The sequence below is a fragment of the Ascaphus truei genome, chromosome 6 (assembly GCF_040206685.1).
Source record: "Ascaphus truei isolate aAscTru1 chromosome 6, aAscTru1.hap1, whole genome shotgun sequence".
In the NCBI taxonomy this organism is placed as follows: Eukaryota; Metazoa; Chordata; class Amphibia; order Anura; family Ascaphidae; genus Ascaphus; species Ascaphus truei.
The window spans coordinates 16877250-16949338 of NC_134488.1; the positions used below are offsets into that span (position 1 = coordinate 16877250).

General features: G+C 46.3%; 2 protein-coding genes across 12 annotated transcripts in view; both read right to left on the minus strand.

Annotated features, from left to right (window-relative positions):
• Positions 1-9234: 9234 nt before the first annotated feature.
• Positions 9235-42031, minus strand: MIIP (migration and invasion inhibitory protein). 9 transcript variants are annotated; one of them, XM_075603439.1, is made up of 11 exons: positions 41636-42031; positions 36479-36575; positions 29058-29169; positions 25908-25972; positions 25266-25392; positions 24208-24304; positions 22769-22891; positions 22125-22151; positions 11806-11907; positions 10150-10187; positions 9235-9590 (listed from the first exon to the last, which is right to left on the minus strand). In XM_075603439.1, exons 1-9 carry the CDS (start codon positions 42005-42007, stop codon positions 11863-11865), a joined length of 1065 nt encoding a protein of 354 aa, XP_075459554.1. In that variant the 5' UTR covers positions 42008-42031; the 3' UTR covers positions 9235-9590; positions 10150-10187; positions 11806-11862. The 9 variants fall into 9 exon arrangements, with proteins under 9 accessions (XP_075459554.1, XP_075459551.1, XP_075459556.1 ...); XM_075603436.1 differs by lacking the exon at positions 10150-10187 and adding an exon at positions 11120-11207; XM_075603441.1 differs by lacking the exons at positions 10150-10187; positions 22125-22151 and adding an exon at positions 11120-11207.
• An 11145-nt stretch (positions 42032-53176) lies between these two features.
• The window catches only part of MFN2 (mitofusin 2), a 27963-nt gene continuing 9050 nt past the window's right edge, over positions 53177-72089 (minus strand). For 2 of the 3 annotated variants that reach the window (XM_075603443.1, XM_075603444.1), the window contains 14 exons: positions 69108-69232; positions 68371-68479; positions 68176-68283; positions 65540-65693; positions 64179-64246; positions 63961-64082; positions 63070-63196; positions 61998-62102; positions 61802-61904; positions 61056-61276; positions 59254-59409; positions 58941-59137; positions 57532-57666; positions 53177-55653 (listed from right to left, as the gene is read on the minus strand). In XM_075603443.1, coding sequence (XP_075459558.1) covers positions 55587-55653; positions 57532-57666; positions 58941-59137; positions 59254-59409; positions 61056-61276; positions 61802-61904; positions 61998-62102; positions 63070-63196; positions 63961-64082; positions 64179-64246; positions 65540-65693; positions 68176-68283; positions 68371-68479; positions 69108-69232 — 1797 coding nt within the window. In that variant the 3' untranslated portion in view covers positions 53177-55586. The remainder of the gene's footprint in view (positions 55654-57531; positions 57667-58940; positions 59138-59253; positions 59410-61055; positions 61277-61801; positions 61905-61997; positions 62103-63069; positions 63197-63960; positions 64083-64178; positions 64247-65539; positions 65694-68175; positions 68284-68370; positions 68480-69107; positions 69233-72089) is intronic. The other variant, XM_075603445.1, reaches the window with a different exon arrangement.

The window sequence follows — 72089 nt, forward strand, 5'->3', positions numbered from 1 at the left end:
ACCAGCAGTTAAATATACTTATATTGCCGTTGCAAGTGCGGTAGCGCAGTCTCCACCAACTCAAATGTACACCCTCACTCTCCCCGTCTCCCCGTTACTGGAGCAATCTCACACGTGACCTCCGACGTCAACGCGATGACGTCATCCCAACGTACGTTTCACGCTCGGGGGCTGGCGCTTTCTCAAGGTAGGAGAAAGCGCCAGCCCCGAGCGCGAAACGTATGTCGTGATGACGTCATCGCGTTGACATCGGAGGCAATATAAGTATATTTAACTGCTGGTACTACACTGTACACTTTTAGCATTTGGTGCACTGTGCATATTGCGGTTTTAACGTAAGATATACGGTTACACCCTCTGACCCATCTAGGGAGGAGGCTACCATATAGGTTAGAGATTGGTACAATATTGAATATTAGCATTCGCCCTATATCTGTGTATACATATACCTACTCCTACTCTATTCCCCTCTCCGATTCTGAGCTTTATCAGGAGGGTTCACTTTATGAACTACATATTGTTCTATATAGTACTTAGTCTCCTGTTATCACCCACACCTTGTGTTTTAATGTTTTTATGCTTATTGATGATGCGTCGTTACCTTACACTAATTAAATTAAGCCATTTTTTTGTTTTGCCTAACCAGGCTTTTATTGGTAATTGTTCATACATAGAACTTGGTGCGATTACATTTGGTACCCCCCTCAGCTTTTTTGTAAATATATAAGGGAGCATTATACCCCTATAAATACTTTATTAGCCTGTCTGTGCAGTGATGAGAGGGATCTGTGGGAGACTTTCTCTGTCTTCTTATATACTTGCCATACAAAAACCTGCCAAGTCTGACTTAATCTGATGAACAAATGCCTTACTTTTGGTAAATCCCGGGAAGAAAGAAGACGGCACTCCAGTGGTGTTGGCCTTAGCTAAGACCACTGGCATGCCATCTCTTCTTCCCAAGTGTTGTTACACCCCGACATGCTATGGGGGTGTACTATGTAACTATGCTGGGGCTTTCTGCACCCATGAAAGCTCTTAGCCATAATGGTGAGTGTGCCTACCTTCTCCTTTACTTTTGGTAAAGACAAAAAAAAACAAAAAATACCTACACTCACGTTAATTGATATTTATATCTCTATAGTAAGGGCAATGTCCACCACATGGAGGATTTCATGTTGATCTCACTACGTTGAGTTCATTTTCATATTATCAAACCTACAAAGTCTTCTGGCTCCTTGTCTCTCTCATTGTCTTCTTTTGATGTTTATCTTATACAATATATTGCATATTAAAGGGACAGGATAGTTGGATCAAGTGTTCCTTATCTACTGTGATTTGTGAATACCACGCACAGTACAGTATTAGGCTATTGGACATGTATTGTACAAATCAACTCGTAACATATTACAGCAGGATAATCATTGATTGGCTGCATGATACATGCATTTATAATATATGAATATCACATAACATTTCACACAAGAGGTTGGTGTACAAAATAAAGAAAATTGGACTCAGTAATAATATATGCACATGGATTGAAAACTGGTTAAAGGACAGACAACAGAGGGTTGTCATAAATGGAACTTTTTCAGGTTGGGCTAAAGTCGTGAGTGGAGTACCTCAGGGATCGGTACTGGGACCCCTGCTTTTTAACGTGTTTATTAATGACCTTGAGGTTGGCATCGAGAGAAAAGTCTCCATCTTTGCTGATGATACTAAATTGTGTAAGGTAATAGAATCAGAGCAGAATGTTATTTCTCTTCAGAAGGACTTGGAGAGACTGGAAACGTGGGCAGGTAAATGGCAGATGAGGATTAATACAGATAAATGTAAGGTTATGCATTTGGGATGCAAGAATAAAAAGGCGACTTACAACTTAAATGGAGATATATTGGGGGAATCCTTGATGGAGAAGGATTTAGGAGTGCTTGTAGACAGCATGCTTAGCAATAGTGCCCAATCTCATGCAGTAGCTGCAAAGGCAAACAAGATCTTATCTTGCATCAAACGGGCAATGGATGGAAGGGAAGTAAACATAATTATGCCTCTTTACAAAGCATTAGTAAGACCACACCTTGAATATGGAGTACAATTTTGGGCACCAATCCTAAGAAAAGGCATTATGGAACTAGAGAGAGTGCAGAGAAGAGCCACCAAATTAATAAAGGGGGAGGACAATCTAACTTATGAGGAGAGGCTAGCTAAATTAGATTTATTTACATTAGAAAAGAGGCGTCTAAGAGGGGATATGATAACTATATACAAATATATTCGGGGACAATACAAGGAGCTTTCAAAATAACTATTCATCCCACGGGCAGTACAAAGGACTCGGGGCCATCCCTTAGGTTTGGAGGAAAGGAAATTTCACCAGCAACAAAGGAAAGGGTTCTTTACAGTAAGGGCAGTTAAAATGTGGAATTCATTACCCATTGAGACTGTGATGGCAGATACAATAGATTTGTTCAAAAAAAGTTTGGACATCTTTTTAGATGGGAAAGGTATACAGGGATATCCAAATAAGTATACATGGGAAGGATGTTGATCCAGGGATTAATCCGATTGCCAATTCTGGGAATCAGGAAGGAATTTATTTTTCCCCTTAATGGGGTTTTTTTTTTGCCTTCCTCTGGATCAATAAGTAAGTATAGGTATAGGATAAATTATCTGTTGTCTAAATGTAACATGGGTTGAAGTTGACGGACCTACGTCTTTTTTCAACCTCATCTACTATGTAACTATGTAACTGTAACATACAAGTTTAAATCAAATGTAAATAATGACTGTGGAAAATTGCAGAAAGTGAAAATGTAATTTCATAGGCAAGCGAAAATCTGATGATACTTCCAGACTGTATTGTATTGCATTTTTTATATAGCGCCAAAGATGTATTCAGTGCTTTACAAAGGTAATATTCAAGATGGAATACAGACAAAAAAATAATTATTATTATTATTATACTATTAATTAAGAGCATAGTACACAAAATCAACTCGGATAAGGGAATGGAAGTTAGTTGTTTAATCATATATATATATATATATATATATATATATATATATATATATATATATATATATATATATATATATATATATATATATATATATATATAATTTTATTAAAATTATTTTGATTGATATGTACAAATAACTAAAGGTTTCAAAATGACAAAATAGGTATGCAGACTTTCAGAAGCCAGGATAAACCCACGCTAACTGTGTGATGGATGGAAATTCTCAAGCGGCACCTGGTGTCTGCTTGAGTAATAATACAAAGCCCCCGTAAGTGATGGTTGAAAGAAAAAACCCTTTATACACCAACGAAGTCATGGAGGCAATTTCAAACCTAGTATAATCATGCAAAGATAATTATATATAATGTTATTTGTATATTTGGAATTTAACTGACTTACCTGTAAATTCTCTGATACAATGGACAAGAGCAACAGAGACAGGAATGTCTTCATTTTGTCCACCCGTGGAATATATGCAGTTTCAGGGCGAGAGAAGGTCATTACTATCACAAGCACAGTTGGTTAGAGGGTGCCAGAAAAACCCGTGAACTCAATGAAGGTTTCTAGCTGGTAAAAGGCACTAGAACTCCTGTGTTATGTGATGTGGGAAGTTCAAGAAATTCCTAATAGCTGGCAGAACAGTCCAGCTTCTCCACAGAACAGTCCAGCTTCTCCACAGAACAGTCCAGCTTCTCCACAGAACAGTCCAGCTTCTCCACAGAACAGTCCAGCTTCTCCACAGAACAGTCCAGCTTCTCCACAGAACAGTCCAGCTTCTCCACGTCTAGTCTTCAGAGAGCCAAATGTTTCTGCACTGTACTGTGTGATTAGACACTACTGTATCCCACTATTTCCAGATCTTTTCATCGAGAGTCTCCTGTTCTTAAATTATCGCCCACGTTGGTGACACCGGCTCATCCTTCAGATGTTGTTTGTAGATTAGTGTACATCTGCTCTGTGATCTCCTGAGATCTCCAACATGACATCAGTTTAGATCCTGTATGGGCAGCATTAAAGTTCTGCCAGCCGTACCCTATGTCAGTAGTTCCCACCTCCAGTCCTATAGGAGGATCACTACTAGCTGTGTGATACTTCTCCACTCCACCAGATCTTGTGAGTCCTGAACTATCCCCCCTGCAATCTTCTCTTCAGAGCTGGTCTTTGAAGCTTCAACTGTCACTTCCAGGGAGCTGGTGTACTCTCTTCAAGCTCTCTGGAAAGCCCTGAGCTCCCACTCTGTAACCTTTGGTGTCAGGCACTTGTTCACCCTTCAAAGCCTTGCCCGAGACATGGTGCTGTGCATCCCCCAGTGAGCTGTGACACCGCTTCGCTCTTTAATGTCAGTTTTATATGCCAGACGCTGGAAGCGCTTGAGTCATTCAGAAACTCAGAAAGGACCAAGCGAGCTCCTTCCTAGCAGCGTGTGGCTACAGCTGCTGCTTTTCATTTCACTGATTGGTGGTTAAGAAGAGTTTTGTCTTCTACTAACTAAAATAAGACATTCTCAGCGTTAGACTCAGAACATGACACTTAACTCAAGAGGCTGTAGGTAATTTTTTGCGGACCAGCATGATGTACTAGGTCACTTCACTCTGACTAGTAAGAATCCAGTTAGCTGAGAAGATCATGGGACTAAAGTTACAGTCCCACTTAGCCGACTAAAATTATTTTAAAATCAACTTACCAGCATATTCTTATAAAGGTTGAAATCACCCTTACACTGAAGTATTCATAATAATAAGTTTCCTGGAAATGGTAAACAGGTTGTTTTTCTTTTCAACAGAAATGTTGCCATTCTCTGAGTAATCTGTGTGTTTTGTACCCTGGGCTTGGCTATATTAATGACGTTATCACAAATTCTTCAGGGCTAAGTGAAGAATAGGGAGTGAACCCAATGAAATCCAGTTGCAGAACTGCTCCCCCCCCCCCCCCCGCCCCCCCCCCCCCCCCCCCCCAAAATAAAATAAAGATTGTCTAACATTCCAACAACATGTAAAGCATTAAAGGATTGATACATATATTATACAATTAATACACCTCTACGATTTATTATTTATAAGGAAAACATACAGTACATAAAGATTTAACATACACATTCAAATAGTTCACCATAGTTCCATATTGACATGACCTTTACATAGTTCTGATTGTTGATGATAGGGGATGGTAATGTTTGCATGTCCTGAATCTGACCATACAGCACTGCATAATAATAATAATATGAGTATTTATCAGCACATTCAACTTCATATTCCGAATATTTAATTACATAACCCACTGGGGTAAAGTAGCTACAATAAGCAGACCGTTACCAAGTCTGTCATGTCTTGCCTGATTCTCTATGACAAATGTTCTTACTTGCCCCAGTGCAGGAGTGCACCTCCAGTCCTCAGTATCCCGCTCCCCCCAACGTGTCAGTGTTTCAGGATTAGGGCTGTGACAGGAGGGGGTGGCCAAGCTGCATAATAAAGTCAAGCCCACCTGGTTACTCCTGGCCCGTGTTTAAGGGTCCCAGAGAGTTAGCTCTTGGGCCCAGTAACATTGTATTAATGCATTGTCCTTTGGGTAATAAAAAACCTTTCTTGTGTGTTTCCCCTTTCCGGGCGTGCAATCATGCAGGGATTGCTAGTGTATGAGTTTCAAGGGGGGGTTTGCGGAGGAACCGCTGTCCAGAGTTACCTGTTCCCCAATAAATGTGTCCAGGAATCATGCTTGATTCTCGGATACATGTAGGCACATTGTCCCGCCAATATGTCCACTTGAAAACGCAAGCGTGACTCACCACTAGGGCACCCTGCTTCAGCACAACTCGGAAAGGAGAATGAGGCACAGGGATCACTGTGTTCCTGTCACTGAGGGAATCTCTGGGTTACGGGGGGTACCCCAGCTAGTTCCAAGGTTACCCACAAACAGTAGCAGGTGCGCAAATCTCATCAGGACATAGAGGGGATAAATAAAGACACCAAAATAGTGCAATATTGTCAAACACAGCAATGCAGTCAATGTTGAAGTTTCTTTAAATTTTGCACTCACGTGTTAAACGTGATATTCAGGCGTTGTGGTTGTTAGAAGTAACCAACTTTTGTAATAACCGGACAGATGCTCCGGATCAACACCGATATTACTCCAAGGAAGGGAAATCCACATACAAAAGGAAAAATAGTATAATATTGCTTTTTAATATCAAAAACACAAAGTATTACACTTACATAAGTGCCTTTGTGGTAGGCATTCAGACCACCCTGGGTCAAATGGACAGGTAGCACTTCATACAGCAACGGCTTGCTCCACGGCCGATTTAGCATATGCTTAGCTGAACGATGCAGTCCTCTACTCTGAATGTCACCAGCAAGGTCTCACTCAGTAATCCACGACTCCACCCTACGCGCGTTTCTACTTAATAGTCTTCCTCAGGGGCTAAATGTAGATTATCCCCTCTATGTCCTGATGAGATTTGCGCACCTGCTATTCTTCGTCGATTGCTGGTTGGATTTGGTCTGAATCCTGTTCCGGGAGCTGCACTTTCTAAGGACAGTATATATATATATATGTGTTGTTTCCTTTTGTTAAAGTGGTGTTATTTGCGCTTGTTTTACCTTATATCACTTATTACCCACAAACAGTATATGGTTTGTGGGTGCCCAACCATACGTAAGGTTGGGGGGACTCTGAGAGTCCACACTGAGTAACAGGGAAAGTGTGTGGGGAAATAAGGCAGCCGGAAATAGAGACAACATTGTTACCTTTTCTGTTCCCTGTACCCTAGAGACTCCAAACTTTGAGTGTCTAAGTCTAAGGTGCGGTTTTGGGGTGAAAAGCAAGTCATTGTGATTGCAGGAGTCTGGGGACAAAGTTACGGTGGCTCTATAATTCTCCCCAGCTTACTAGCACTATTTTCGGGTATCCGGGGTGAGTTGCACTGGGGCCATACAGTGTCTCCCAGACTCCTAGTTTTCAACCCCAAGATCCTCACCTAAAGTCCCACATAGCTGGAGGGGTTCCCTGAGATTCCGAATTTATTAAAATGTATTTTTAATATGGTTAAACATTCGTAACCCATGTCCAAACAGACAGCCCGTGAAAACCCATAGGCGCCGGTATGTCTGCTGGACATCGGAGTTCAAAGCAGCCAGAGGATGCCCAGAGGTGTGGGGAAAGGCGGAGTACTAGGTCCGGCGATCAATGGCAGTCCTCCGGGATACCACTTGTTCTGCCAGACCCAGAGGGGCCTGCCCAGCGGGTGGCATTGGGATAGCTGGGTGGAGATGTGGCAGGTTTGCGCATGTCCCTTGGCTATTTCAGATTTCCCGCTAACCTGGCTTTTCTAACCGGCTTGGCTCTAATTGGCTGCTTGAGAATATTCCCACGCGCCAATTGGTTGGTTGGCTTGCCCCTATGTTTCAGATAGAGCAGAGAAAGCTATAAGAAGCTGTGAGATCAGATGGTGTGCTCCCCTCGAGTCAGAGCCAAAAGAGCGCAGACAGGCTTTTCAAAGTTGCTTTGTTCGAAATAGCAAAGCAACCTGCTTTGTTTTGAAGCCTGAAAAGTCTGCCCGCCGGAGACTATAGCCCGACTTTTGTGCCCAAGTTCTGAGAAACAAACGTAGCGGTCGCGGCTGGGACTTCATGTCGATTTGCGTTCCAGGATATTCAGGCTGACTCGCGGTCAGGAGGGACCAAGTTCTGTGGAGAAGAACGTAGCGGTGGTCCCTGGAATTTCCTGCCGATTTGAGTTTCAGGAGATTCCGGGCTAAGTCCCGGTCAGGGTAAAACTCTGCCAATAGAGTGCCCTGCAAATAGGAAAGTCTAGTTTTCGACCCCAGACCCCCAGTAAGTGTGTCTTTTTGTCTGTATTTTGTGTTCCACTGTGTGTGTATGCGTATTTAAGCCGAATAAACTACAATTTATTTTTCTACCTTTGTTTTGCTCAATGAATGATCCTGGTAAAAAGGTGTAAATAACCTGGTCTCAAGTGACAAGGGCCGCAGACAGATTTCCTGGGGCCCAGGACTAGAGATTAGTCCAGAGCTTCCCCCTATCCAAGTGCTCATTGTGATGACGCACCCCCCTGGGTAGAGGGAGTCGCAGGAACGTAAGTATCCCTTTCAATTGGCTGAGAGCGCCAGCCTATGGTAGGCTTGGAGGCTTGTGACGCTACCTCTGAGGAGGAATTGGGAGCGGAGGATATCCAAACAAGAGATAAATAAATAAAGTAAATAAAGTGAGAGCGTCTTTACTGTGTCATTTTAAATGATGCACTAGGATTTGCTGACAGCTACAACCAATCAGAGGAGAGCTACAACTCGTTGCCACGGCAACATTAACCTATAAAAACGCACCAAAATCACACAGAACCCGCCCCCGATGAAGCCAGTTACGGTGAAACGTACGTAGGCTACGTCTGACGTCACCATCACGTGACATCGGCTCATCGGTGAGGTGTGGGCTACAAGTTGTCTGAGACTGCGTTCGTGGGCAGCAACAGCACTCAGACCCTAGGGTTAGTCTCCTATATCTCTATATCTATTATAGATAGATTAGATGCAGCTTTGTGATGCCTAGGACGTTTATAGCTGTTTCATTTCAGCCATCACTAAGCACAAGTCTGCATCTGATTGCCTATACCCCATTGCTACAAGGGGTCTCTCTACATTTGCTATATGCTATGGACTAATTATATGCAGCTCTATAAATGTTTAAGGTGCCTATGGCTTCTTCATTTCAGCCACCATTATGTGCAGCCCTGCTCTACATTTAACAGTCTGCATCTAGTTACCTATACCTCATTGCCACAATGGGTTTGGAGATATATTGTCATTACATTCTTTGACATAGAGACCACCCAGATTATAGGGTTTATTAAGGTTTAAGAGGAACATATATATAAAATACCCTCATTAAACACCCTACCACACCTCTCCGTCTTTTAATTAGTTTTTGTTTGTTCTACATATGTGGTTTTCCCCAAACAGTTTATTTTAATCAGTTCACAATAAAAGTATAAGTTTTAATTAGGGTGTACTCTCTTTAGAGCCACACAATAGGGATTCTTTCTCTCCACTTATCAACAGAAAAACAATAAGAGTTTTGTCACAGATTGTGGTACAATTTCATGAACCAACAAGGGAGTTCTTCGTAGATGGGATTATAGTGCACAGAGCTTTTGAAGGATGACCGGTCTATTCTTTATAGGTTTAAAAATACATTGACACAGTATGTATTATATAGATTTATTTAGTCTTTATCATCTATCAAAGGAAGACTGTCATAGGAATCATACTCTGTTACTGTACTTCTAGGGGTAGTCATGGAAGTAGTTCTTCTCTGAGAAAGAGTACGATGGCCATGCTTTAGCTTGACAGCAGATACTTTATATTTGCTGGAACACTCCTCTGATGTGCACATGGTACAGCCAGTCACAGAGCACAGCTTTTCTTCCCAGAAGCCCTTAGTGTTCAGGTTCACTGTAATGTTCTCTCCTGAAACTACAAAGTGCCGGATACGAGCTTGCTTATGGAGATCACACATACAGATCCAGGGCTGCCACTCAGTCCAGCGGAAAGTTGGGTTCTCTGTGGATGGACAACCCGTAATCTTTGTTAAGAGAACTTTGAGAAGGAAAAAGGCGCGCCATTGACAGTGCTGGCTTGGTTGACCTAGCGTACATACTTGTACCTATTTTCATAAGTATAAAATGCCCAGCTTTTAAATGGAACATTGTACTGTAATAACGTTACGCCTGGGAATACACTACCAGTGAAAAGGTCTTTTAATCCTTACCCTAAGTGAAAACAAGTTTTCAAACCATATGGACATGAACTTAAATGATTTAAGAACGTTTAAATTGTTATTGCTTAGAAGTCCATCAATAAAAGTCTGACTCTCTTATCAATGTTACTAATAGGAAAAGTCTTCTATGTACAGTATTCTCAATGTATCCACAACATTATTAAATGTGTAACTGGGTTTAAAAAAAAATATATATATATATATATATATATATATATATATATTTAATTTTTATTTTTTTGTAAACAAAAACCCAGATCATTTGCATGGCCCCTCACAGTCTTCAAAAGTAAGAATGCTAAGTTCTGTCATGGTGGAAAAATCTGATCAGAAGATATTTACCATTGCTTATAACTGTATCTTTTTTCAAACTATAACTTCTGTAGAAAAAGAAGAAGATTTCAACAACTAGGAATAGCAGAACCATCCCCTGGACCTCTCTCCATCAAGGCTGTGATAAATGTATGTAGAGCTCTAAATTGTGTCTATGGTCTGAGCAATGGAATTCCTACTTACGGTTGCCATGGTGAAAGAACACAAATGTAACAGAATGCAAGTCCATTGCTCAATCTTTTTTCACTTTATTCTGAGCAGCAGATGTGCTACAGGTTTCTTACCCTGACTAAAACTATTCACGGTACATAACGTGCCTACCCTTCGATATTACCCCAACAGAAAATTGGAGCCAACAGCGTTTCAGAGGAAGTAAAAATACGTCACAGCAGTATTGTTATTTAATAACATAATAAAACAGTGGTCAGCCAGCCGCTAGTCCACGTGTGCAGACGAACCCATGCGTCCTGATGGTAGTATGTGGGGAGACCCTTAACAGCCTTACTCTGGCGGGAATGCTCTGTTCGCAGTCCTTCCTTGTGGTTGCCTAGGCCCAACCGCACAGTTGACGCCCAGTTTTTTCCACCTTACTTGGGTAGGGGCCCAGCCCAAACTAAGAGTCGGTGCCTCCAGCCCACACAATCTCATCTGGGGACTTAACCACAGGCTGGTGTGGCCTCTGTAAGTGCAAACATCTCCTCCAGATACCATGTGACGACGCGCCACCATGACAACGTGATGTCACGAGCCGTGTTGTTATGACGTGACTTGACAAGACGCAAGAGTTGGCAAGAGATCTTGCACATCATGTGACATCATCATTGTCACGGATGCTCACTACAACCTGGACTGGACCGCGGGGCTGAGGTGGGGAATTATATGACCACCAGCCCTAAGCCACGGGGATAGGTCCGGATTGCAGAGTCGGGACGTGTAGTCGGGTCAGGGTAGGAGAGTGGAGAGGGTAGAGGGTACTTGCCGTGGTCCGGGGTTGGAGAGTGTAGAATAGTCGTAGTCCGTATGCCGAGGTCGTGGAGTGGGTAGAAGTCCATTAAACAAGCCGCGGTCTAGGGGGTTAAAAAAAGAGACAGGTCAGGCACAAGCAGGGTCACAACAGAGATACTGATAGGAACAGAGACAGGTACTCAGGCTACAAATGAGCATGGTGCATAGAAGGGTCTATGCTCAGCAACAAACATAGGGCTGAATGAGTATAAATACAGGAGGGAACCAATGAGGGAGAAGGAGGAGTGGTTAAATGTAGGTAGAGCGGTGATAGACAGAGGCTGGATGTGTACAGGTGTAACCCAGCTGAGGCCAGTGTAGGCATTAACTTGTTTGTGATGTGCACGCGCGTGCTGCGGGTGCATCTGGATGTGCCGAGATGCGCGCGCAGGTGGGACTCCCCGCGCGCTCCCGGAAGGCAGAGGTAATGTGTCAAGGGGGTGTGAGGTAGGAGTGGGCCTGGCAGTACGGCCATGTCGGCCGCTGCGGCGGGATGCAACCGCAGGTAAGCGGTGTGACGCACCAAAGGGGCGTGCCCCTGGTGCGACCCTGACAATCACGTGGAGTGACGCATTTCAGCAGGAGGAGATGCCGGCTCCGAGCAAGTAAGACGCCCCGCCAAACTCCCTCGGCACCGAGACCGCCAAATTTCCAGCCTACCTTGCTGCTTGGGTTTTCGCCGGGGTTGGTAACAAGTCTACCCAACGCATTCCTCTCTTACCAATCTATTGAATATTCATGCTCTCGCTCCCGGTTTTTCCACTGAGGAGACAGAAAAACATGGTAGAATTGTATACAAGTCATTAACATTCCTGCCTTAATGTAATACATGTTCTGTATGTGAGATTTTCATCTCCTCCATTACTTGATCTGCTCCACCGGCACACCTTGCTCTGCTGCTGCTCTTGCAGCACCTATCCTAAAAGAGTGTGTCACAAAAGGTTGGACATTTATGATTCCTGCTTTGAAGCAGCGCTTAAGGATACAGGGAAATTGGAACTTTGTAAATGGGGTTACATTACAAAACCAGAAAACCTTGCTGCCTTGCGGTCGCTGCTCTGCGTACCTCTTTGCTAGCCTAGCCAGCGGTCATAGTAAAAGCGACGGCGGAAGCGAAAATAAAATGCAGAAAGGCAATGCGCATGGCCATAGAGCGCGCGTGCACAAGATCAATGGGGCGAAAGATACTTCGTGCGACAAAATCTTTTGATTTTGCCAAGTGGCGGCCGGGTCACGTGTGCGGTTCAGCCAATGAAGGTGAACCGATCACGTGACGTCACACACCTCCGGCACCCCCTCCCCACAATCCTACAGGCCACGGTTCGCTTCTAGTAGAGGCGCGAGTGACATCATGCGTTCCGTCACGCACGCGCACCTGTACTATATCCCAGGCCTTACTGGGCACACCCTCTTACTCTTGTGCTTCTTTACATGCACCCAGGCCCCTTCGCTCGCCTGATCAGTTTTTGATCTGTGTATTCGGCGTGCTGCTTCTGATTATCACGTTTCTAAACAGCAAGCCAGATTCCCTGATTGACTTTGATACTGCAACTAATTGCCCTATTCTGAACACCCCGAAAAAGGCAAAAGCAAAGGCTGTTTTGAATAGCATGATTCCGTAGGGCTCCCTTCTGTCTCCTTGTTTGCACTCCCCTCTGCCTCACCCTAGCACGATGCGCCTGATGACAACATCCTTAATGATGTATTTTCGTCTCTGAAGTATCAGAAAACAGCTATGCCCGCTAGCATGCATCCTGCTTTTGTACGGGACATCACTGTGTGTTTTTGGGTCTGTAGGAAGTTGATGAGTTGTTGAAGGCCATCTGTCTTACCCCTTATTGTTGCGGCTCGCTCATTGCTGCCAGGTATTTTTATACGCTAACGATTTCCGGACCATATCGAATAATCCCTCTGCCAAAGCTGAATTGGGCAGGTTAGACCTTTTGCCTGCGTGTCAGGTACGGCCTGCCTGAAAGCTATCCAATTAAAGAGGGACAATGAGTATGCTATTTTGTTCAGCTTCCCTGGGACATGCTTTGCCTTAAACTTTCTGTTGCTTTCCATGCAAAGGAGAACCAGCCTGCAAAATAATCTTATCACTGGTGGTGATGTTGCCGATGGGCCATTTACTGCATTGACTACTCCCAGGTAATCTGACCAGCATATGATGTGCTTGTTGCAAAGCTTGCTGGCCCACAACTCTACTACAACAATAATGGACAATAGCTCAAGGACAGCCATGTTTTTGGTCAGACCTGCCTCTACCCAGTCCAGTGGTCATGGCTCAGTGCACCACTCCCTTCTGAAGTATGTTCCAAAGTCGTGCGCCCCCGCTGCGTCAGTAAACAATTGCAAATCCTGATTTGTTTTGCTTTCCTCTACCGGCTGAGGAACACTTCCCATAGTTTTAGGTCTGCCCTCAGCTATTTTGTAATTTGGATGCGGTATTGGGGCTTTTTTTCATCCCTCTCGAACTAATGGTTAAACATTCTGCCCATGGGAATGACTCTACAGGTGAAATTCAGAAAATCTAACAGCGACTGCATCTATTTTAGGGTCATTTTTTTAGGCTCCTTGAACTGACCTTGGTTAGCTTTCAATACTTAGTCTCAATACTCTGAAAGGACAATATTTCTGCCGAGCCTTCCATGTTATTCTTTACTATTGAGACCCTTGCATGATACCCTCTGTACTTTCAAGCAGTCCCTTGCTCAACAGAGAATTGGGGAGACCACACTAGTAGTAAATCGTGTAAATAGTGCGGCTTTGTGCTAGTTCCTGTTTAGGGGACTATGTACCAATGCAAAAAGGTGCTGAATGCAACAAAAGTATGTGCATGATATTGCGTATCCAATAAGGAGACATGTCAGGTTAGTATGCCTCTTCAAATTTGCGACCCGTGAATGTGAAACTGCTTGTGGCCAGGGGCAACAGCCAAAAAAGCTGATTCTATGTAAATGGCCGTCTTTGACGCAGCATTAGGCCGAGTCCATAGAAGGACAGGCCGCGCTGAGCCGTGCGGATGCTCAGCGCTGAGCCCCTGCATCCTCAATGAGAATGCCTTGAGAGGGGGCTCACGCGAGCGTCCACAGGCGTGCTGAGGCTTTGGAGTTTTCAGCCGAGCGCCAAGCTGTTTTTCAGCGCGCTGTCGGCTGAAAACATCCAATCAGCTTGAAGCAGCGTCAACGTCACGGCGCCGTGACATCGCGGGCGATTGGCCCAGCGACGTCACTGCCCCACCTCCAACCACCTCCCCCCCGGCTCCCTTCGTGCACGCTGGCTCGCCTGCAAGTCCGTGGAATCGCGCTGACTTAAGCAGGCGAGCCTCAGCGTTAGAGCGCCTCCGCTCTCCTGAAGCCTCTATGGCCCCGGCCTTAGTCCTGGTCTATGACATCGTTTACGGGGATACCTTTTGGATAGGAGAGGTGCTGAATGAGCCTGAATTTGCCCAGTTCTTTAAGGACACCACCTCATGGTGAAATGCTCAGCTCAGGCAGCAGGGGGACGTGAAGGGGTCCGCCACACACTCCAATCGTAACTCCATCTTCAGCATTTCCCTTACTATGTGCGCATACGTTGCAGATGATTTGAAGTTATGATGAACTTGTCTGGCCTGTATCTCGCATTGTATTGGGATGGTAATACGCTTCCTAAAACCCTCTTAAAGAAATGTTGCTTTTTTGGGGATCGGGGTAAGCTTGCAACCATAGGCTCAGGCTGACCGGTGTTGTGGCCTTTGTAAGGGCCGTTGCTACCCACCTGATTGTAGGTATTTGATCACTTAAGACAATTTTTTTTGCAGGATGGCTTAAAAAAATAAAATAAAAGAAGATTTACACAATGTATCCATTTTTGTCTTCCCGAGAGGTGGCTTTACATTGTGAGGAGGAAAGATTGGTAAGTCGAGTCTATATTTACCGGTTCCAGACTACCCCTTGCCCTCCCGCTGGCGGCTCTGTCACAGTGTGTGACACACACACGCCTCCAATACCATGCGTGCCTCTGCCAATGACCCACTCGCTAATCGGCATTGATGACCTGTTAATCCCCGGTCCCAGATCCAGCTGTGATGTTGCTGGAAGCACTGTTGCCCATCACAGCGGTGATTGACAGGTCAGTCACAGAGCACAGGTGCCAAGAGGGAAATGTGTCGATCCCTGGCAATGAGCGTGCAGTCACAATTTATAATCCATGTTTTGCTTTTATAATCCCCACTGTTTTTTGGTGTGTTATTTAGGAGTTGTGTTATGATGGTTAAGACTTCCTTATATTATGATTCTTTGTTAAATTTGATTTAAAAAAAAAATATATATCTTTGTTTTTCAACAACGGAGAGTAACGTAATAGTTTTTTGTTTTTAAACGGCAATGAGGCTTTAGGTAGGGGGAGCAATGGGAGGGTTAAAGGTAATATTTCCTTATTATTGAGTTTAGGAATAATTTATTTTTATTTTATTTATAAAATGTTTTACCAGGAAGTAACACATTGAGAGTTACCGCTCGTTTTCACGTATATGTCCTGGGCACAGACTTAAGATGACAACTAGTACATGGTTACAAATACAATTACATAAGGGAACAGGGTTATACATTATATACAAGACATTGCATGCACAGTAAGAGATAATATATGTTATAGGCATATGTAACAGTTACAGACCAGAGTAAAATGTGAGACAACTTTAGTTTTGAAAGAACTTAGACAGGTGGTGGATGTGAGAGTCTCCGGTCGGTTGTTCCAGTTTTGGGGTGCACGGTAAGAGGAGCGGCCGGATACTTTGCTGAACCATGAACAGTCTTTTGGAGTCAGATCTCAGATGATAAGAGCTGCATGTGGTAGGGGTGAGGAGCTTGTTCAGATAGGTGGGTAGCTTGCCCAGAAAGTATTTGAAGGCAAGACAGGAAAGGTGAACTTTGCGCTTAGACTCAAGTGATGACCAATTTAGTTATTTGAATATTTCGCAGTGATGTGTGTTGTAGTTGCATTGGAGAACAAAATGGCATATTGAATTGTAGAGTGTGTCAAGTTGGCTTAGGTGGGTTTTGGGTGCCGAGCCGTGTACTATGTCCCATAGTTGATATTTGGCATTAGCATCTGCTGTGAAACACTTTCTGACCAGCAGATTTAGGGAGGATTTGTTCCTGTAAAGTACACCTAGTTTGGCATAGGTTTTGTATGTCAGGGAATCAATGTGCATCATGAATGTTAAATGGGAGTCAAACCCTATGCCCAAGTATTTAAAACTAGTAACAGGAGTTAGGGAGGTTTTAGTGTTGGTTTTGATCTGGAGCTCAGTCATTGGAAGCTTTAGGAATTTAGCATTGGTCCCAAATACCATTGTTACAGTCTTGTCAGTGTTTAAAAACAGTTTGTTTTGGGAAATCCAATTTTCAAGTCTCGAGTCAGATTGAAGTATGTGTTCACGGTCGGAGAAGCTATAGCTGTGTGCATATAAGATTGTCATCTGCATACGTGTATCGAGGCTTCCTTACAAGCTGTAGGAAGATCAGTGATGAACACTGAAGAGTAGGGACCACAGAACAGAGATTTGTGCAGCTCTTTTGAGGGTTCAAGGGCTGCACTTGCAGCATGTTTGGTTCGGATGCACTAGGGCCCACCACCTTTAGGGGCCCATCTCCACGAGCCGGAATGCTGTTCCAGCACTTACTTTAGCAGTTGGAAGTGCTCCGGCTTTTCTGAAGACCCTCCTCTTCACATTTCCTGCCTGGGCTCTACATGCGTCAGGGCCTTACCCGGCGGCAGCCCACACAGGTGGTCCTAACGTAGAAGTTAGGCCCAACTTCTGCAAGCACCATCTGCATGGTATCTCCATCGCCACAGCGTGAGGACCAGCTCTACATGTAGGGCCCCAGAAGGGAGGTGAAGAGGGTCCTTTTATTTATTTTATTAACCTGCACTAGGGCCCATCGGTGACTAGTTCCAGCCCTGATCAGAGATTTTCTATGTAAGCAGAAGATTAGAACATGCTCTGTTCCCAGCATGATGGGGTTAACTTCCACTTACCGCGGCTTCCCAGTGCAACCAATTCACCTGAGCTGCAAGCTTTAAAAAGGCAGCCTAAGAATACAGCCAGTCTCTCACACAGAGAGCTGAGAGAAGGCTGTCAGCCCAGAGTCCTGAGATACTGGAAGTCTACCTTGGAAAATGACGTTGTTGATTGGGTTACTATACCTGAAGAGAGTAAGGACTACCCAACGAGCCACTGCTACACATTCTGATGTTTAAGGCTTTGGTCCCGCTGCGCACGCGCGAGTTACTCACCATCACCTGGTATCCTCCCGAGCCGGTCCCAGTCCCCCCTCGCTGCGACGCGTCAGCCGCCAGGGGATGCAAGAGAATTGAGATCCCTAGCGTTGACGCGTCACGTGGTGCGCCTATCAGCGGCTGGGCGGGTGCTTTAGCTGTCAGAGCTTCCCCCACCTCCAAAAGGTAGGGGAAGTGTGTGTGTATGTATCTATCTATATATATATATCTTTTGGTTTTTCCAAGCACTGTTCCCTGGAGGGACCCTTCTCGTTGAACACTGTATGCGAGGAGTTCCGCTTCAGGTTTCTGCTACACGAGGGAGGGTCACGTGACGACGCCACTAACCTGAGCCGGACACTGATGATCGAGCTGTTGGCACATGAGAGCCTATCTCATACACGCTATTGATTGCTGTACCTTTGTGAGTGGGCATTTTACAGATTTTATGTTCCTTTAATACAATTTTATTATGGTAATGCACTAGGTGTGCACCTGTTTCTTTTTCTTTCCTTTTTTCTAGATATGATTAGGGACTGGTGATCCCTTGAAGCGGGCTGCAGGAACCTGGTGTCATTGCCATTGGAACAGGACTGTGTTTATTAAAGGTTTTTTATTTTTTGATTTTTACTTTTCAATTGTTGGTACTATTTTTACATTTTTTATTAAAATTCAGATTTTTATATTGTTTAGGGATCGATTGTTGAGTAATGCATTCATGTTTTATTTAATCATTGTCTTATCATAGCGTATTAGCCCATATCTAGCCGCCCCACTAAACCTTTCCATGATTAGCTATTGGTTCTTTTAGTATTTACTTTAGTCAGGGTATATTAGAGGCACTACTTCAATTCTTTGTTGTTCTGTTATATATATATATATATATATATATATTAGATATAGATATAGGTGTGTGTGTGTGTTGGGGGAGGGACGGACCGACAGGGAGGGAGCAGCACGGAGAGGAGGGCATGTGTGTGTGGGGGGGGGGGAGCTGCTTACCTTCCAGCATACAGCCGCAGCAGCACCCTCCTGCAGCCCGGGAGACCCCCGCTGCAGCCATCCGCTCCAACCACACCGCTCCCTACAGACCGCAGATAGCGGTCAAGTGCCTCTCCATGCGCCGCATGTCTGCAGTGCAGGCGCCCGGTCTGAGGCAGGGGGGCCTTAGCCTAAAGCTGCAGACTGTAACGATGCGCTCACCACAAACAAGACGTGACCGAGAGGCCCGAGGTGCGGATTTGATAAACGCCAACGCGAGGGCGCGTCTGGAGTGTAGATACTGTAGGTCGAGGTAGCCGGGTTGGGTTAGGAGGGGTCAGAATTGTCAGTGATACTTGCCGAGGTCTGGATTGGAGAGGTACGGATCGTTGCAGGTACTTTTGCCAAGGTCGGGATTGGAGAGGTGGGATCGTCTTAGGTAAGCCGAGGTCAGGAGCGGAGAGGTATGGATCGTCGTTGGTAAGCCAGGTCAGGAGCAGAGAAGTGCGGAATCCAAAAAACAAGCAAGGCAACACATGACAAGACAGGCAAGGCTCAGACAGGAGGCAGGACTGCAGTGAACACAGCGCACATAAACAAGTTTATGCTAAGCCAATGTGCCATAGGGCAGGCTGAGCATATATAGGAAGAACAGACCAATGAGGAGGAAGCATACTCCCTAGTATGCATGGCTGTGGTTGGCTGATGGAAACAAAGCAGGTGAATCCTATGACACAGCAGAATGGAGAACTCTACATACATATGCGCTGTGCGACGGTGACGTCACTGCGCAAGCGAAGCCTGGAGACGGGACCATCGTGGACGGCATTTAGTGCCGAGTGAGATCCCCGCACGGCCCTTCAAAGGAACGCTGGTAAAGAGTGGTCCGCGAGATGCGCTGCAGGAGGCAGGACACCTTTCCTGGAACCAGGGTCACGAATGATGTATGAATGATTCCAGTAAGCTCAACTCATGTCCTCCCTCTTCCAAAGCATGACAAGTCCTTAATGTCTTTCTTAATTTTATTGCTGGATTAGAAAACACAGGAACTTGTAGGTGTAGTGTAGGCAGAGAGTGCTTCTCTATGTGGGATGCTTCTATGGGGTTAGACTATGGTAAGAGAGAAAGGCCTTACCAGGGGTGGATGCAAACAGGTCTGTACTCACTGTAATCTAGGGTGGAAAAGGAAGTGAGGGGCAGGGGTCACACTAAAGGTTGAGTGGGACTGCACTAACTGTCAGCAAAGGACAGGGGAGAACATGGGAAAGTCCATTAATTGGGAGGACAGGAGAAGCTGCAGTAGCAGTTCACTGATTACGTGCTCAGGGGCAAGAAATGCAACATTGTTGCATGTTACACAGGCACGGTGTGTGTATGTGGAACCAATGCCTGCAGCTGAACTTAAGGAGCTGACAAGCAGAAGGGGGGTCGGGCAGGAATGTGATTCTTGTTCCATGACAACACCCGATCGCGGGTGAACCCCGAAACCAAATCTTCACCGATCGATCACAGGAGAACGGATGGACTGGCAACTGTGCTAATTCCTTATCATTGTATTGATGCACATATTAAAAGGGAGAAAAATAATTAAAAAAAATAAATAACTCGGCAGTTTGGACTGCTGCTTTTAACCGTCAACCAGCAAAGCCAGCCAATGATGGTTAGAGAAGTGATGATTTTTTTTAAGTTAGCCTCCTGGTGGAGATTTTATTTTGTTACTTTGCTTTAAAAAGACAGTGTGCACATAAAATGTTTTGTTTCAAGTCTGCAAACAAACTGAAGCACACTTTGATCACCAGTCATCCTGCCACACGATAAATACACATAAAAACATAATTATGAGTCATATTGATCTACATCTCAGGGGTAGCCATAAAGTGGTGAAAAAGGACATTAGGAATGAGGGCAAAAAAAAAAAAAAAAAAAAAAGGACAACCCCCAAAAATCAGTTAAGGACAGGAACAAATACAACATCTTTAAAATTAGAAGGGGGGGGGGGGGGAAAAACCCCCATCATGACCTGGGAAACTTATGATTAACATACATTTTGAAAACACACACAATTTTAATAACATCTGTACAGACAATCGCTAACGTGGGCACCGTCTGCTCCGTTTATCCACCTCGGAAATCAATCCGAATATTGAGAAAAGTGCAAGTTCAGAGATTGCACTTTAAATTTCAGAGATAGATATATATTTTTTTTTTAATTAGGATTTCACATTTATTTTTAATAATATTTCAATGTTTTTATTATCCTCGTTAACTTTTGGCGTTTAGGTTTAGCTATTAATTGAAACCGGATATAGGGGGCAGTAAGACAGCGAACTACCCCCCCCCCCCCCCCAAAAAAATGTGCGCTCATTTTTTGGCCCGCTTAAAAAAATAAATAATAAGTTGACCACCCCTGATCTACATAATATTCAATCTTCCCCCCATCACTTGTAGCATACCACTTACATATTTCTCATCATTTATTTTTATTACAGTGGCTTGTATGCACCATATTTATTCCATATAACAGCGGTGCGCAAACTGGGGGGCACAAGACTGGCTGCGGGGGCGTGGGGATTACAGAGGCCCCACACTTCTCCAAGTCCCAGGGAAGCGGCGAAGGACTCTGTAAACATCACAACTTGGCTCCGGTGGCTTCTTAGACGTGTCGCCATGGCAACGCGGTGTCCAATGAAGCCGCGAGGTCACGTGACGTCACGTTGCCATGGCAATGTGATGTCATGACGTTGAGGTAAGAGGTGGGCGCAGAGAGAGGGGAACTGCCGGCAGGGGGGCGCAGGGAAAAAAAGTTTGAGCTCCCCTGCATAGAAGACAGAATAACATCACATTTTGTAATTATTATAAAGTTACTATCTTGTATTCACTTTTTTATTAATCATCACTTTTCAGACAGTTCCTCTTATTTTGGAGGGTTTCTACTAAAATACACATTTCTGCACCTTTCTTCACTTTTACATTTGTGTTGGGTGAAAAAAAAAAAAAAAAAAAATCAATATGCACACCATACTATAAATGAGATGATTATACAGTATAAATACATTCAGGGATACAATAGGCAAAAAAAAGCCAAGAATTATTCCAGGCAGTTTCCCCTTGTTCCATTGGTAGGGAATATTCTGTCAACCATTCTTCTTACAACTTATTTTATATAGAAATGTAAAAAAAAAAAAAAAAGGTACACGCACGCCCCCGCCAAACACCGATTTTACATAAAAAGTATTCAAACAAAGTACTTTCAGATTTTCTTTTAGCAAACAAAACGTGCAGACATGTAAAACCTGGGTTGTCCATGTGTCATTCTCTCAACCTTTATAGCCCATCCACTCATTTTACAACACAGACTAACTGCAGTTGTGTGAATTTTTGTAGTCATTTGAACAAAATATTTACTGAACATGTGTCAAACTCCATGGAGGTTTCCTCCTCTCAGGGGGGGGAGGCAAGGTTGGTTTTGCCCCCACAAAAGGAAATTTACATTTCTTAAGATTACGCACAGCATTCTTGTTAGATCTCCCAGTAGATTAGCAAAAAAAAATCTGTGACCATTAATTTCTTTATCACGTTATGCACCACTGCTGTACTGGATATTGTAACACGTTTCCAGCGAACAGGAAGAAGACCAAGCAGTGAGACAGTCCTGTTGCCTTCAGTAACTATTTAGCGTTGCTGTACTGGAAATGTATGGAGCGGGACTTGTTGAGTAGACACTCTGATCTCACCTGTGAAACATCGTGGGGCACGTGATTCTGGAAATGAAAACATTTTATTACTAAAACTGTGCAAGTGCCGTGCATTTTTATATCAAAACACTCTCCCCCTACCAGGATGAAAAAACGATACTGATAATGATGAAAAGTACTTACAATCCATTTGTGCTATACAAGGCATTCATTTCCTGGACTTTTTCCATCCATATTCAAAGCGCATATGTGGAGAATAACAAGCATGGCTGAAAGGGATCATTTCCGAGCTCAGCGAGAGATTTATATCATATTTAATAGGAATGAGTGAAGGAGAAGCAATCTTACAATTACCACCTCGCATGGTATGCATAGTAAGTGTACTAGCTATTCTTTGAGAACGCCTTCTAAAGACAAAGGCTTATTATTTGACCAAATAAATCTGGAATAGTTATTTATATTGTATGGCAGGCTTAAGGCAACATGTTAAATAGAATTAGACAGGTCCTCTCTCTGAATTCTATTTGATTTTCAGGCTTTCAAATGAGCATTAAGCGTCAACGTTGAGCATCAAGACGGATGTGCGTTGGTTTCTTTTGCTTCTGCACCACATACAAAACACAGCTCCATACGCAATTTACAAACTCCAGCTCCAATACTTCAGCTACTGCAGTTTCTCTTACCGTGTTAGATTGACCTATTTCGACTGATGTGGCAGTGTTTAATTCCAGTGAAGTCTTCAAATCCAAGCTGCTGATATTAAAGTCACAGGAAGGCACAGCGTTTTCCCAACCAGCTAAACAGTGCTGTTGGATGCCAATTTAAAAATAAATGTTGAAATTTTTCAGAAAATGCAACACTTACAAAGCTGGAACAATCAGTTAAAATAGTGTGTGTGTATGTGTATATATGTATGTGTGTATGTATATGTATGTGTATGTGTATATGTATATCATATATATGTATATCATATGTATATATTTTTTTTTAATAGCATGTTCTTGTATAGCGCTGCTAGTTTTAGGCTTGGGACATAGTGTAGTGAAGAGCGCTGGGCAGCGCTAACGCTCATGCTCTCCTGCTCGAGCAGGAGATTTTTCGTGTCCCTGCATGAGTGTCAGCGAGCGCGCTTGTGTGCCGGGTGGGAGCCAGGCAGGAGGCGGGGCTAGGGCGCCACATCACCGACGTCACGGACTGCCATTGGCTTCTGGCAGTCACGTGACTGGCCCTGCGCGACAAAATTTTAACTTGCCCGTCTCCTGCATTTCCACACGCCTCCGCACGCCTGCGGAAGCGCCGTCTAAAGCCGCGCTGATAGGGATAATGTTTCCCCTCAGCGCGGCTGAGCTCACCCTTTTTGACCATGTCCGAGGCCTTACATAGCGCTTTACAGAGATACTTTGCAGACAGTCCCTGCCCCATGGAGCTTACAACCTATTTTTGGGTGCCTGAGGCACAGGGAGATAAAGTGACTTGATATCTATATAAATCTCACGTTTTAAGTTATGGTGGGTGAAAAAGGCAACAAGGAACCGTCAGTGTATTGCATATAGCAAAAAAAAGATCACTTGTGAGCACACATGTCTTAGGCAGGTCTGCAACCCTGCCTTTCACCATTATCCCCAGCATACAGTGCTCCCACTGCAGCAAGGGATTCTGGGAAATGACATGCAAATGAGCACACGTGTCACCTTTTGTCTGAAAATCCATTGTTACATGGAGCCCATATAAGCTAATGCTCGCTGTTAACACAGCTTTAAAAGCACAGCATGGGAATCAGATGCAAAACACACACACACACAATGTGATGTCTTAAAATCATTAGTCAAGATTAAGATTTTTACACACACAAAACCTTAACTAAAGATTTTAAGCGATCACAAACATGAAGTTGAGTATTCTGACAATTAAGTTCACATATTTGGGCAATTTCCTTTCAGAAAAACCCTACGCTGTGAAACAAAAACCCCACCGTTATCAGATGAAAAAGTGTAGTTCGTCAAACCTTTATCAGATTAAAAGAATACTTGGTAATGACACTCATACAGGGCCAGATTATACAGATGAGCATCACGAAACCATTCAACATATTTAAAGATCTGAAAATTAAAGCGCTACTTACAGAAGGCAATGCCAGGCTGTCTGTAGGATCAAAGCTTTTCCGTCGGTGTGCTTTGTATTTATAAGGAGGCAGGAGGGTGGATCTTGGAATACTCACCCTAAAACAAGTGCAGTTAACAACATTGTCAGTTCAACACGGACACTTAAAAAAGGTGCAGTCAGACAGCACCCGAGCCATTTTTATTTGAGCAAATTGCTGTGGTTTCCTTGTTTTTAGCCCAATATCCAGGACCCCATTTTTAAGAGATATTAAAGCAGGAGTTCAACCTGTGGTTTTTTTTTTCTTTTCATTTTTAATCTTTTCCCCCCTTTAATGTGTGACCAGGCAGTCACTAGATACAATTGGTGCCCTGCTAGAGAGGACAGGGCTCAAAAAGGGGTGTGCCCGAGCCTGTTTCAGAAGAGGAAGGGGATGTGACTTTGTAAATGGTTGCTATAGAAACAAAAATGCTTTAATATTATAATACATTAAAAATGTCAGAGTGGTTTAAAAAAAAAATATATGCTACAAGTATTTTCTCATAGTACAGAACTGATTTACTAAAAAAAACCACATATAGGATGTTGCTTGGTCTGCAGCTTTAATATGTACATTTCTTCCCAAAACAGTTGTAATGATATAAATGTTTAAATTATTTCCACAGCGCTGACCTCGCTCCGTTAGCTTTGAATCCCCATTTAGTCCCAGCAAAGGCAGTATTACTTTTCTATTCTTTAACATTTATTTTGGGGTTTGTTGCAGTTGAGCTTTCGGGACAGAGTTGGGGAGCGGTTACCAGTTAAAGTGACAGAATCCAATGCATTCCAGAGAGCTTTCTTGTTTAACATTCCAACCCATGTTGGGCAGTGGGGACTACGCCCTTTATACCCACCAGGAACATTGTTATGATCAAACCATTTCCTTCTGCTGCCTCTTAGAAACAAGGTTGCGTTGGCTGTTAAAGATTGCAACCAAGTAGCTCTTGGATGCAAAACAGATCAGGCGATGCAGCATCTCCTACAAGAACCATACCATAGCTTTCAATTAAAGCATGCAAATGTATAGTCTAGAATACAAACCGGATATATGCAGGTTCTTCTAAAGTGGAATGACGCCTGGATCTGCGTCTTTTACAGACGGGGCAGGCAGATTCTAAGCGCATGGGTGTTGTAAATAAGCGACTGTTAACTCGATAGCAGTAAACACCTGGAAGGCAAAAGCACTATTGTACATTTCACACATTTACTATACCAAGTATTGTTAAGTGTTTTCCCCCTACTTTAACCTCACTGTGTATTGTTTGCTGCCTACTCCACATTATTATATACTGTACTTACTTTTGCTCCCGTTTAATTATTTGAAGCAGCGCAATTCTGTATTTTTCTTTTTTACTTAGTGCAGAACCACTAACCATACCGTACACAAACTAATCAGTCCAAAAAGGGAGGGACACGTGATCCTGAAGGAGTTGCTTTCTCTGTACAGGCAAACCTGGGTTAAGACCGTCCAATCTGTTTCAATCTCTTAAAATGGAGGAAACTAAACAAGCACATCAACATCTCAATGCTTGCAGTGTGAATGCTGCATGGTGTTTGTGACAATGATTGAGCTGTACAGGTGTTTAAGTTACATTGCATATTCACTGAAAAACATCCCCCTGATAAAATCACAGCAGCCATGTAAACTATATGAGATCTACTTGTGTGTGAAACTAATCTTACACTGATGGCTGTCAGGAGAAAGGTCCATCTCATCTTCCGATGCGGAGAAGTCTGGGGCTTCCGACCTTTAGAGACAAACAATAAGGTTTTCATTTTGATATACTTCTGAGTTAAGTATTCTTGGTTTTTAGAATACAGCAAATAAAAATACCACATGTGAACACATTCGCGTCTCAGACAGGTCTGCAATCCTGCTATTCACCAGTAACCCTTTGAATAATATGCCTCCACTGCAGCTACGGATTCTGGGAAATGACATGCAAATGTGCATAGTGTGTCACCTCTTGCTTCTAATCCATTTTAACACGGACTCATGGTTTTTAGAACAATTGTCTAGCACGAAAAACAAATGCACACAAATTGCATCACAACTTCAAACCCATCAATTATAGAACTGAGACAATCAGTTTAAAGGATGTTAAAAAACGTTGTCCAGAAAAGCATATTGCATTAAATGTAATAAAATAAATGAAATCTGAACATATTCTTGCCAGAGATTTAAAATATTGTATCTAATCACAAACATTAAGCAGAGTATTTTGACGTTTATAATTTCTCAATTATGTTTTCACATCACTGATTAATCTCCATGCACGTCATGAAATAAAACCACCTTTATCAAATTAAATTATTTTTCTTACCAATTTTGATTAAATTTACCAGAAAAACAAACAAAAAAAAACACCTCTATGCATGGCCAGCTCCCAAGACTATAAACACCCCTCGGAGTGCTCCGTCCTCTCAGTCTCACCCGAGGAAGAGATTTTACTACCGTCATGTCCATGTGTTAGACCAGGGGCGGCCAACTCCAGTCATCAAGGCCAACCACCAGGTCAGGCTTTAAAGATCTCCCTGCTTTAGCACAAGTGGCTGTGTTGATTGAGCACCTGTGCTGAAGCAGGGATATCCGTAAAGCCCAACCTGTTGGTGGCCATTCAAGACTGGAGTTGGACACCCCTGTGTTAGAGTATCTATGTATTATTTTATGGTGGCCTCAGTATCATTACCTGAAAAGCCTTACTTTGAGAGACCAATACGGCAATTGCAACTATTCAGGAGTAAATAAATACTGTCGGCAAAATGGATAGACCAGGACGTCCTCGTCTTCCGATTTATATTTACTCTGCTATTAATTTGTATGGATGTGCAATACGGCAGGCATAAGTGTATAGGGCTCCATGATAAATTGGATAAGAAGCAAAAGGTGACACACTGTGCTCATTTTGCACGTCATTACCCAGAATCCCTAGCTGCAATGGAAGCATTGTATGCTAGGAGATAATGGTGAAAAGCCGGGTTGCCGACCTGTCTGACCCATGTGAATGTGCTCACAAGTGATGCGTTTCTTATATAGATCCATTTATAAGCGGGTTAGGTAGAACGTTACAAAATGATTTTCATGTTGGTCCAAAAGAACCATGTGTGGAGAAAAAAAAAACCTGAACATTTCCTCAGCATGTGAACCCAAGTGACTTGAAACGGCGCTGAAACACCCACAATAATATAGAAGTGGTGAAACAAAATGTTACATAACACACTGTGAGAAAATGATGTGAAACCAAAAAGATACTTCTCAACCTTCCAATGAATATGCAAAGATTCCCTACAGAAACAGTCTTGGTCCGGGGTGGGAAGGGATCGATAATTTCGGGAACACACCAAGAAATAAAAAATAAAACAATAATAGTGCAGTATATTAACACATCATGGAATGTATTGATTGTCTTGGCTCTGTAGAAATTCCTACTTACAGCAAGAAGGATATATAAAGGCAGTTTTCTGACTCAGTCAGTATAGGTGGAGATGGGTCTTCAACAGAGGGGTAGATTCGAGATCAGAGGGAACTTCGAAGAGAGATCATACGGATGGCATATGCTCAGATCCGGATGAGGTAGAATGTGCATGGAAGATAAAAACGGACCAATGGTATAGATCACAATGACAGTATTTATCACACATAAAACAAGGTTAGAAATGTACTTACAATAAGTACATAATCTATGTACACATAGAGGTATCGTGAGACAGTAGAGTGCTGGTCCCGTGTGGTAAAACTGCTGTACCGTCCTCCTGAAACTCCCGTCTCGCCGCCGATGGATGGTTTGACCGGAAGTGACGTCAGACGCCATCCATCGGCGGCGAGACGGGAGTTTCAGGAGGACGGTACAGCAGTTTTACCACACGGGACCAGCACTCTACTGTCTCACGATACCTCTATGTGTACATAGATTATGTACTTATTGAAAGTACATTTCTAACCTTGTTTTATGTGTGATAAATACTGTCATTGCGATCTATACCATTGGTCCGTTTTTATCTTCCATGCACATTCTACCTCGTCCGGATCTGAGCATATGCCATCCGTATGATCTCTCTTCGAAGTTCCCTCTGATCTCGAATCTACCCGTCTGTTGAAGACCCATCTCCACCTATACTGACTGAGTCAGAAAACTGCCTTTATATATCCTTCTTGCTGTAAGTAGGAATTTCTACAGAGCCAAGATATTCAATACATTCCATGATGTGTTAATATACTGCACTATTACTGTTTTATTTTTTATTTCTTGGTGTGTTCCCGAAATTATCGCTCCCTTCCCACCCCGGACCAAGACCATTTTCTCAGCAAGGCCAGTTTAACAAAATAATTAAAGGATTGTGATAGGCAGATTTTCCGCCTAAATACGACACGATTGCTCAGTTCCTTTGAGCTGCGGATTCCCACGACTTAGTCTTAAAGACAAATTCGGTTTTATCCTATTACTAAAAATCCGTCCAACGGATTCGGAATCCGAACCAGCAAACTGAAATCGAAAAAAAAAAAAAAAAAAAATAACAGAAGTATATAAATAGTGGTGCATTTATGCCAAATCCAACGTCATATTCGATATAAACACACTCCGTGGACCGGAGTTACATTAAATCCGAGATGCTGAGCCCCGTGGCTGGATTTAAAGAACCCGAACAGGCTGAAGCGGATTCAGACTTTGAATTTCAGTGCATGGAAACGGATTTGGCCTGAAAATTAGCGGATTGAATTCTGAAAGGTTCTCCCATGTCTACCCGTGATCTCTGATAACATAGGTTATGAAAAAATCAACATGCCTTTCATTCTTTCAAGTTAAGAGAGAGCACAGGTCATCAACAACTTACTCAGCATAATACTCATGGACACATTCCTCCTTGTTGACACGTCGAAATTCATTGATATCAGAGAAGAACTGCTCTGACTTGTCAGATATAGGCGAGGTTATTTCCAACAGCCCTGTGAAAATAAAACAGGAAAAACCATTAAACATCCAGAAATGTATCATACTACAGCACCACCATGCAAAGCAGAAATAGTGCTCATTTGTAACGGAGAACCTGCAAAAAGTATACGGGCAAACACATCTCCCATGAAATCAGTCTGCTCTGAATTACATTTATCACATACTTTACATGTATGAATAATGTGTGTAAGATGGCAGGATGTGTGTGTTAATAGGTATCTTGTGACAGACCGGAGAACAGAACCCCCTATGTAGCACTCTGTCACCTTGTGAGATGTTTTATTTCAAACATATTTTGCTTTTATTAGGAACACGTTAAAGCAATGGGGTTTAAAAGAAGAATTCAATTGATTGCGAGCGCTGTAATGACTCCTGGGGTGTAGTAGACCCTATGGAGAGTAGTTTGTTTAGCAGTGTTTGTGAATTCACTGGCCCTAGTAACACATACTGTATGAAGACATCTCCTAGGGAATGGGTGAGGGAAGTAAAGTAGTAAACCTTAGATGTACTGCCAGCAGTATTATAATGTACTTGTGGCTGCACCATAACCAGAGAACCTAGCACACGGCTGGTGTGTGTGGCAGCCATATGCCTTGGCACTGGATGTGAGTAACAATCCTGATGGGTTGTGCACCACTACAGACCACGGACTTATAGTACCAAGATTAGAATGGTATAGGTGAATGTGTCCATGAGTGTATATACCACAAGATGTTGTGTGAGCTGAAGATCTGAAGTTTGCAGATCTATGGCTGACACGAGTATTTTAATGATATGACCTGTATAACAATAAGACACTGCTGAGACTCCTAGTTTGACCAAATAGGGAAATATCAGCTAGGTAATACACTGTATAGGATAAATGACAGGTATGTTCTAAGACTAAACCTCAATCCTAATAAGTGTAATGCCTTTCCATATAAGGTGGTATACTGACACCTCAGAATCAATGAAGTACAGTATATGGATTGATTCTGACAGGGACAACTACAACCACACAGTGTACCAGAATAACCCTAAGTATTCTAATATATAGATAGGTTATAAGTATGTGGCTGAGGTATATCTGTCCCAGTTACTTATATGTTTGTTGCTAGTTAAATGAAAATTAACTCACTCTTAGAAGGCTCCCTTAGACCATCGGGTCTTATGGGATCATGTTACTGTGCAGGAGCTGAGCCACGCTGTCTTTCCCTAACGGAGTACAGATCAGCGTCTGTGAACAAGGGCTCTGCGCGTGCCTTCTGGTGCCGACGTGCGCATTTCGCTGCGATTACTTTGTCAAGGCCAGTAGGTCTTGTGACCTCAGGTAAACTGAGTGCATGCAGATCACATAGGATGTACTGAGATCACCAGGATAAGTAAATTATTTATAAAGATAAGGAGTTCCTTGTTGATCCGGATGGACGCAGAGAATAAGAAAAGCACAGCAACAAAAAGCGAGGACCAAACAATAATGTGCCGTTAAAACAAGGTTTAATCCATCGACGGGACACACATCAACAAACAGGTGAGGGCAAAGTGTTCCTCTAACGCGTTTCGTTTGACAAAGCGCTGTAAGAGCGCGAAACGCGTTAGAGGAACACTTTGCCCTCACCTGTTTGTTGATGTGTGTCCCGTCGATGTATTAAGCAGATGGATAATTAGTGTACCCAAAGCGCTAATATCTACTAATAAAACAAACTATGAAATGCCATATAGTGAATGGTGGTAAAACAAATACATTATCACCAAATTAACTAATAAAACTTAACATCCCATGTGGTAATCCTGTGAAATTGTCCAAAAGCAGCCTAAAAAGTCTTCTGGGTGTCTAATGTCCAGTACACAGATATCAAACAAAAACAGACCTCTCTGGCGCTGAGGCATGAAAAAATAAAAATAAAACAATGAATCTAAAATGGATGAAGTCTGGATCTTTGTAATGATGTGAACCTCAAGAAAAGGAGACAAGAAATACACACACTACCATAGAGCATTACCCACATTAAGGCTTGAGACCTAGCCACTTCTTGTGAGTAGGTTTCCAATTTATACCCACGGCGGAGAAATTTATAACGGTAGTGACCGAGGTCATCACCATTTTATTGTCATGTGAGCATGTAATGTGTGCATACATGTATATTTTATAAGTAATTTACTTGTATTAAATTGTTATCCTTTGCCCGATATACCTATCTTATCAATCTATTTCTCTGGGTAATGCACTATGGTAGTGTGTGTATTTCTTGTCTCCTTTTCTTGAGGTTCACATCATTACAAAAATCCAGACTTAATCCATCGTTTTTTTCAAGCCTCAGCGCCAGAGAGGTCTGTTTCCGTCGATGGATTAAACCTTGTTTTAACGGCACATTATTGATTGGTCCTCGCTTTTTGTTGCTCTGCTTTCTGGTTCCCTGCGTCCATCCGGATCAACAAGGAACTCACAGGAGATGCACGCCACATAGAGCCTGCCTGATGGTCATAGACTGAGTACAATCTTTTCATTATCAATATATATATATGGGGGGAAAAGGGGGGGAGGGACAGTGGACAGGAGGAGGGGAGGGGGGAGGGACAGTGGACAGGAGGAGGGGAGGGGGGAGGGACAGTGGACAGGAGGAGGGGAGGGGGGAGGGACAGTGGACAGGAGAAGGGGAGGGGGGGAGGGACAGTGGACAGGAGGAGGGGGGGAGGGACAGTGGACAGGAGGAGGGGAGGGGGGAGGGACAGTGGACAGGAGGAGGGGAGGGGGGAGGGACAGTGGACAGGAGGAGGGGAGGGACAGTGGCCAGGAGGAGGGGAGGGGGGGAGGGACAGTGGCCAGGAGGAGGGGAGGGACAGTGGACGGGAGGGGGGGAGGGACAGTGGCCAGGAGGAGGGGAGGGGGGGAGGGACAGTGGACAGGAGGAGGGGAGGGGGGAGGGACAGTGGACAGGAGAAGGGGAGGGGGGGAGGGACAGTGGACAGGAGGAGGGGAGGGGGGAGGGACAGTGGACAGGAGGAGGGGAGGGGGGAGGGACAGTGGACAGGAGGAGGGGAGGGGGGAGGGACAGTGGACAGGAGGAGGGGAGGGGGGGAGGGACAGTGGCCAGGAGGAGGGGAGGGGGGAGGGACAGTGGACAGGAGAAGGGGAGGGGGGGAGGGACAGTGGACAGGAGGAGGGGGGGAGGGACAGTGGACAGGAGGAGGGGAGGGGGGAGGGACAGTGGACAGGAGGAGGGGAGGGACAGTGGCCAGGAGGAGGGGAGGGGGGGAGGGACAGTGGCCAGGAGGAGGGGAGGGACAGTGGACGGGAGGGGGGGAGGGACAGTGGCCAGGAGGAGGGGAGGGGGGGAGGGACAGTGGACGGGAGAGGGGGGGGACAGTGGACGGGAGGGGGGGGCAGTGGACAGGGGGGGGGGCAGTGGACAGGGGGGGGGGCAGTGGACGGGGGGGAGCAGTGGACGGGGGGGGGGGGGGGACAGTGGACGGGAGGGGGGGGACAGTGGACGGGAGGGGGGGACAGTGGACGGGAGGGGGGGGACAGTGGACGGGAGGGGGGGGACAGTGGACGGGAGGGGGGGGACAGTGGACGGGAGGGGGGGGGGACAGTGGACGGGAGGGGGACAGTGGACAGGAGGGGGAGGGGACAGTGGACGGGAGGGGACAGTGGACGGGAGGGGGGGGGACAGTGGACGGGAGGGGGGTGTGACACACACACAGTGTCACACACACACAGTGTCACACACACACACACACACACAGTGACACACACACACACACACACACACACACACACACACACACACACACACACACACAGTGACACACACACACACACACAGTGACACACACACACAGTGACAAACACACACAGTGACACACACACACACACAGTGGCACACACACACACACACACACACACAGTGACACACACACACAGTGACACACACACACAGTGACACACACACACACAGTGACACACACACACACACAGTGACACACACACACACACACACTTTACCTCTCCTTCCGGCCGCCGCCATCTTAGTTAGTCCACGAGGGAGGAAGGGGGTCCTTCCGGGCGCCGCCATCTTAGGTGCCGCGTGGCAGGTGCAGGCTGCCTGCCCACTGCCTGTCGGAGGGGGGGGGAGCTGAGCGGAGCACCGGGGGGGAGCTGAGCGGAGCACCGGGGGGGGAGCTGAGCGGAGCACCGGGGGGGGAGCTGAGCGGAGCACCGGGGGGGGAGCTGAGCGGAGCACCGGGGGGGGAGCTGAGCGGAGCACCGGGGGGTGAGCTGAGCGGAGCACCGGGGGGGGAGCTGAGCGGAGCACCGGGGGGGGAGCTGAGCGGAGCACCGGGGGGGAGCTGAGCGGAGCACCGGGGGGGAGCTGAGCGGAGCACCGGGGGGGAGCTGAGCGGAGCACCGGGGGGGAGACACGGGGAGAGGAGGTGGTGCGCGCGGGTCACGATGACTTGGATTTCAGGCTGATGTTCGGGGAGGAAGAGGCGGAGCCTCCGGGACCGGTGGGTAAGAGACCTGGAGATGTGCTGCTAACACTGTGAGCCCCACAACACCCCCCCCCCCCCTACCGTGTGTGTCTGTGTGTGTCCTTTGGCCCGTCACTCCGCCTCAGGCCAATGAGAGGTGTGCGGGGGCGGGCGGGCCAAGGGACCAATGAGATTTCCCCTAGGGACACAGGACATCCAGACAGGCATACAGTGCTTTCACTAATATAGTATATAAGATAAAAATAATTTTGGCCTCCTTGGATTGCAAGATATGGTTCATGTTTACCTTTGAACTGGGAGGCTAATACAACACCAACTGTCACTCACTTAGTTATGTTGCTTGGCTATTGTGGTCAGAGCACTAGTGGAGACTCAGTGGTCCCTCATTCAATGTTAAATAATTTATATGATTGCACTCAAATATATGCCATTTTAGAATGCTTGCTTTGACATTTATTTTGGATTCAGATTAGTTGTCAGAGTTGAATCCACTGTGCATTCATCTATTGTCTTATCTAGAACAGGGTTTAAACATTTTTTGGTTAAGGAACCCTAAAATTATATTGTGAAACTCTGCGGAACCCCAACCCTCTCTAATAGCGCGTCTGAGATCAGATGCATTGTAAGGATCCCCAACCCTCTCTAATAGCGCGTGTGAGATCAGATGCATTGTATGGAACCCCAATCCTCTCTAATAGCGCGTCTGAGATCAGATGCATTGTAAGGATCCCCAACCCTCTCTAATAGCGCGTCTGAGATCAGATGCATTGTAAGGAACCCCAACCCTCTCTAATAGCGCGTCTGAGATCAGATGCATTGTAAGGAACCCCAACCCTCTCTAATAGCGCGTCTGAGATCAGATGCATTGTAAGGAACCCCAACCCTCTCTAATAGCGCGTCTGAGATCAGATGCATTGTAAGGAACCCCAACCCTCTCTAATAGCCCGTCTGAGATCAGATGCAGTGTAAGGAACCCCAACCCTCTCTAATAGCGCGTCTGAGATCAGATGCATTGTAAGGAACCCCAACCCTCTCTAATAGCGCGTCTGAGATCAGATGCATTGTAAGGATCCCCAACCCTCTCTAATAGCGCGTGTGAGATCAGATGCATTGTATGGAACCCCAATCCTCTCTAATAGCGCGTCTGAGATCAGATGCATTGTAAGGATCCCCAACCCTCTCTAATAGCGCGTCTGAGATCAGATGCATTGTAAGGAACCCCAACCCTCTCTAATAGCGCGTCTGAGATCAGATGCATTGTAAGGAACCCCAACCCTCTCTAATAGCGCGTCTGAGATCAGATGCATTGTAAGGAACCCCAACCCTCTCTAATAGCCCGTCTGAGATCAGATGCAGTGTAAGGAACCCCAACCCTCTCTAATAGCGCGTCTGAGATCAGATGCATTGTAAGGAACCCCAACCCTCTCTAATAGCGCGTCTGAGATCAGATGCATTGTAAGGAACCCCAACCCTCTCTAATAGCGCGTCTGAGATCAGATGCATTGTAAGGAACCCCAACCCTCTCTAATAGCGCGTCTGAGATCAGATGCAGTGTGAGGAACCCCGACCCTCTCTAATAGCGCGTCTGAGATCAGATGCATTGTAAGGAACCCCAACCCTCTCTAATAGCGCGTCTGAGATCAGATGCAGTGTAAGGAACCCCGACCCTCTCTAATAGCGTGTCTGAGATCAGATGCATTGTAAGGAACCCCAACCCTCTCTAATAGCGCGTCTGAGATCAGATGCATTGTAAATTCTTCTGTATTTCGTACAAATTTCAAATTACCTGAAAATTTCAGGAACCCTTGGGTCTAGGACGTTTGGCCGCAACCAAAATGCCAACGGCACTACACCATCAGTACTACTCACTGCATAACACCTCGCCACCTTCTGCCATCTTCGCAGGTCATCTCGCTGTCCCGCACAGGAAAAAAAAAAAAAAAAAAGTGTGTCTTGGCTGCTGGCAGCCGCGCTGAATGTCCTGCTGGGCGCGCTCACAAATGGTGCCGGAGCAAGGTGCCTTGCGGCTGGAGAGATCCGAGCAGTGCTGAGGACATTTAAAGATGGCGGAAGGCGGCGAGGTTGCAATGCGGCGAGTAGTCCTGGCGGCGATTTGGTCGTGGCCTAATGTCCCATTCCGCTTTAGGAATACCCGGGGAACCTACAACGCCCTGTTGAAAAATACTGGTCTAGCAGTTAAAACACAGCTATTCAAAGTTGCCAGTGGGAAATAGAAGAGGGAATCACAATATATTTAAACACACACACACACACACAATAAAGATCTAGTTCTATATGTGTACATTCAATCAATGCATGAATTAGGCCTTAATGGGTTTTTGTATCAGAATAAGTGTACTAGCATCTGTATCTCCTAAGTCCTAGTTTAGTCCACTCTAGACCACTTGGGAGAGAAAATTGATCACACAATTTTTAGCAACTAGAGACGTGCAACATTTTCACCAAAAGTTCACAAAATGTGGCCAATTTAATTTGCAAAATGGGACAGGTTCGCCACAATTTACAAGCACCTTTAATCCAAACTGTCTCTTTAGGGTGTCGTTCGATCAAGCCATTTTTTTAAGGCTTGGGATATGGTCTGCATTTTAAAATAGATTTTTGGATGAAATGCAAACATTTTGTGAACACTGTGTGCCCGGCTCTTTCGATATATCTTTAGAAGTAACTCTACGTTATATGAATGCCACTGCTAATACAACCGATGAAATCATCAACCAATGATTTTGCACAACACGCATGTAGCAATCACATTTAGATATGCAGTATACATAATAAATGACGAATGAACACGCCGGTTTGAACACTTACCCGCTATCACGTCATACCCTAGAAATGGATGTGCAGAGCAGTATTCTGTGGTACTGTCTGCATTACTGGACAGGAAGGTTACGCGCCCAGCATCTCGCTAAAGAAAAAGAATACAAGTACTTGGTCACTTTTTCATGCTCTTCATAGAAGATGGTACACAATGATTGGTGAACAGGAATAGAAGAAAGGGGGTAACATGAGTATGCAGAAGAAAGGGGGTAACATGAGTATGCAGAAGAAAGGGGGTAACATGAGTATGCAGAAGAAAGGGGTTAACATGAGTATGCAGAAGAAAGGGGTTAACATGAGTATGCAGAAGAAAGGGGGTAACATGAGTATGCAGAAGAAAGGGGGTAACATGAGTATGCAGAAGAAAGGGGGTAACATGAGTATGCAGAAGAAAGGGGGTAACATGAGTATGCAGAAGAAAGGGGGTAACATGAGTATGCAGAACTGGTTAACATGAGTATGCAGAAGAAAGGGGGTAACATGACTATGCAGAAGAAAGGGGGTAACATGAGTATGCAGAAGAAAGGGGGTAACATGAGTATGCAGAAGAAAGGGGGTAACATGACTATGCAGAAGAAAGGGGGTAACATGACTATGCAGAAGAAAGGGGGTAACATGAGTATGCAGAAGAAAGGGGGTAACATGAGTATGCAGAAGAAAGGGGGTAACATGAGTATGCAGAAGAAAGGGGGTAACATGAGTATGCAGAAGAAAGGGGGTAACATGAGTATGCAGAAGAAAGGGGGTAACATGAGTATGCAGAAGAAAGGGGGTAACATGAGTATGCAGAAGAAAGGGGGTAACATGACTATGCAGAAGAAAGGGGGTAACATGACTATGCAGAAGAAAGGGGGTAACATGACTATGTAGAAGAAAGGGGGTAACATGACTATGCAGAAGAAAGGGGGTAACATGAGTATGCAGAAGAAAGGGGGTAACATGACTATGCAGAAGAAAGGGGGTAACATGACTATGCAGAAGAAAGGGGGTAACATGAGTATGCAGAAGAAAGGGGGTAACATGAGTATGCAGAAGAAAGGGGGTAACATGAGTATGCAGAAGAAAGGGGGTAACATGAGTATGCAGAAGAAAGGGGGTAACATGAGTATGCAGAAGAAAGGGGGTAACATGAGTATGCAGAAGAAAGGGGGTAACATGAGTATGCAGAAGAAAGGGGGTAACATGAGTATGCAGAAGAAAGGGGGTAACATGAGTATGCAGAAGAAAGGGGGTAACATGAGTATGCAGAAGAAAGGGGGTAACATGAGTATGCAGAAGAAAGGGGGTAACATGACTATGCAGAAGAAAGGGGGTAACACGAGTATGCAGAAGAAAGGGGGTAACACGAGTATGCAGAAGAAAGGGGGTAACACGAGTATGCAGAAGAAAGGGGGTAACACGAGTATGCAGAAGAAAGGGGGTAACACGAGTATGCAGAAGAAAGGGGTAACACGAGTATGCAGAAGAAAGGGGGTAACACGAGTATGCAGAAGAAAGGGGGTAACACGAGTATGCAGAAGAAAGGGGGTAACACGAGTATGCAGAAGAAAGGGGGTAACACGAGTATGCAGAAGAAAGGGGGTAACACGAGTATGCAGAAGAAAGGGGGTAACACGAGTATGCAGAAGAAAGGGGGTAACATGAGTATGCAGAAGAAAGGGGGTAACATGAGTATGCAGAAGAAAGGGGGTAACATGAGTATGCAGAAGAAAGGGGGTAACATGAGTATGCAGAAGAAAGGGGGTAACATGAGTATGCAGAAGAAAGGGGGTAACATGAGTATGCAGAAGAAAGGGGGTAACATGAGTATGCAGAAGAAAGGGGTTAACATGAGTATGCAGAAGAAAGGGGGTAACATGAGTATGCAGAAGAAAGGGGTTAACATGAGTATGCAGAAGAAAGGGGGTAACATGAGTATGCAGAAGAAAGGGGGTAACATGAGTATGCAGACGAAAGGGAGTAACATGAGTATGCAGAAGAAAGGGGTAACATGAGTATGCAGAAGAAAGGGGTAACATGAGTATGCAGAAGAAAGGGGGTAACATGAGTATGCAGAAGAAAGGGGGTAACATGAGTATGCAGACGAAAGGGGGTAACATGAGTATGCAGAAGAAAGGGGGTAACATGAGTATGCAGAAGAAAGGGGGTAACATGAGTATGCAGACGAAAGGGGGTAACATGAGTATGCAGAAGAAAGGGGGTAACATGAGTATGCAGACGAAAGGGGGTAACATGAGTATGCAGACGAAAGGGGGTAACATGAGTATGCAGAAGAAAGGGGGTAACATGAGTATGCAGAAGAAAGGGGGTAACATGAGTATGCAGAAGAAAGGGGGTAACATGAGTATGCAGAAGAAAGGGGGTAACATGAGTATGCAGAAGAAAGGGGGTAACATGAGTATGCAGAAGAAAGGGGGTAACATGAGTATGCAGAAGAAAGGGGTTAACATGAGTATGCAGAAGAAAGGGGGTAACATGAGTATGCAGAAGAAAGGGGTTAACATGAGTATGCAGAAGAAAGGGGGTAACATGAGTATGCAGAAGAAAGGGGGTAACATGAGTATGCAGACGAAAGGGAGTAACATGAGTATGCAGAAGAAAGGGGTAACATGAGTATGCAGAAGAAAGGGGTAACATGAGTATGCAGAAGAAAGGGGGTAACATGAGTATGCAGAAGAAAGGGGGTAACATGAGTATGCAGAAGAAAGGGGGTAACATGAGTATGCAGACGAAAGGGGGTAACATGAGTATGCAGAAGAAAGGGGGTAACATGAGTATGCAGAAGAAAGGGGGTAACATGAGTATGCAGACGAAAGGGGGTAACATGAGTATGCAGAAGAAAGGGGGTAACATGAGTATGCAGACGAAAGGGGGTAACATGAGTATGCAGACGAAAGGGGGTAACATGAGTATGCAGAAGAAAGGGAGTAACATGAGTATGCAGAAGAAAGGGGTAACATGAGTATGCAGAAGAAAGGGGGTAACACGAGTATGCAGAAGAAAGGGGGTAACACGAGTATGCAGACGAAAGGGGGTAACACGAGTATGCAGAAGAAAGGGGTAACATGAGTATGCAGAAGGGGCTAACATGAGTATGCAGAAGAAAGGGGTAACATGAGTATGCAGAAGAAAGGGGGTAACATGAGTATGCAGAAGAAAGGGGGTAACATGAGTATGCAGAAGAAAGGGGGTAACATGAGTATGCAGAAGAAAGGGGGTAACATGAGTATGCAGAAGAAAGGGGTTAACATGAGTATGCAGAAGAAAGGGGGTAACATGAATATGCAGAAGAAAGGGGGTAACATGAGTATGCAGAAGAAAGGGGGTAACATGAGTATGCAGAAGAAAGGGGGTAACATGAGTATGCAGAAGAAAGGGGTAACATGAGTATGCAGAAGAAAGGGGGTAACACGAGTATGCAGACGAAAGGGGGTAACACGAGTATGCAGAAGAAAGGGGGTAACACGAGTATGCAGACGAAAGGGGGTAACACGAGTATGCAGAAGAAAGGGGGTAACACGAGTATGCAGAAGAAAGGGGGTAACACGAGTATGCAGAAGAAAGGGGGTAACACGAGTATGCAGAAGAAAGGGGGTAACACGAGTATGCAGAAGAAAGGGGGTAACACGAGTATGCAGACGAAAGGGGGTAACACGAGTATGCAGACGAAAGGGGGTAACACGAGTATGCAGACGAAAGGGGGTAACACGAGTATGCAGACGAAAGGGGGTAACACGAGTATGCAGAAGAAAGGGGGTAACACGAGTATGCAGAAGAAAGGGGTAACATGAGTATGCAGAAGAAAGGGGGTAACATGAGTATGCAGAAGAAAGGGGGTAACATGAGTATGCAGAAGAAAGGGGGTAACATGAGTATGCAGAAGAAAGGGGGTAACATGAGTATGCAGAAGAAAGGGGGTAACATGAGTATGCAGAAGAAAGGGGGTAACATGAGTATGCAGAAGAAAGGGGGTAACATGAGTATGCAGAAGAAAGGGGGTAACATGAGTATGCAGAAGAAAGGGGGTAACATGAGTATGCAGAAGAAAGGGGGTAACATGAGTATGCAGAAGAAAGGGGGTAACACGAGTATGCAGAAGAAAGGGGTAACATGAGTATGCAGAAGAAAGGGGGTAACATGAGTATGCAGAAGAAAGGGGTAACATGAGTATGCAGAAGAAAGGGGGTAACATGAGTATGCAGAAGAAAGGGGGTAACATGAGTATGCAGAAGAAAGGGGGTAACATGAGTATGCAGACGAAAGGGGGTAACACGAGTATGCAGAAGAAAGGGGGTAACACGAGTATGCAGAAGAAAGGGGTAACATGAGTATGCAGAAGAAAGGGGGTAACATGAGTATGCAGAAGAAAGGGGGTAACATGAGTATGCAGAAGAAAGGGGGTAACATGAGTATGCAGACGAAAGGGGGTAACATGAGTATGCAGAAGAAAGGGGTTAACATGAGTATGCAGAAGAAAGGGGGTAACATGAGTATGCAGAAGAAAGGGGGTAACATGAGTATGCAGAAGAAAGGGGGTAACATGAGTATGCAGAAGAAAGGGGGTAACACGAGTATGCAGAAGAAAGGGGGTAACACGAGTATGCAGAAGAAAGGGAGTAACATGAGTATGCAGAAGGGGGTAACACGAGTATGCAGAAGAAAGGGGGTAACATGAGTATGCAGAAGAAAGGGGGTAACATGAGTATGCAGAAGAAAGGGGGTAACATGAGTATGCAGAAGAAAGGGGGTAACATGAGTATGCAGAAGAAAGGGGGTAACATGAGTATGCAGAAGAAAGGGGGTAACATGAGTATGCAGAAGAAAGGGGGTAACATGAGTATGCAGAAGACAACATGGATATTAAGTTCATCAGATTCTACTATTTTAGTTTTAAAGGTTTCAAAAGTGTGCAGTCTCTGAAGCAAAGGATCAGCATGCGTCTCAATATCTGGCAGTTTTTTTCTGTAAAAGATATGCAATACACATTACATGAAAGCCACTACTGTACATCCATTAACCCTTATTCTATAAACTACTAGAGCGCAGATCCAGTACTGTTGCACAGAAAGCCCCACTGAAGTCAAAATGTCATTCTACATGAACTATCCCAACTATAGCCTCACAAACAAAGAAACACCTCCATTTCACCTTCACATCTTTGTTCATTGGCGTCACGAGAATAGATTTGGGAGTTTTGGCTTCGGTGTGCCTTGTGTTTCCTTTGTCCAACAACCGGTCTAGGTACTGCTGAGGTTTGGTGTCACACGTCTTATCTTCAGTGCACGGCTGTGAGAGGATCTCAGAAGAGTTCAGGTGACAGGCCTGTTTCTCAGGAGATTGGACTAGAACCACGTCATTTGGAACTCTGCCTCTAGTGCTCGATTTCTTCTCACGCAGACTTCTACCTTGTAAAACCTTCTGTTGAGAGAGCGCTGAATGCCCCGGCGTCTGTCTGCAGACCTGTGTTGCTTTTATAGGATTACACAGAGCTTTCCTAGCAGCTGAAGCTCTGCCTGGCATGGAAAGCACACTCGGGTCCTTATCTCTGTCAAACCTGTTCACTGATGTTTTCACTCTCCATTCCTAGCATAACACAACGGTTTCATTTTTAGAGCTTTTGATAGGATCATGTTTAGATCTAACTTAACCCCGTTGGCAATGAAGGGGTTACAGGAACAAAACATCCTTGATGACAAAACCTTAAAGCAGCTCTAGAAGTTGCAGTTTATTTTTTATTAGTTCCAGGATTGAAGCAGGGGGTTTCCGGAGCGGAACGGTGTTACTTTCAGCTCCGGGGACTCCCCGATACCCCAAGATACTTTTGCTTTAAAGAAGCGAAAAAGGCCGTGCACAACAAAAACATATACTCAAAAATAGTTACATACTTAATATTAGGTGACGTTCATTCTCTACTCAAGAGGTGAGTGTCTATGAACGACATAAGACAAGTGTGTGTGTGATAGAGTGAGTAGAGACAGAGAGAGGCAGACAGAGAGAGTGAGTGATAGAGTGAGTGATAGAGTGAGTGATAGAGTGAGGGATAGAGTGAGGGATAGAGTGAGGGATAGAGTGAGGGATAGAGTGAGGGATAGAGTGAGGGATAGAGTGAGGGATAGAGTGAGTGAGTGAACACCGATTGTTAACTATTCTTGGAAAATCCTTCCCCCGTATATACTCTGTTATGCGGTGTAGAAGCCATTCTCTATTAAAATCTAAACTGGACCATACAATTCCAATTTTCACCTTATTACACTTTAAAAAGGTGCAGTCCAAGCTGCTTAAAATGTATTTATTTTATATATACACACATACAGTTTTAATATATGCAGCCTTTGATTACCTTTATTGTAAACGAATGACCTAAGCTGCCGATTGATCACAGGGAAACTAAACGATCAATAAAATCCTGCTTCCCTGGGTTCACTAAATGGCTGCCTTCCAGTTTCAAATCAATCCTTGTCAGTGTAACTCAGCAGCTGCAATGTATCCTTATATTACCAAGGTAACACTATCTATTGTTACAGTTTGCAGCTCACTGCTGGGAAGATTAGCAATAAATTATGATAAACAGGAAAGTGTTAGGCTGCGTCCAGGGTCAGCGCTTAGGCGCTGACCCGTGCTGATGCTTCTCAGTGAGCCCCTGCAGCCGCAATGAGAGCGGCTTTAGCAGGGGCTCGCGCACGCTTCCGAAAGCGTGCAGAAGCGTAGGTCTTAGACACATTTTAGATTTTCAGCTCCTGACGTCAAAGCCACCCCCCCCCCCCCCCCGACAGCGTGCGGTCTAAGGCCAGGGAAAGCACCGGCTTTCCCTCAGCCTCCGCACGGCTGCAGTCCTATGGACGCAGCCTTACAAAGATCTTGCACTTCTAGGGAAGCGTGTTAAAAACCAGCTACAGAAATCAAAGGATTATCAGTATATTAATTAACAAATAAAAAACATTAAAAATGGGTTGAATCATTTTTTTTTTTAAATAAAAAAAAGTGGTAAGTATTATCTAATACTACAGAACAGATTAAAAAGAACAAAAAACATATATACAATATTGGTTGGTTTGTTCCTTTAAAAAAAAAAAGCTGTGTGTGCTGTGCACGCGCATAGTAAGTGAAACTTCTTTGACTTTTGTCACAGAAATTGTATTTGTATTGGTGATGTTTTAATTAAAAATCAAAATACAATTTCATTGACAAAACGCAAATAAATTTGACTTAGAACATGCGTACACATCCCTTGTATTTGCACTAAGCGTGAATTCCTCGTGTGCGTGACTGTGTGTGTGTGCGTGACTGTGTGTGTGTGCGTGTGACTGTGTGACTGTGCGTGTGACTGTGCGACTGTGCGTGTGACTGTGCGTGTTACTGTGTGACTGTGTGTGACTGTGCGCGTGACAGTGCGTGTACGCGTGACAGTGCGTGTGCACGCGACTGACTGTGCGCGCGACTGACTGTGTGTGTGTGCGTGTGACTGTGTGTGTGTGCGTGTGACTGTGCGTGTGTGCGTGACCATGTGCGTGTGTGTGTGACCGTGTGCGTGCGTGCGTGTGACCGTGTGACGTATGCGCAGCCCCCCTGCACCTCACACATCCCCCTAACCTATTCACAGTCAGTGTGTGTATGTGTCAGTCAGTGTGTGTGTGTGTGTGTGTGTGTCAGTCAGTGTGTGTGTATGTGTCAGTGTGTGTGCATGTGTGTCAGTCAGTGTGTGTGTATGTGTGTCAGTCAGTGTGTGTGTGTGTGTGTGTGTGTGTGTATGTGTGTCAGTCAGTGTGTGTGTCTGTGTGTGTATATATGTATGTGTGTGTGTGTCTGTCACTGTATGTGTGTCTCTCTTTCTGTGTCCTGCCCCCTCTCTCCTGACTCCCCCCCCCCCCCCCCTCAAAGGCAGGCAGAGCTGCGGACCCGCGGCGGCTCTGCCTGAGACTCTCCTCCTCCCCTCACACCCCCCCCCCTCACAGACAGGCAGAGCTGCGGACCCGCGGCGGCTCTGCCTGAGTCTCCTACTCCCCTCACACCCCCCCCCCTCACAGACAGGCAGAGCTGCGGACCCGCGGCGGCTCTGCCTGAGTCTCTCCTCCCCCCCCCCTCACAGACAGGCAGAGCTGCGGACCCGCGGCGGCTCTGCCTGAGTCTCCTACTCCCCTCACACCCCCCCCCCCCTCACAGACAGGCAGAGCTGCGGACCCGCGGCGGCTCTGCCTGAGTCTCTCCTCCCCCCCCTCCACCCCTCACAGACAGGCAGAGCTGCGGACCCGCGGCGGCTCTGCCTGAGTCTCCTACTCCCCTCACAGACAGGCAGAGCTGCAGACCCGCGGCGGCTCTGCCTGAGTTTCTCCTCGCCCGCCCCCACCCCCCGGCGAGACGCGGCCGCACCGGGCACCTAATAAAGCCCCCCCCCCCTCCGGAAGTGCTGCGTGGGCAGAGGCAGTGTCGGCGGGGAAGGGGGGCAGCGCGTCATCGTCAGCGGGAGCTGGCTTCGAGGGGAGCGCTGCAGCGATCCCCTTCTGATGGTGCTGTGGGGAACCCCGGGGGACCCCGCCCCCCCCCCCGTTCCATGCCTCGGCCGAGGGAGGTCAGCAGGAGTGGCGGCAATTAAATTTTGAGGGCTGCCGACACCGCATGTCAGCGGGTGGGGGGAGCAGAGCTCGTTAGGAGCTGCGGCGGCGGATACCCTCCATGATCCCTGGGCTCCTCTCCTCGACCCCGGCGGCGCTCAGTCAGCGGGACGCAGGAAAGCGGAGGTAGGGAGGAGAGAGGCTGCGCGGCATGGCAGCGGCCGTTAGGAGCATATGTCACGGTGTGTGGGGGGTGTGGGGCTGGGGGGGGGGGGGGGTGATTAGGAGCGGCGCCGGCGGCTATCGCCGCCGCCGCCGCATCTGATTTGTGGAGCGGGTGTGATGTCAGTGTTGGGGTCGGGCTGAGCCAGAACACAGCCCGGCCTCAACTGCCAGCAGTGACGTCACATCCGTTTCATTTCTGTCTCCACAATTCTTTTTTGCCCCATCACGAATGAGGCGCCACTAAGGAAGTTTCACTTCAAAAACTCTTCTCACCTGGTTAGATGTTTCAGTGATAGAGAGAGGGATAGTCTTCCGAGCGGATTGTCCATCTTCTGGGCCGTATTTCCTAAATTCTTCCTGTTTTACTTTCAAACGTTCCAGGAGACATTTATTTGCCTGGCGCAGATCTGCGAGGTTCATGGACACTGACATTTCTCGTGTAAACTAATCTGCTTGACGCAATGAAATACAAAAACAGATCGTCAAATATAAGAACACGTGCTTTTCATAGAATGTAACACACACACACACACAATTTTTTTGATGTTGCATTTTAGCAAGCACTTTAGCAATGACCGAGCCACTGACTGAACCACCTGTGCTGAAGCAGGGATATCCTGCAAACCTAACCTATTGGTGGTCCTTGAGGACTGGAGTTGCCCACTCCTGTGTTAATGTCTGCTCCTAAATATATGTATATCTTTATTTATATAGCACCATTAATCTACACAGTGCTTCACAGCAAGAATACACGATATAATATAAATAACAAATACTGGAAGGCCCCGCTTCTCGGCGCTCCGCCGATACGGCGGTGCTGAGAAGGGGGACGCAGAGTCCGCGCATGCGCAGAACGGGCCGGTTCAGGGTCGCACATGCACAGAACGTGCCCGTCCAGGGTCGCACATGCGCATAATGAAGGGGTTTCCCGATGTCGCGCATGCGCAGAACGGCGCATTGTCTGTCTGCGCATGCGCACCTAACGAAAATCGCCGGTTCCGCTCTCCGGCGGGCCCTCAGAACGGAACCCGCCGTATTAGTATTTAACACATAATCGGAAGAAGTGCTTCAGACATAAAAGTAACATTTAGGAAAAGGAGTCCCTGCCCCGGAGAACTTACAATCTAATTGGTAAGTAGGAAGAACATACAGAGACACTAGAAATGGCGCAAATTGACTCGGTTGAACCGAGGTCGAAAGGGCTTAAATAAAAGTAGTGGTACTATTGCCCGACAATGTTTTCTACCGGTTAACATTTTGGAAAGGCTACACTGACCATATTTTAAAAAGATTTATACTTAGACAGCAGTAAGAGGCTTCCTAAAATAACCACATTGTCCTTCCAACAGAAAGGGGAACTGGAAGGTTGTCAGTTAAACTCGTGCTACTCTGGGCCCTGTATTCACATCATCCTTCCACCACGGCAGTGTCTCCGAAGCTGAACCCCGTCACGTTCAGCTCCGGGGACCCCCTGCTTCCCAAGATACCGGCAGCAACTTCCGAGGTCCGCATCTCCTGCTCAGGTTTACATCTCACTGTCACGCGGGCCAATAGGAAGCCACAAGGGATGACGCCACGGCTTCCTGTTGGCCCGCGTGATATTTAAGCAGCCATTTTGATAACCCCAACTAGCCCAGCCAGAGTTTCTACTCATTTATGAAACAAGTATCACGGAAATCAGGGGGGTCCCGGAGCTGAAATTAACGCGGTTCAGCTCTGGAGACCCCCTGCTTCAGCTCTGGAGACCCCCTGCTTCAGCTCTGGAGACCCCCTGCTTCAATCCTATAAAGATAATTTTTTTTAAATAATTTAAAAAAAAAGAGCAGGATTGCTGTTTTAAACGCCCCCTACTGCCTCCAAGTTCTCCCTACTTAGATTGCAAGCTCTTTGGGCCGGAACTCCTTTTCCTAATGTTTAATGCATGAAGCACTTATTTTTATTGGGTCTCCTATTACAAGGGTGCGCAAACTTTTTACTTTGCCCCCCCGCTGCCCTCCGGCATCTCCTCCCCTGCGACGTCATTGTGTCCCCATTTGACGTTGCGTCGCCGCTATCAGAAGATGCAGGAGGAGAAGCCGGATAGAAGGCGAGAGGCAGTTACAGAGACCCGGCGCGCTCACCTGGCAATCAATTTAAATGTTGTGGGGAACAGTGTGGGGCCTCGGTGAGCACGGGGCTCGGGTCGCCTCCTGCCCGCGAGTTTGCGCACCCCTGTCCAATTAGGTCACGTGAATTACTGCTGTGCAGCGCCTGGCACGGTACAAATAAAAAAGGTATACATACAATTGTAAGCCACCACTTTTATCAAGACACGGACCTGCAATAAACCGAGCCGCTCCCCTGTATAAATATTTTCAGGGAGAAAGTAGAAAGTATATATGTAAAAATAAAACCGAGGATTAGGGAGACTTGTACAGTACACTCCCATACATAGCATACAGCTACTGGGGGTCTAAAGAGATGGGTAAGCCTATCTCATTGCTCCGCTTCCATAGGAGGTCAGCGTCCCGAACTCCCCGATACCTTGCTGATCTCAGAAGGGTTAAATGAATGGTGTGCTCCCATAATAAGTTAACCCTTTCACTCAGGCCTGCAACCCATTGCAGAGTAAAAGGGTTAATCATAATAGTTAAACTACTAGCAATATACAGGTATACAGAGGCACTCCAATTGCCCGAATATTCATCAGTTTAATCCTAGTGCAAACCAGCCCATCAGAATGTGTGTATATACAGATATAGATATATTCATATATATTCTATACACAGTAAAAGGTGTTTCAGGGACACAGGCCTTTCCTCAGAGATGTGAGCGCCCCCAGTTTGCGCACTGCTGGTATAGGGCACAGTACGCAGCACATAGCAATGTTACACACAGTCCCTGCCCCGTGGAGCTTACAATCTATGAGGTTGGTGCCTGAGGCACAGGGAGATAAAGTGACTTGGCCAAGGTCACAAGGAGCCGACACCGGGAACTGCACCAGGCTCCCCGGCTTCTATTTACTACTCTGTGCCAGCGTCATTACTCCTTCAGCATCTCCTGCCACAGAACTGCGCTGCAGCCCCTCAGGCAGAGAGAGAGAGGGGGGGGCAGTGTCCCAGTGACCCGCTGCCCGGTAATAACGCACAAGGGAAGGAGTCCTACCGCTGCAGCTGGACACAGACCCCCGAACCAAACCTTAGCACAGTGACTGCACCAATCTCCCCCCGGCACAGGCCACGCCGGTCCTCACTCCCGGCTGCGGACCCCACTGTCTCACACCCCCCGCGGGGTATCACTGACCAGCTGCGGACCCCACTGTCTCACACCCCCCGCGGGGTATCACTGACCAGCTGCGGACCCCACTGTCTCACACCCCCCGCGGGGTATCACTCCCAGCTGCGGACCCCACTGTCTCACACCCCCCGCGGGGTATCACTGACCAGCTGCGGACCCCACTGTCTCACACCCCCCGCGGGGTATCACTCCCGGCTGCGGACCCCACTGTCTCACACCCCCCGCGGGGTATCACTGACCAGCTGCGGACCCCACTGTCTCACACCCCCCGCGGGGTATCACTGACCAGCTGCGGACCCCACTGTCTCACACCCCCCGCGGGGTATCACTCCCAGCTGCGGACCCCACTGTCTCACACCCCCCGCGGGGTATCACTCCCAGCTGCGGACCCCACTGTCTCACACCCCCCGCGGGGTATCACTGACCAGCTGCGGACCCCACTGTCTCACACCCCCCACGGGGTATCACTGACCAGCTGCGGACCCCACTGTCTCACACCCCCCGCGGGGTATCACTGACCAGCTGCGGACCCCACTGTCTCACACCCCCCGCGGGGTATCACTGACCGGCTGCGGACCCCACTGTCTCACACCCCCCGCGGGGTATCACTGACCAGCTGCGGACCCCACTGTCTCACACCCCCCGCGGGGTATCACTGACCAGCTGCGGACCCCACTGTCTCACACCCCCCGCGGGGTATCACTGACCGGCTGCGGACCCCACTGTCTCACACCCCCCGCGGGGTATCACTCCCAGCTGCGGACCCCACTGTCTCACACCCCCCGCGGGGTATCACTCCCAGCTGCGGACCCCACTGTCTCACACCCCCCGCGGGGTATCACTCCCAGCTGCGGACCCCACTGTCTCACACCCCCCGCGGGGTATCACTCCCAGCTGCGGACCCCACTGTCTCACACCCCCCGCGGGGTATCACTCCCAGCTGCGGACCCCACTGTCTCACACCCCCCGCGGGGTATCACTGACCAGCTGCGGACCCCACTGTCTCACACCCCCCGCGGGGTATCACTGACCAGCTGCGGACCCCACTGTCTCACACCCCCCGCGGGGTATCACTGACCAGCTGCGGACCCCACTGTCTCACACCCCCCGCGGGGTATCACTGACCAGCTGCGGACCCCACTGTCTCACACCCCCCGCGGGGTATCACTGACCAGCTGCGGACCCCACTGTCTCACACCCCCCGCGGGGTATCACTGACCGGCTGCGGACCCCACTGTCTCACACCCCCCGCGGGGTATCACTCCCAGCTGCGGACCCCACTGTCTCACACCCCCCGCGGGGTATCACTCCCAGCTGCGGACCCCACTGTCTCACACCCCCCGCGGGGTATCACTGACCAGCTGCGGACCCCACTGTCTCACATCCCCCGCGGGGTATCACTGACCAGCTGCGGACCCCACTGTCTCACACCCCCCGCGGGGTATCACTGACCAGCTGCGGACCCCACTGTCTCACACCCCCCGCGGGGTATCACTGACCAGCTGCGGACCCCACTGTCTCACACCCCCCGCGGGGTATCACTGACCAGCTGCGGACCCCACTGTCTCACATCCCCCGCGGGGTATCACTTACCAGCTGCGGACCCCACTGTCTCACATCCCCCGCGGGGTATCACTGACCAGCTGCGGACCCCACTGTCTCACACCCCCCGCGGGGTATCACTGACCGGCTGCGGACCCCACTGTCTCACACCCCCCGCGGGGTATCACTGACCGGCTGCGGACCCCACTGTCTCACATCCCCCGCGGGGTATCACTGACCAGCTGCGGACCCCACTGTCTCACATCCCCCGCGGGGTATCACTGACCAGCTGCGGACCCCACTGTCTCACATCCCCCGCGGGGTATCACTGACCAGCTGCGGACCCCACTGTCTCACACCCCCCGCGGGGTATCACTCCCAGCTGCGGACCCCACTGTCTCACACCCCCCGCGGGGTATCACTCCCAGCTGCGGACCCCACTGTCTCACATCCCCCGCGGGGTATCACTGACCAGCTGCGGACCCCACTGTCTCACACCCCCCGCGGGGTATCACTGACCAGCTGCGGACCCCACTGTCTCACACCCCCCGCGGGGTATCACTGACCAGCTGCGGACCCCACTGTCTCACATCCCCCGCAGGGTATCACTTACCAGCTGCGGACCCCACTGTCTCACATCCCCCGCGGGGTATCACTGACCAGCTGCGGACCCCACTGTCTCACACCCCCCGCGGGGTATCACTGACCGGCTGCGGACCCCACTGTCTCACACCCCCCGCGGGGTATCACTGACCGGCTGCGGACCCCACTGTCTCACATCCCCCGCGGGGTATCACTGACCAGCTGCGGACCCCACTGTCTCACATCCCCCGCGGGGTATCACTGACCAGCTGCGGACCCCACTGTCTCACATCCCCCGCGGGGTATCACTGACCGGCTGCGGACCCCACTGTCTCACATCCCCCGCGGGGTATCACTGACCAGCTGCGGACCCCACTGTCTCACATCCCCCGCGGGGTATCACTGACCAGCTGCGGACCCCACTGTCTCACATCCCCCGCGGGGTATCACTGACCAGCTGCGGACCCCACTGTCTCACATCCCCCGCGGGGTATCACTCCCAGCTGCGGACCCCACTGTCTCACACCCCCCGCGGGGTATCACTGACCAGCTGCGGACCCCACTGTCTCACACCCCCCGCGGGGTATCACTGACCAGCTGCGGACCCCACTGTCTCACACCCCCCGCGGGGTATCACTGACCGGTAGCGGCTGTCCGTGTGTCCGTGCTGGAGGCTTCCGCCGGTACTATGGCGCGCGCTGCTGCGCCCCTCCCTCTCCCTTTGAAAAACGAACCTTTGACGCCTCGCGTCTTCTGATTGGTGGAGCTTTTAAGCCGCGAGCTACCCGCCTGGCAAACGCCGCGTGGCGTCAGGACGCTCACAGCGTTACCATGGTAACCACGCGCTCCAGGCCTAGAAGTCCCCACGCAGGAAGCTCATCCGTGGGGGTGACGTTGGAAATAACTCGCAGAGCTGCTAAGCACCCAAAGCAATGTCAGAGCCCAGTACCTGTGCACCCTGACATGCACGGTGTTATCTGGGCTGCCTTCCATTGCTAATACTATGTTATATGCGCAGCGCAATGCTTAACCCCTTCCCTGCCAGAGACCCGCAGCACAATGACCAACCCCTTCCCTGCCAGAGACCTGCGGCACGAGATTAACCCTTTCCCTGCCAGAGACCTGAGGCACACGATTAACCCCTTCCCTGCCAGAGACCTGCGGCACAAGATTAACCCCTTCCCTGGCAGAGACCCACAGAACAATGCGTAACCCCCTGCCATTAGGTGAAATAATAACGAGGGGCAATCACGGAGGTCCAAATCAATAAGGGGCAATTGGTGAGATTAAATAATGATGGTAAGAACGGAAGCAAAATAGATATGAACTGCAATCACTGAGGAAGAAAATATTGCGGGGGCAGGTGGAGATGAAATATATATATATGCAATAGTTGAGGTGAAATAGATACAAATGGTTGCATTGTTTTTCAGGCTGAGACGATATACCAAATATATTGTTTGCAAATTGTTTTAATGTACAATTTCTTTGCAATCATTTTTTACGTTTAAAATGGGAATGTTTGCTCTTGGTACGAAGTACCAAATCATTGTGTGCGTGTGCACACAGACACCCCTTCCTCTGCCAACCTACTGCTTAAAACAGCTAATGCATGTCCTTATCCTCTCCCATCTGGATTATTGTAACATACGAACATGCCTCCCTACTTTCTCCTTTGCAAAACCTGCACAGCAGACTGGAGGCGTGGCCATGACATCACATGAGCGGTTCGTCCTCATTGGCTAAACCGCTCACGTGACACGGCAAGAACAATTTCCAAAGTGCGCTCAATGGAAAACATTCATTTGTTTTGGACTGTAGACGAGGCCTTACTGTCTCCTTTCCATCGCTACTGCGCTCTCTCGCCTTAAAAACTAATACACTGAGTGACACCTTAAAATTCACCCCTTAAACGAAACATATACCAGTGATTTTCCACCAGGGTTCCACGGCCGCCAGGAGGGGAGAGCTGTCCCGGGCTCCCCAGCAGCCCGGTCACTACAATCCTTCCTCTCCCTCCTGTCGGCGGGTCAAACTTCTGGCGGACAGGAGGAGGGAGTAGTGGACCGGCGCAGCACTGCAGGCCCGGGCCTAAGAGGAAGGGGAGAGAGGGGGAATGTAAGGGAAGAGGGGGAGTATAAAAGGGGTAAGAGAGGGGGGGCGGTCACCAGAATTTCCCAAATATAATTCTTGGGTTCCTTTAAAAAAAAAAAGAAAAAGGTTTACTCGTGGTGGCTTCTGTCCGACACCCACAGTCGCTCCCACCAACCATTGAGGCCAGGCACTGCCACCTACTGCACTTATTCCCTCACCTGCTGTCTCAAGTCTCCCAATATACCACTTAGATTGTAAGCTCTCCGGGACAGGTGCTTCCTTTTCCATTGTCTGGTTTTGTTTGTTGCACTTATTTGATTAGAATTCCCTGTACTGTCTACGGTAAAGCACCATGTACACTATTTCTAACATACAAAATCTATAATAGATTAAAAAGACGAAAAGAAATAGACACTAGCACATCTTTACAATTACTTTTTATTGTCATGTGGCAGACATGCAGGCTACATTGAATTAAATATACAGGAGAAAATAAACCAACCAATCTATTTTGCAATTGACCCATCAGCGAAACAAACAAAATGTAGACAATTAATTAGGATGAGCAACTAGAAAATAAAGTGCATTTGACCTACTGTAGCATCACTGAGAAGCACTGTGTAGGACCTGTTGATTGCTCGTTGCAAGTTGCTAAGGTCTGTTCAATGGACCCTGTAACTGTGAGGGGCCTTGCAATGCGGCATTGCTGGCCTCTCTGGCAGTGAAAGGGTTAAAGACACGATCAGTGACCAAATGCGTCCATAAGTGAATTTTTCATTCAACAGTACAGTTTTTCCCTTAGATCTGTAGGATAAGAAATAGTTATCAAATAAGTTGGAGTCGTATAAAAAGGGTCAGAAGCAAGAGGTGGGCATGTTGGTTTTTAGTACTGGACAGTTACACACAAGGTTTTGGTTGTGATTACAACTTTATCTACACACACTATGTGAAATGAAGCTAAAGTGAGCATCTCATTATGCCTCAGTTTAATATAGTTTCAGCTGACTCTCCTACATGCTATCACGCAGCCTAGAACACCAACAATGGCAGCCAGAATTCCACCCGGGAGGTGGAGGACTGTGCTCCTCATCCAATATAACCTGACATTATTTACCCTGCTCCTAACATAGTCAAACATCACTGAACAGACATCTGCTCCAACAGAATCACTGCACCATTGCAATAGTAGCCGAAATCATATACGAGACACTTAGAAATGGTTATTATTCTGCGAGTATGACAACTAGCTGATTTTATAAATGCATCTTCTACCATGCAAAGGTTTTAACTATAAAAGAGTTGGATAACTTTTCAGGTAGTTAAAAAAAAAAAAATTTGATCAGAACTGTAGAATCAGCATAAACTAGATTTAATCCTGTGATGTTTATGAAGAAGTAACATGTATTGGAGTATTATGGAATTCCCTTCTTTTGAATGGCATGTTACAAGGAGTAACAAAGGAAGGAGAGGGGGTATGATACCTTTTGTTGGACCAACAAGGAGTTGATATGTTGATATGTTACAAGCTTTCCAACCTCTCGGGTCCTTCATCGGGAATGGCAGAAATACAGAAACCTGTATTTCTGATTCGGGTTTCTGTATTTCTGCCATACCTGATGAAGGACCCCGAGAGGTTGGAAAGCCTGTAACACATCAACTACTTGTTGGTCCAATAAAAGGTGTCATACCCCCCACTCCTCCTCCCTTCTTTATTACTACATGGAAGAAAAGGACCAACACGGCTCCCCACCCTTATGTCACAAGGAAGCATCCAACCAGACTGCATTCCTTTCATTGATTTTTAAATCCCCATTTCTTTTCAAGATGGGAACGAGAGATCCCCACAAAAACAGGGGGTCCGTCCAGCTGAAAATAGTGCGGTTCAGCCCTGGGAGGACCCTTCGCTTCTAATCCCGGATTTTTTTTTTTTTTTAAATCTGACGTTACTTAGGGCGGATTGCTCCTTTAAAACATAGCAGGGCAGGCGCGGTCAACTGCAGCCCTCAAGGGCCACCAACAGATCAGGTTTTCAGGATATCCCTGCTTCAGCACAGGGCTCATTCAGTGGCTCAGTCAACAGCCACCTGTGCCGAAGCCCGGATATCCTGAAAATCTGACCTGTTGGTGGCCCTTGAGCACTGGACTCTTGCTGTAGAGGGAATAACAATTTGCTTCACAAGGCAAAGACAATTACATTTGTACACGAATTGGAGTTATTTTAATACCCGATGTGAATCTGTTGAGCAAGGATAGATTTACTATTTACAGGTGCAAACGTAGATATACACCAATGAAATATGTAATCAAGAAACTCTTCCACTACCTGCCGGAGAAACCACTTGCCAAATTTGCGCACTGTGAAACAGATATGGAGAAGAGAACCTGGATAGGCCGACACAAACTGGCATAGCATAAAAGTGATACTCTTCCCGTCAACTTAATGTCGATTTCCATTTGCGACGTGTGGTCCATATCCTTTTAGTGTTATTACTGACGTTTCTGGGGCCGTGAGAACACGTTGCTTTCTTGGCATCATTTGCAGCACAATAACAACTCGGCATAAGGCTGCAGTAAAATATGCATAGAACAGGCAAGTTCAAGAGTCCGACTACAGAGTTAAGAGGCGGCCATGATCACAAAATACGACGACTTTGAAACAAGAAACGCTCTCTAATTTCATGGAAAGTAACAACTAGAAAGAGCACCATGATGCCACAGTTGTTACTATTGTTCAAGGTATCAGGGGAACTTTGGAAAGCTATATTGTATTTCCAGTGTATGTAATGAAGAAATTGTCTGCCTGTTCTCTGGCTTTTAAACGTAGTGATGGATCAGCTCTGTTGCAAGTACTGGTGAGTGAACATATTCAGTTCACTGTCTAGCCAGCCAGCTTTATTCCTGAGAAGAAAAAAAAGAAAACGTATTGAAGTATTACAAAATAAGGAGTAACATTCAAATTCACATTAAAAAGGCTTCAGGGCAAAGCAGACCGCTATCTAGTTTAAAAACAGTGTCATACAAAAATGACCATTGACCTTGGGCAAGTCACTTTATCTCCCTGTGCCTCAGGCACCAAAAACAGACTAAACTTATCTGGGCAGGGCCTGTGCCTGTAACATTCCTGTGTGCTGCGCACCGCGCGCTGTACTGTGATTGTGACGCGCCGAGTCCCATTGGGAGAAAAGCAGATAGTGCAGAGACCCCCTTATGTTGAACAACTTTAGTACCAAGTGGTGCGACTTGAATTTTTGGCATTAAAGTGACAAATGGGATGCGCACGACGCACAGATGGAAATTGTTCTAAACAAAAAGTGGTATTGGCGCACCAAAAAAATCGTTAACCTGCATCAACATTGTCTGCCAAGTATTACCTAGCATAAATCCTAAAGTCTTTCTCTGGCTCTCAACTTAAAGCCCTTCTAATTCTGCGCTGTGCAGCAATGATTCATTGCTTTGCTGCAACACGGATGCAGGAAATGATATTGTGGGAGCTACACACCTACAGTAGGTTTGTGCATGAAATCAGGGATAGGTGCCACGTGCACCAAAAAAAAACAAAAAAGGAGCAGACGGGGTTAAAATATTTTAAATGTTACTTTTAGGAGAAAAGAATAACCATAACAGATCAGAATGCATTTATTTTTACAGTATGGCTATTATAACAAACCAATATTTGATATTTAGTAATACTAGGGAAATTATATACAGAATTCTGTTTTAATCTAAATCCAATTATATTAATCAAATATACGACAACATCATTTCAGACAAACTGCGTTATGTGTCATAAGGACCTTCATTTACATACCATGCAAATGTTATTTTTGCACTATAATTGACACACAAACAACGTTCAAAGATCTGTTTCAATTTGCAAAACTTAGAACATAGGCCACTTCATGCTGGAAAAACTCCAGTACTATCTGCTTGCGTTTCATTTTTCAAAAGTAAAAGGGAAATCATTTTGCTGAGTAATTAAAAAAAAAAAAAATTGTTTTATATATTGTTAAAGATATAGGACTATTATTTTTGTATGAAAATATGGTTTTAAACTCCATACTGGTCCGCTTTACCCTGGAACCTTTTCCAATGTGATTTTGGATTCCTATGAACATAATAAAATAAAAAAACTGTTTAAACAGATGATCTTGTTCTAAAACTGATCTTTATTCACTTGTGCTCACATTGGCACATGTGCACGACTGAATGGGGTTTAAAGCTTAGCACCCTTTAGGCCCGGGCCATAGAGGGGGGGAGCCGGGCTGAACCGCGCGGACGCTGAGGCTCGCCTGCAGAAGCTGTGCGATTCCACGCACATACAGGCGAGCCAGCGTCCGCGATCGGAGGTGGGGGCAGACTGAGGGAGGCGGGGCAGTGATGTCGCTGGGCCAATCGCCCGCGACGCACTGACGTCAACATCACGGCCGTGACGTTGACGCAGCCCCACTCTCATTGGAGGTTTTCAGCCGACAGCACGCTGAAAAACAGCTTGGCGCTCGGCTGAAAACTCCAAAGCCTCCGCACGCCTGCGGACGCTCACGCGAGCCCCCTCTCAAGGCATCTTCATTGAGGATGCAGGGGCTGAGCGTCCGCCTGTCCTTCTATGGACTCGGCCTTATGGGACAATATGATACAACATGCTGCATGGTTTAAACCAGCCAGACCGCCTACAGAACTACACCCAAGGCATTCTCACACCAAATGCTAAATACAAACAGGCACAAAACAGGAAGAAATAGGGGTCCGGCAGATTCAGAAATCAACTATTCCTTTTACCTCAACAGTTTTGCTTTGCTCTGCAGACTATCCAGGACTTCAATCTTCTTATTAAATGCAGCGATATCTTGCTCTAAGTTTTCCCGAGTAACATCCACCTGCTGGCACAGGTGAGAAAACGTCCCGGCGAGCTCCCTAGAAGAACACAGGGGAGAAGTGAGCGAGTGCCGGTGTGCGCGGCAGTCATAGAGGTCCCGCGCTCTGCCCCAAGACATTTAAATGAAATGACGGGGGACCGCGCAAGGCCTCTATAAACACAGTTGTCTTACTATCCAGCGATGCGCTGTCATGGTAACCCGCAGGGCTTACGTTACGTCACATGACCCCGCGTTTCATTTGATGCTGTGGCCGAGCAGGCAGGGGTGAGCACGGGGAAAATCTGCGCACCCCTGAGATTGTGCATGTATCCTGGTACCTGAACACACACACACACACACACACACACACACACACACACACACACACACACACACACACACACACACACCTCAACTATGTCTCCAAAGGGGCTGGATCCCAAATAAAATTAGGAGTAGCAGGGCCACAAGAGTATTGCACTGTCATTTTGGATACATTTAGACTTACAAATGATTATACTTCAACGTTTTGGAATCATTTACAACTTCTGTGCCACATATACAGTATTTACATGACCTCATTACCGTGTAATAAAATGGCATTGCAATTAGGAGCAGACAGTCCAAGGGTGACTTCAAGGCCCTGACCACCAGTTGAAGAGCCCTAATATCTGTGTGCTAAAGGATTGGTCAAGTTGGATGTAGCATTGGGGCTTTTTTCTCTTGTTGTATACATTAGGTCACAAACCCAGTAGCACTCCAATTGACACAAAATGATAAAAGATATATAGATATATATCATACCATACATTAGTGTTTTGGGGTTTTGAGCTTGCCAAGACTGCGCGCGCGCACGCACACACACACACACACACACACTATAGAAACAGAAGGGAAATAATTTCTATAATGAATCATTTTTCTTTATCAGGAAAGTAGAACTGTAAGTGGTTAAATGTATTGGCAACTCTCCCACCCCATGTAACATCTGCTTTTAATGGCAAAACCCTGTGTCACATGATCAGTTTCCTGTAATAGTCTCTCCGATTATTGCATGGCCTCGTGTCGAAGATCTGAGCTCGAATGGAAGCTCAGTGCTGACAGCATAGCGACCTATGTTTCTTTGATCCACAAAAACAAAAAAAGTAGGAACCGCTGAATGTAACATTCAGAAGCTGGACAATCGGTTCTTTAAGAGGTGGAAACGGAAGCAGTATAAGTGAGCAGTAACATTCTGGCGTACGCCATTGTGATTTTGAATGTTATTTTTTATGAGAAGGGCCGGGAAACATATAGATTGCGTTTCGTAGACGACACGACAGGATAACTTACTGCTGCACTTGATGGCTGCAGTTGGAGCCCGTGTAGCTGACTATGAGCTGCAGTTTCTCTCCGGCGTAGTCCACAAACTGACGTTTGAAGGCCCTTTCCTTTGCTTTTGTTGTCCAAGTGAAACGCTCGTACACGTACAGAAGCCCATAAAGGCCAAAAGACAGAGCAATGAGCCGCCAGCCCACGGCCTTCCAGACCTAGAACGCAAGAATAAGGCAACATAAGAGGCCAGCGAGAAGACCGGAGCGCTCTCCCCCGTAGCGTTCACCAGATCCGAGCGGGCAACCAAAGTGAGAAAGATCTGCAGACTCACCACGCCCCCCACCACAAGTATGCCCATGGACGTCCGAGACGTCAGCGAGGCCAATCCAGTTACCATAGAAACCATGAGTTCTTCCTGGGTCATAGAGCCCTGCTGCATTGGAGGCATACTGGGGTTTACTGGGGTCAGAGGCATCGTGCGAGGAACCTAAAAAAATTCAAAGCAAATGACGGACAATCGAATCTAAGAGACTACAGCGGTTCTATTCTCACACGCGCGATCACGTACTGCCAAGATCTCTTCCACAAACTGAAGGTGCCAAGGGATTAGAGATTGCTCATTTAATAACCTGTTCCTTGCAGGAGCGAGGCCGCTTTTACTGCCAGGATACTGGTGCATAAGCACATGGCAGGTATCAATTCGACTGAACAAGAGTATTACTACTAAAAAGCGTACTTTTCCAGATTTACACAAGTAGAGAATAGAACAATGTCCTGGATATCAGTGCAACTGGATCTTGAATGAAACAATGGATTCTAAGCTTGCTGGAAGTAGGACTATAGTAGCATCCGTGAGTATAGATGTGAGGTCACAAGAATAACGCTCATGAAATGGGTAATTCACATAATGATGTTCCCTCTGGTAGCGGAAAAAGATCAAGGGCTGTATATGAACACTCATCTGCCTATATGGGAACACACCCTGGGAGCATAGCACACCAGCCAGTGTACACGTGTGACTAACATGTAAGTAATGAAGATGCCTCACAGTTTGATGCTTCTCCAATTCCAGTGCGTGCTTCACGCTAAGGGCGTCATGTAGGGATTCCAAGGGTTAGTCCAGCGGAGCACAGCGTGCAGAGAAAAGAGAGTAGGTGCTACGATGCCAAAAATGGGTTAAAACTATTTATTGATCAAAGTACAACATGGCGTTGAGCAGGCAGTAACCACGAACACGTTTCGCGCAAACAGGCGCTTTGTGACAAAACGTGTTCGTGGTTACTGCCTGCTCAACGCCATGTTGTACTTTGATCAATAAATAGTTTTAACCCATTTTTGGCATCGTAGCACCTCCTCTCTTTTCTCTGCACGCTGTGCTCCGCTGGAATAACCCTTGGAATCCCTACCTTTCCAGATTTATGCATGATTAAATACTCAGTTATTTTGGGATTGAATGGTTGTCCGAGTTCTGCCAAGTACTGCACCGACACACTTTATTCGAGCAAATACCCAGTATGTACCTGGCAGATACCTGGAATGCGCCGCTCCTCACCTCTGACAAGCCCCGTTGCATTTGCCTTCCCAGCCTGGGTTCATGCCTGGCTGACGGGCGGCTGATCTGTTAAATGATAATGATTAGGATTTAATAGGCTGCAATGCTTCGCGTGTCTACCAGATGGCATAAATTCATGAATTGTAATGCAGTACATATATATATACTGTGCAGTATTGCAGCCAGTGGGAATAAAATGCTTCAATCCCTGCTTGGAAAATAACCCAATGCACTCGGGCAGAAAACAGTCACAAACCTCAATACACCCGGGTATACCCGAATTCGTGGGACTAGCCGAGCTCGAATAAAGTGTGTCGCCAGTGTACACTGATCCGTTTACAAAAACCAAAATCGTAGAACTACATTTCATTATCAAAACAGTATGGAAGTATTGCCAGTAGATTTTTTTTGAACACTTGCTTGACTTGCAGAGCCGTATAATCTCTGGTACATTCAGTCTATATAGGGGTTAACCCCAAGGATTGAATACTTCCTAGCCCCCAATTGGTCATAGAGAGTGCACATAGGTTCTTTCTGGTTGCCTCGTCAATCATCCTTTTCCCCCCAACATTCAGTCTCACCTGATCGCTGTAGGACATCAAGGCCCTACGGCCGTTCTTGGGTCCTAGGAATCGATTCACGAGCATTGTCCACCCAAAAGAGAAATGGAATTGCACATCCTCCTGAAAGTCCGCACACAGTTTGTCGCAGCTTAGGTCGTAGCTCAGGATAAAGCATTGGCGGGGAACCAACAGATCTATCTGGGCCCGCACAGGAGATGGGAGGAGAGGCATCAGTCCATCTGCAGAGACCGAAGGACAGGAGAGTCAAAACACCGGGGGAAAGCACTGGAGGTTTAACATAGCATTTTATGAAAGTATATGTTAAACAGAGACCTAGGTGACTGCCAGCTGACAGGGTAATTAACCTCGGAAATACAATGTACAGCTCAACTATCTATGCGCCATCTTCATAAAGTTATTTCTTTCAGTTGGATTTTTTCATGGACACATTTGGATCAATATTTTTTTCTGCAGAATTGTACCACGCCTGGATACATCGACCCCCTGTTTATTATAAAAGTGAGGAGACAACTTCTTACTACGATGCAATCGGGTTCACTGCCCCTTGTTTTTTCAACCCCTATCTAATTGTCGATAAATTCTTGTTTCTAGCACGTGGCTTTTAATACTTCCATGTAATGCTCGTTCCCCTTCATAATACAGATGGGATAGTTGATGGGATGTGTTGAACATTTGCCCCGATGCCTATTTCCCAAACATTACACAAATCCTGCATGTTGCACAACTAGCTTGCAGACACAAACCTATCATCTCCTGCTGCGTGGTCTGCAGAGAGACAGCAATCGCACTGGAGCAGCGATCGGACAAGTTCCTCCCGAGACCTTCCTCTATGTGCCGATGAAGCTCCTGATGGAAGAAACGAGAGCACCATTTAGTACCAAGAGCTGCTATGAAACCTGTGACCGTGTGTTTCTCCCAAACAAATTCCTGGCTCCTTACGTTCTTGTAAACTTTAAGGACCACTTGGGAAGGATGGAAGTCCATCTGGAAGTCATCGACCAGGACAGAGAGGCGTCGGATCTCTTCAGCCATTGCGTTGGACACCTACGGAATCATCACATTCAGACAGACATTACGCGTTCTGCGCTGCAAGACACTGAAAGCCAGAAATGCAGGGATACAAACGGGAGACTGGTAGTTACTTGGCTACAGTTCAAATAACAGGAATCCGTGATTGCCAGAGGGGAAAAATCAAAGACAACGCACATCCACGTCCAAGCAGCAAAAGCATGGAGCGCTGCAAGTTTGTTTCACTGAAGCAGGGGGTTTCCAGAGCTGAACCCCATTCATTTCCGCTACGGACCTCCTGCTCCCAGAGATACTTACCGTATCCGTTACCCCGACACCCCGTAGCTGCGATGGTATCTCTGTGGAGTTTAAGGCCCCCGGTCACGCGGTTCCATAGAAAAGCCGCACCGGGTGACGTCACGGCTTCATATTGGCCCTCAGGACATTGAAGTCATTTAGTTAGGCCGCTACCGGCACCCCCTACGGAGGCAAGTATCCCGGGAAGCAGGGGGTCCCCGGAACTGAAATGAACACAGTTCCCCTCCAGAGACCCGCTGCTCGACACCTATAATAAAACGTTAAACATGGCGCAGTGCTACATTTTTTGCTGCTTTAAACCCCTCTCACCTGGCAGGCGTTGCTAACCCCTCTGGCAGGGAAAGGGTTAGTTCAACGGTTTTTAAAGAAACGCCAAAAACCCTATTTCAAATGCGTATCCAGAGAAAAATTATAATCAACGCACTATTGTATATTTTTTAGTTACTTGCATATTTCTAAATCATATGACTCGTTCTCGAACCTCTTCATTAGGACGATTGGCCACAATAGGTTTTAGATGGACTGTAACCAACGCGTTTGCAAACACAGGCGACTAGGGGTCCGCGTTTGTCAGAAGAGCCAAATACACCAAATGATGACCATCACAGACTGCTTGCCTATCTTTTCATGCGAACCCTCTGCTTATACAGATGTTTAGACTGAACACAGCTTCTCGTTCTCTCACCTGTCGTTCCACCTCGTCTGTGATCTGTTTGATTTTTAGCTTGTAATCCTCAGTCAACAGTTCAAGCTGCTTCTCAATAAACTCCACGCGATCCCGGAGCTCCTCGCGCTTTTCCAAACAGTTAACTCTGCAACACGAGGAATAAAGTGTTGCATAGAATTAAAGCATTTAAAACCAGAGACAGAACATGAAAACACAGACAGAGCTCAGTGCACATCCAGTGAAACCTATACACGGTACAGTGCCTAAATATATATGTATAGAATCCTTTAAGTAAAATGGTTTTTTAGTTTAACATTGTGGCCAAAGTGTTGTAAGCCCCTGAGCCACTACACGGCAGATCACATCTCAAGGGTACCTAACACTAATATAAATTCTTAATAACCTGTGCAATACCAGGAAGAATGATATATAATAAATCTGTCAAAATTAGTTGCATAGTTCTAAGTCTGATTGAAGCTTTTATTAACCTGTACATTACCAGGAAAAGCACTCTGTATTAGATTTGTCACAATCATACTGCAAGCAAGCAAGTTCCCCTGAGAGTGGGAGATGCTATGGAGTGAGCTTTTAACCATTTAAATGTGGGAGGGGGTGAGCTTCAACAAGATAGGAAGAGCCACCTTCCCATCAGCTAAGACCAGCTGAACAAGATGTCCTGAATGTTTTATAGAATTAAAGCAGCAATTGTAAGGATTACAATAGAATCTGCCTATCCATGAGCACGTCACCCAAGCTTTGTTAATGATATTGGTGGGACTCTAGCCCCAGTGCATTACTGCGGCAGTCAGACATAGGTTCAACTGGTATTATAAAGCATTTCTTATTCAAGAAGTACATGGGTGAAGGTGTCGGCCAACAACACAACGTGTATTTAGAAGGCAGTCTCACCTCTGCTCCTGGGCAGCAACGTGCACAGACTCCATTATCTGACGCAAAACCTCAGCAATATGCTTGGCTCTCATCGTATGCTGCTCAAACTTGGTCTTCACCGCTGACTGCGAGATGCATTCCTGCAAATACAGGGAGGAAAAGAAAAGCAGGTACTAAACACCCGCAGATCGTTTTGCCTACAGATTTAAATAACATCTAGTTCTTTTCCCACTTACCTCAAACCTTCTCTCAAAATTCTGGAACTCGAACATCCTGACTTGAAAGCCTTCTGCTAAAGCACCACCTGCAGCGGTAACATGAGAGCACCAATGAAACCAGCTGCATTTTCTATATGCAACAACTTCAAAAAGGATGATGAAAGATTTGAAACAATTTGCACATTTGCGGCAATTTTGGAAATCCATCGGGGCTGAGAACCTCGAGATTCCAGGAGATTTAGAGGAGCACGATGGAAAATGCATTGCTACTTTTGCAATGAACACAGTTCACTAGAACGCCACCTGGCTGTTGTATTGTCTTCGATACTCTCCTTACTGCACATCCAGGACATTCACATTGTCGCTCTCTGACCAGCATGCTAAAGGACGAGCTTTCAGTGATATGGCACCAACATATTCAAAAGCGCAGTACAATGTGGGGGCACGGAGCAGAACAAAAAGGGAAAATACAATTGAAAACATAATGAAGCAACAGGTAATGAGGTCCCTGCTCCGAGGAACTTACAATCTAAAAAGGAACGGGAGCATGACACCACAAGGGTAGGAAGGAGTATTAGGCCACTCAGCGGGGGTGGCTGGTTAGAGGGGGCATTAGGGAAGACCTCTTTAAAGGAGGTGGGATTTGAGGGGAACTTTTGAAAGTGTGTGTGGTGGGGGAGAGTAAGCAGTTCCACAGTTGGGGTGCAGCCCTGGGAAACTCCTGGAGGCGAGAAGGAGAGGGGAGGGGGGGGGGGCATACAGCAGGTTATGAGCTGTGAGGAGACCGTGATGGAGAGTATTTGGGTTTAGATTGGAAATGTAGGGGTGTCATGGAGAGCAGCCTGCAGGGTGGTGCTGTGTTATATTTCCCTTGTAGCAGCGGAGGGGGAAACTGTATCAACAATTCAAAATCCTTCCTCTTCTAGCAAATAGGGCATATTTTGACTTCTAAAAAAAGAGAAATTCAAATTCAAGTCTATCAAAACACACGGTTGATGGTTCAATTTGCCTCTCCTCCCATAACAATGAGATCCTAAACTACTCATCTTACTGTGCTTAACCCTCTGGATCAGGCGTGGTCAACTGCAGTCCTCGCGGGACACCAACAGGTCAGGTTTTCAGGATATCCCTGCTTCGGCACAGGTGGCTCAATCAACGGCCGAGCCACCTGTGCTGAAGCAGGGATATGCGGGAAACCTGACCTGTTGGTGGCCCTGGAGGACTGCAGTTGACCACGCCTGATCCAGATCCTGCCGGGAAATCCAGCGAATTGAAGATGTGCAACAACAAAAAAGTTATACACCGAGTTGGTCCCCGGAACACCTTGAAATTGCAAAGGGTTTTGGAAATGAAATGGCGAACGGTTATTCCCGGCTCACCTCCCTCTGGCATGCCTTGAGCTTTCTGTATTCTGGCATTCAAAACTTCCTTTGCAGAAACAAAGAATATGCGGTCCCCAGCCTGGGTCCGATCCAGCACCCCCAGCTCGTCCACCAGGAAGCTGGTGCAGCGCTCCATGTGCTGCCGACGTACCTGCGGGTGGCATGCGGTTAAGCGGTTTGCGTGGAATTGACCAGGCAGGTTTCACAGTGAGAGTGGTAGAGTGGTTAAAGGTGTAAGACTGCAACCACAAGTATGCAATGATGTCCATTCTAGTGGTAATCCCTTCCCCTCACTACAATACCGAGTAAGACATTTTATTCCCGTGAGCCTCCGATTACCCATCTTTAATGCGGTAACATTGTCCTCCCGCCCTCTCCTCTTCCACGAAAAGCAGAAACCCTGAAATGCATCAGTAAGATTGCACCCTGGAGGTGGCTGACTAAATGTCTTTCACAGATGATTGTAAAGCGCTGTAATATGAATGCACGAGAAAAAGGAAAAAAAGCAGAGAATATATTCATTATTAATTCCATTTCTTTGATGAAACCATTGACTAATCACTTTACAAATGGTAGAATAATTACTACAGTTCTGTTTGTCTGGAGTCGAAAGAACAGTTAGTGCAGAGTAAATGAGTACTTCAGTATTAGGCGATAGCTTTTTGTTATTTGGAGTAACCATTGATATAAGACAATCTTTCCAGAGTTCTACTCCTCCTCAGGTCAGCAATACGGATTTACACAAACAAGGTGATCTCAGGCAGATGTGGGGAATTCACAGCAAATAAGCAGACCGGGCAATGAATGGATGAAAGGGATAGTGAGAAATGGAGGACACTATATCCCGCCAGCAGTGTTTAGGGGGCTGGGCGTGCAGTGGGGGGGAAGCTTTTGATATTCAAATGAACAAAGAGGTACAGAGACATTACAACAAATGATGATAGCGAGTAAAAAACTCCGTATCCGCACAAAGTCCTCTGGTTGTTTGTATAAAATCTTTCAATACAATACAGAAAAGCTTTGCGGTGTTCTAATTATTGTTTACATGCAGTTATGGCTAATGGTTGGGAGTAGAGTTTCATAGCGATGAGACATGCACAGATAATAGTGGCTCTCAAGACATGTCCAAAGAGGTTACAAACAGGGAGTGCTGGCAAATGTTCTCTCTAATGAGGGATTAGACATAGATTACATAACGGTCAGAAGAGAGGACATGGACAAACAGGTCTACATTCTCCCCTGCAACGGGTAACCTAGAACGTCCGACACACACATGGAACAGCGCGCTCACTACACTAATGCAGGGCGGCCAACTCCAGTCCGCAAAAGGCCACCAACAGGTCAGGTTTTCAGGATATCCCGGCTACAGCACAGGTGGCTCAGCCGGGATATCCTGAAAACCGGAACTGCTGGTGGCCCTTTGAGGACTGGAGTTGGCCGCCCGGCATTAGTGACATTCACCAGAGGTATATGCAAACTACAAAAGCTTTTGCAAAGACCCCTTTACCCCTTGAGTGCCAGAGTGGCCATTTTGCACAACAGATTTTACCAATACAATTTAACATAGTCAGTGGGTAAATAAAATAAAGACTTTTAGGCACCAACTAGTACAGCAGAGGAACGCACATCAAGTACAAATCCACATTCACCGTTCTGCTGCCATTATGCAGCAAAAGGGTTAATATTCTCAAAACAGTAGTCAAAGAACGGATACAAGCAAACATGTCTGTTTCATTGGGATAGATAAATATAGAAGGGCCTTAGGGAACAAATGTGAGCATTATTGTCTAGAATTTAGACACAGTCCTGACAACATAGTGTATGTTTGTGTAAATAATAATAATAATAGCATGTTCTTGTATAGCGCTGCTTTTGACCTTTTACGTAGCGCTTTACAGAGACATTTTGCAGGCACAGTCCCTGCCCCGTGGAGCTTACAATCTATGATTTTTTTTAAATGCCTGAGGTACAGGGAGATAAAGTGACTTGCTCAAGGCCAACACTGGGAATTGAACCAGGCTCCCCTGCTTCAAACAGTGCCAGTCAGTGTCTTTACTCACTGAGCCACTCCTTCGCGTGTGTGTATGTGTGTATGTGTATGTGTGTATGTGTATGTAAATGTGTGTGTATGTGTGTGTGTGTGTATGTGTGTATGTGTGTATGTGTGTATGTGTATGTGTATGTAAATGTGTGTGTATGTGTGTGTGTGTGTATGTGTGTGTGTGTGTATGTGTGTGTGTGTGTATGTGTGTATGTGTATGTGTGTATGTGTATGTAAATGTGTGTGTATGTGTGTGTGTGTATGTGTGTGTGTGTGTATGTGTGTATGTGTATGTGTATGTAAATGTGTGTGTATGTGTGTATGTGTGTGTGTGTGTATGTGTGTGTGTGTGTATGTGTGTATGTGTGTGTGTATGCGTGCATGTGTGTGTGTATGCGTGCATGTGTGTTCGTGCATGTGCGCGCGCATGTATGTATGTGTGTAGTGTGTGTGTGTGTGTGTGTGTGTGTGTGTGTAGTGTGTGTGTGTGTAGTGTGTGTGTGTGTAGTGTGTGTGTGTGTGTAGTGTGTGTGTGTGTGTAGTGTGTGTGTGTGTGTGTGTATATATATATAGCAACGGTTCTCATGCTCACCTCATCCATATACTCTGGCTCTGACGCAGACGCATCCCAGCGATTATTCAGGATGAAGATGTTGGGACAGGACAAACGTTCGTTCACCTTGTGGAAAAACTGCTTTTCCTGGGACACGAGATGACGGGTGAGTCCCCCGAGCAATAACCAAAAGGACAAAACAAAGCGGCCACGCAGCCCCCCCCCCAAACTTACCGTCTGCATGAGAGTGGACTCAGAGTTCGCTACCAACACAAACACATCAGCGTCGAGGCAGAACTTGTCTATCCAGCTGTCCAGCTCTGTGGTTACATCGATGCCCGGGCTGCAAGCGCAAAGACGTCAGCGGTAAACGTGTGACCCCCAGAACCAGGCGGCAAATAACGCAATCGCCAAATGTTTCATGTGACATTTTCATGGCAAACACAAACTGGACAGGTGGTTTTTATAATCTTTATCCGATATCTTAAAACTGCCAAAGGGAGACGTGTTGTGCATTTATAGTAACGCCGTTATTAGTCACACTGAGAAATGTCCGGAACCGTTATGTTTGAACTCAGTGGATCTGGAGAAATGCAAAGTATATTGTTTAACAAGATGCAAATACGTAAACGCCTTACGTTAAGGGCGACTAAGTATGCATGCGTGCGTGTGTGCGAGCGTGTGCGTGCGTGCGCGCGTGTGTATCCCCACCCCTGCCTTAATAATATTTGCCAGGCCCAAAGTCCTCACTCAAGAAGCAAAAGCGGGTTCCATTCTGTATTCAAAAACGCATTGTCACAGGGCCTGCCAGCAGTGAAGGGGTTATTAAATAAGGAGTGTGCCATCACAATCTGCAGCATGTTCCTGTTAGAGTCCGGGAACCCGAAACAAGCGATGCGCGTCCAAACTGGACGCAGAAAACGGGTCAAAGCCACTCAGGGAGAGCAGGTCTGATTCGAGATCCTCCTCACCTGTCCATCAGCACAAGGTCATCCTTTAAGAGGGGGCACTTGGAATTAGGCCACATGACACTGACCAGGCAGCCAGCGTCCAAGAGATCGTCCTGATGCAAAGCGTGAGCAAGCTGGTTTACAGTCTGAAACACAAGGGGGGATCATTACAGTCTGAAACACAAGGGGGGATCATTACAGTCTGAAACACAAGGGGGGATCATTACAGTCTGAAACACAAGGGAGGGATCATTACAGTCTGAAATACAAGGGAGGGATCATTACAGTCTGAAACACAAGGGGGGATCATTACAGTCTGAAATACAAGGGGGGATCATTACAGTCTGAAATACAAGGGGGGATCATTACAGTCTGAAATACAAGGGGGGATCATTACAGTCTGAAACACAAGGGGGGGATCATTACAGTCTGAAACACAAGGAGGGGATCATTACAGTCTGAAACACAAGGGGGGGATCATTACAGTCTGAAATACAAGGGAGGGATCATTACAGTCGGAAACACAAGGGGGAGTCATTACAGTCTGAAACACAAGGTGGGGATCATTACAGTCTGAAATACAAGGTGGGGATCATTACAGTCTGAAATACAAGGGGGGATCATTACAGTCTGAAATACAAGGGGGGGATCATTACAGTCTGAAACACAAGGGGGGGATCATTACAGTCTGAAATACAAGGGAGGGATCATTACAGTCTGAAATACAAGGGGGGGATCATTACAGTCTGAAATACAAGGGGGGGATCATTACAGTCTGAAATACAAGGGGGGATCATTACAGTCTGAAACACAAGGGGGGGATCAATACAGTCTGAAACACAAGGGGGGATCATTACAGTCTGAAACACAAGGGAGGGATCATTACAGTCTGAAACACAAGGGGGGATCATTACAGTCTGAAATACAAGGGGGGATCATTACAGTCTGAAATACAAGGGGGGATCATTACAGTCTGAAACACAAGGGGGGGTCATTACAGTCTGAAACACAAGGGGGGGGATCATTACAGTCTGAAACACAAGGGGGGGTCATTACAGTCTGAAACACAAGGGGGGGGTCATTACAGTCTGAAACACAAGGGAGGGATCATTACAGTCTGAAACACAAGGGGGGATCATTACAGTCTGAAACACAAGGGGGGATCATTACAGTCTGAAACACAAGGGGGGGTCATTACAGTCTGAAACACAAGGAAGGGATCATTACAGTCTGAAACACAAGGGGGGGATCATTACAGTCTGAAATACAAGGGGGGGATCATTACAGTCTGAAATACAAGGGGGGGATCATTACAGTCTGAAACACAAGGGGGGGGATCATTACAGTCTGAAACACAAGGGGGGGTCATTACAGTCTGAAATACAAGGGGGGGATCATTACAGTCTGAAACACAAGGGGGGGATCATTACAGTCTGAAACACAAGGGGGGGTCATTACAGTCTGAAACACAAGGGGGGATCATTACAGTCTGAAATACGAGGGAGGGATCATTACAGTCTGAAACACAAGGGGGGTGTCATTACAGTCTGAAACAAAAGGGAGGATCATTACAGTCTGAAACACAAGGGGGGGATCATTACAGTCTGAAATACAAGGGGGGATCATTACAGTCTGAAATACGAGGGGGGGATCATTACAGTCTGAAATACAAGGGGGGGATCATTACAGTCTGAAATACAAGGGAGGATCATTACAGTCTGAAACACAAGGGGGGATCATTACAGTCTGAAACACAAGGGAGGGATCATTACAGTTTGAAATACGAGGGGGGATCATTACAGTCTGAAACACAAGGGGGGGATCATTACAGTCTGAAATACGAGGGGGGGGGATCATTAGTCGTGGTTATAAATATTCTGGCAAAGAATCTGCTCTATGTATCTGAAAGACGCAGTTGAATGTCACTGTGGAAGGGAATGGACAGGGAACATGGGTTACACATGTACATGTAATCAGATTACCACCATCATGGGAAGTGTCCTGCTTATTCTGCTATTGCGCTGACACACACAGGCTAGATGAAAAATAATCACCGCACATCCTTGAAATGAAATGACTGTTCGTTCTTCGTTTATTTTTTTCAAATTTACACTCATCACCAGGAGCCGAATTAGAAACGACCCGACTATTTACAGGTTTGTACTTTTCCAACGAGATCCTCAGATCCCACGCCTCCGATAACTGTCCCACCAGCAGAGAGACAGATGGGAGACGGGAACCCCTCGCCTGCCCATGTTCTTATTGTGAAACCGCACAGCGTATTGAATCCTCGCCTTTCTTTAATGTTCAGCACAGCCGTGTGCCTGTCCCAAGCAGTTCTGAACTCCTGCACTGCACGGACCTGCAGAATCTCCCCATGGAGGCGACGCCATGAACCCAACCAAGGTTAAGAAATTAGGTTGTTTTCAAACACTTCTGTTAATTGACTTAAGTGACTAATGATAGGTGTATTGTATAAAACGGTTTGACCATTAGAATTATCTTATTTAACCCTTCCACTGCCAAAGGGGCCTGCGACGCAGAAGTTGTTCCCAGAAACATTGCATGGTGTGGCCCCAAGACCAAAAATATGTGCACCTGAAAAAATGCAGAAGGGGGCCAGCAAATTGCTAAAACATATGGAAAATCCCTTTGTAAAAAAAAAAGGCCCGAGAGGATATGATAACTATTTACACACATATCCAACATACAGAAAAAACTTTTTGCACCAAAGCCCCTTCCTCAATATGGCGAGAAGCAGGGTAATAACAGGCACCAGGTCATCCCCGTAAATAAAAGCTAATTCACCATTAACAGTGTGCTCATTATATTAAGTAGGGTCAGCAAGATTGCTACAATTAACCTGGACTCGCCTACTGATGTTAGAGGAAAGGAGATTAGCACAGACAGCAAAGGAAAAAGATTACAATTAGCGCAGTGAAAATGTGGGATGTTTTATCCCGTGATGGCAGATACATTGGGTATGTTAATGAAAAGATCAAA

What these genes read in the sequence shown, in the direction of transcription:
- MIIP (XM_075603433.1), bottom strand. Translation starts at nt 42,007, where the DNA reads ATGCCAGGCAGAGCTTCAGCTGCTAGGAAAGCTCTGTGTAATCCTATA. An exon ending in TTCTCCTGACAGCCATCAGT is followed by an intron (nt 25,393 to 25,907) that starts GTAAGATTAGTT and finishes TTTGCCTTCCAG; the next exon opens with GTGTTTACTGCTATCGAGTT. An exon ending in GAAGAACCTGCATATATCCG is followed by an intron (nt 24,305 to 25,265) that starts GTTTGTATTCTA and finishes CACTTGTTTTAG; the next exon opens with GGTGAGTATTCCAAGATCCA.